Source organism: Phragmites australis, chromosome 1 (genome assembly GCF_958298935.1).
Source record: "Phragmites australis chromosome 1, lpPhrAust1.1, whole genome shotgun sequence".
Lineage (NCBI taxonomy): Eukaryota > Viridiplantae > Streptophyta > Magnoliopsida > Poales > Poaceae > Phragmites > Phragmites australis.
In genome coordinates, this window is record NC_084921.1 from 7,123,513 (window position 1) to 7,176,522 (window position 53,010).

Consider the following 53,010-nt stretch of genomic DNA (forward strand, 5'->3'; position numbering starts at 1 on the left):
CCTCGTGGATGTCTGACATCCGAGGGTACTTGAAAGAAAAGTTCCTACCCGAGGATGAGGCGTCTGCCGAAAGGGTTGCTCGGCAGTCCAAACGCTATGCCATTGTGGATGGGGATCTCTACCGACGTAGCGCAGGAGGTATCCTCCTGAAATGCATCTCTCGGGCAGAAGGCGGCGATCTTCTCGCTGAGGTCCACGAGGGCGAGTGCGGTGGCCATTCATCGTTCCGCACGCTGGTCGGGAAAGCCTTCCGGCAAGGTTTCTACTGGCCTACAGCTCTCCAGGATGCTTCCGAGCTGGTTCGGCGCTGCAGGGCATGCCAGTTCCATGCAAAGCAGATTCACCAGCCAGCTCAGGCTCTCCATACCATTCCCCTGTCATGGCCTTTCGCGGTCTGGGGTTTGGACATTCTGGGTCCATTCCCCCGAGCAGTCGGGGGCTATGCATACCTATATGTCGCTATCGACAAATTCACCAAGTGGCCGGAGGCGGTCCCAGTCATCAAGGTGACCAAAAACACGGCGCTCCAGTTTATCCGCGGCATCACTAGCCGCTTTGGCGTCCCGAACCGAATCATCACCGACAACGGCACCCAGTTCACAAGTGCCTTGTTCGGCGACTATTGCGAAGATCTCGGCATCAAGCTCTGCTTCGCTTCAGTCGCTCATCCTCGGAGTAACGGGCAGGTCGAGCGCGCCAACGCGGAGATACTAAAAGGCCTCAAAACCCGGACCTATAACGTGCTCGCTAAGCACGGGAAGGGATGGGTGGACGAGCTGCCAGCCGTGCTATGGGCCAATCGGACTACGCCAAGCCGCGCTACCGGGGAGACTCCTTTCTTCCTCGTCTACGGCGCCGAAGCAGTCCTCCCCTCCGAGCTCACTCTGGGCTCCCCTCGAGTGCATGCATACTCTGAGGGTGAGCAGGAGCATCAAAGGCGCGACGACATAGACTACCTGGAGGAGCGCCGGCGGCGTGCTGCTGTCCGGGCGGCTCGGTACCAGCAGAGTCTGCGGCGTTATCATCTGCGCCATGTCCGGGCCCGGTCTCTCGAGGTGGGGGACCTAGTTCTCCGACGCATCCAGTCGCGCGAAGGAATGAATAAGTTGTCCCCTGTGTGGGAAGGTCCCTTCACCGTGATCGCGGTCCCCCGGGCAGGTTCTTTCAGATTGGCGACGGAGGAAGGACAGCCACTCCCGAATCCGTGGAACATCGAGCATCTTCGACGCTTCTACCCGTAGATGGTCATGCTCGCGGTTCAGGTTAGTAAGGCCGGGGGCTTCTCCCCGCCCGAGCAGTCTGAAGGCTTCGCCCCATAGGGTAAGTCGATGTCACCCAACCTTGAAAATATTGCACATTAAGTTTTTCAATAAGCAATCGCTATATCAAAATACTTTTTCTGGATTCCGTATGTTTAATATGTCTGGTGAGGAGCTCGGTTGTGCGAGAAAAAGTTCGCTCTCTCTTTTTTCCCGCTGACAAAAGAATCCCGATCGGTATGCATGCGAGCAGTCGCCGCTGACCTACGTCCGGCATGGTAGGCTGTGGTGTTCGGTGTCGTGGCAGGCTCCCGGGCACTACCAAGTTTCGGGGTGCTCTGGGTAATCCAATCGCTCGAGCTGCTCGAGTAGTCCGGAGCTCGGGCCCTCGGAGCGGGCTGTCGGTGCTCGGTCTGGTCTGTCATACCCGGACGCCACCGAACCATAGGACCTCTAGGTTATGCCTCTGTCCGCTCTTGTTCGCCGGTTTGGGTATTCGAGAGGTCTCGGATCAAAAACGAGGACAGTCTATAGTAAGTACCGCACTAACAGAGCGCACCAGACAAAGAAATTCTATATTCTCTCTCAAGTCACAGGCTGGCAATCACAAGCAGTTCGGCCACGAGGGCTTCAATGCCCCGGTCTCTGGTCGGCCCCAAGGGTCTTCGGGTGGTCCTACCACTTAGGCTTGGGTGGTCGAGGCCACCCGACCCTAGGAGCCTCGTATGCCTTTGGGCCCTCGGGCGCTCCGTTGAAAGAATCAAGTCCCCGGGCCCCCGAGCTCGGAAGCACACCCCTCCTGGATCGGTTGGCCGGAAGGCCGACAGCTGTCCGGTGAGTGGTTATATTCAGACAAGTCTGCTTTCAGTAAATTTATGTTCCCGAGTCATTCTCGGGGGCTCTCGCGCTTTAATCTGTTCGGCGAGGTGGTCTCCTTGCACGCAAAAACCCTGCCGCGTGTCTACTTTTTCCCAGAACGACATAGCGGTTTGTAGAAAGGAGTACCGTGCTTGCGATAATGTCTGACCGAAGCCCTTCGTGGTCGTCGTGGTGTTCGGTCTGCTTTTATGGACCCCGAGCACTACCGAGTCCTCGGGTACCCTGGGTAATCCTATCGCTCGAGCTACTCGGGTAGTCCGGAGCTCAGGTCTCGGGGGCAGGCTGTCAGTGCTCGGTCCGGCCCGTTTCAAGCCCGGGCACCACAGGACCGCGAGGACTCTTGGTCACATTCTCGCCCGCACACGTCTCCTTTCTACTAACTGAGTGGTCGCAAAGTGAAAAAGTGTTCATTAGGCACGGCGTGTTCCGAGCAGGATCGATCTATCTCCCGGGCAAGGGAGTCTGTGTCTTCGTTTCTTAACCTAGGCAGTGCGGACTCGCGAGAGCTTGAGGGCTGGCTGCGCCAACGCCAGCGACCGGAACAACTTCATTTCTCGGGGATGGGAAGGTCGGGAACGGCCCGACTGAGTACTCCCCGGGACTTCCAGGCAGAGCACCAGAAGAAACATCAAACACACAGAGAAATTGGAGTTGCGAGCCCAAGGAAAAGCTGCCATTATATTCACAAGACATATGCAAGGCGTTTTCTAAGGGTTCACTCCTAATATTCACTCCTACATCTACAACAAAAGAAAAGAGGGCACAGAAGGCCTAGTCGGCGGCAGAGGCGTCGGCTGAATCCTCCGAGTCGTCCCCGGGGGCTGGCGGCGGCGGCACCTCTCGCCTGAAGCCGGCCGCCACCACGGAGGCGGTACTCCTAACCGCTGCCCGGGCGGCCTCCTCCTCAGCCTCGACTACTCCCTCCCGCGCCGGCTCCAATGGGAAGTTCGGGTCCCTGCTTCGGTAGCAGGCCAGGACGTGCTCGGCCACGGCACGTGCCAAGCCACGTCCCTCCCGGGCGGCAAGTTCCTGAACTGCCCAGGGCAGGGTCTCGAGGCGCTCGCAGACCTGCTGCAGCCCCAACACTTGTCGTGCGGGGCCGTCGCCCTTCTTGTCGTCGACAAGCCGTCCGAGACCACCCTTCTCCACGGCCCGTCGCATCCGCCGGAGGATGTCCTCCAGCATATGCTCAAGGTTGACCAGCGAGACAAAGGCGGTTTCGAGCTTCTCCTTGGCGGCCCGCAGCTGTGCCTCGAGTCCCTGATCCCTGGCCGGACCAGAAGAACCGCCAGCTGCGGCGGGGACGGCAGCCTGCTTCGCCTTGGCCACCATCTCGGACAAGGCGCGCTCACGGGCGGCCAGTTCCGCCTCGTGCTTCGCATTCTCTTCCGCCCTGGTAGCCGCGGCGGCCACCGCAGCAGCAGCTTCGCCCTCTCGGTGACTCAGTTCGCCTTCTCGGCGACTCAGCTCATTCTCCCGCCGGGCCAGCACTTCCTCCTGCTGGACCACCGAATCCTCCCGGGCACCGAGTTCAGACGCCGATAGCTCGTTGTCTACTTTCCGGATGGAGACTTCCTCTTCCCAGCGCTTGATTTCTTCTCTGATCTTCCGGAGGTCGTCTTCCCAGCGCTGGAGGTCGGCGCGCGTCTTCTCGGCCGCGCCCTCCCGGCGGGTCAGCTCGGCTTGCCGCTCCTCCGCAGCATGCTCCCGGGCTGCGACTGCCACCTCCCTCTCCTGCGCCTGCCCCATCCTGGCAAGGGCCTCGGCAGCTTGCTGCCTCGACGCCTCGGCCAAGCGGGCGGCGTCTTCTCGTTCCCGCGCGGCTTCTGCCCGCGCGGTCTTCAGAGTTTCTCGTTCCCGCGCAGCTTCCACGCGGATGTCTTCTAGGAGCTTCTGCTCCCGCGCGGCTGCCGCACGGGCCTCCTCCTGGGCGCCCGCCAGCTGCGCCTTCTCCAGTGCCAGGCGGGCGCGCTCGGCCTCGAGCTCCCCCTCCTTGGCGTTCACCACTGCGCCCAGCCGCCCAACCGCTACTTGAACGCCTTCAATGGCGGCCAGGAAAAGATCGGCGGGCTGACCGGGCACCGGTGGGGCCCAGGCTTCTCCGCAGAGTGCCTCCAGGGGGGCCGAGCTCTCCGCAGGGCCTTGCACCGCCATCCGCCCCGGGCTCTGCCTGCCCGGGGTAGGCTCCGCCGGAGCCAAGGTCTCGGACGGCGGCCGCGTTCCCGCATCGGCCGCCCTGTCCACCGGCCCCGGCAGAACATCCGCCTCCACCGTTATCCGCCCCGGGCTCTCCGCGCCCGGGGTAGGTTCCGCCGGCACCCTTCTTTCGGTTGCCACCTCCGCCTCTCTCCCAGGGGCCGCCACGTCGATTGGCACCTCCGCCGATCCTATGCCGGCCTCCGCCGTCGCAGCAGGCAGGCTCGGCTCTGGCTCCGGCGCCTGCTCTCTCTCCGTCACAGCAGCGCCTGCAGCTGGCCTGCGGGAGACAAGTGAAAGTTGTCAAAACTTAGTTCGGGCCGAAAATGCCCATGGAAAAGCAAGAAAGAAGACTCACCGATACCGCCATTTGGCCGCTGGGAGCCTGATGTCCGGGTCCGGTGCCGCCGGTCCGGACTCCTCCCGCCGCCTCTTCCGCTGGGGGCTCGGCTGAGCCACTACGCAGGCCACGGGCGCCGTCGTGCGAACCTCGGGTGCCGCCGGACGGGTCTCGGTCTCCGCCGTGCAGGTCGCAGGCGTCGACGCAGGCCCTATCCGCACCAGGCGCGGCTCCAGCACCGAAAATGCCGTCGGCGACGGCGGAGAATCCGGCACTAGGATCAAGGCCCGGGGTCGCTTTCCCCGGTCTCCCGGCGCCAACTCTTCAACAACTTCAGTGGCGCCCTCCTCTCCGGCACGGCGGCTGCTGCCGAACTACCAGCGACCTCCTCGCCAAGAAGTTCCTCCAGGCCAGGGAGGTCGGAGGCCTCGGGACTCCGGCTTCGTGGCCGGTCCACGGGCCCCTGGGCATCGAACTCCGGCAGCCCCGCCATGATGGCCACCCGGTTGAGATTGGCGCAGAGCGCCATCTCCGGCCACGGGAGCTCCGCCCGGCTCATGTCCTCCGTCCCGGTGATCACTCGGGTCATCCCTCGCAGCTCCGCCTGCCCCAGATCCCAGCTCGCACCAATCTGGGTCCTGGTGATGTCCTCCGGCCCGGTGTAGAACCAGCTTGGTCGGGCCCGCTCTCGGAAGGGTGCCAACCGACGACGCAGAAAGTCCACAACCACCATGACTGAGGTCAGCCCGGACTCGCGCAGCTCCAAGATGCGCTCCAGCACCGGCTTCAGCCTCGCGTCTTCTGGCGGCGGCGCCTCCCACGTCGATCGCCGAGGTTCCGCCGCCCTCTCTGGCAATTCGAGGCGCTCGTGGGGGTCGATGTCGACGAAGAACCAGTCCCGTCGCCACTCCTCCCACTTGCTGCGCAGCACCTGGGGAATGTAATGATCCCCCAGGCCTTCCCGGAGCCGAAGGTTGCAGCACCCCGCGACGTCCGCCGTGGAGTGCCCCCTCTTCTTCCCCACCGGCCGGAGAACGAAGAAATGGCGAAGCAGCGTCGCCGACGGCATCACCCCCACGAACATTTCGCAGAGATGCGCGAAGACCGCCAACGCCACGACGGAATTATTGCTTAGGTGCGCCATTTGTATGCCGTACGTCTCCAAAACTTGCAGAAAGAAGGCGGAGAACGGCGGCACTAGCCCCGCCGCCACGAAAGAGGTAAAGAGAATGGTCCGCCCAGGGACGGTCGTCGCCGGCGTCAGAGTCGCCGGCCTCACCACCACGGCACCTTCCTGACCCTCCGGTACCAACAGCTTCCTAATCTTATCCGCCGCCTCCTCGTTCCTCAGACGAGACTCCGGCAAGATGCTGTCCGAAGTCCTATCCCGGCGTCCTCCTCCACCCCTCGTCATCTCAACAGGGTGGAAGGTGTTTTTTGGTGGAGAAGAGGGAGAAGGGAGAATGCTCCGGTCGCCTGGGATTTTCCTGAGGGCCTCGGAGCACCAAGAAGGCAGGAGCGCAAGTGCAAGAGAGCGTAAAAAGGGGAAACGGACCGATCCGTTCCCCCTTTTATATCTCAAAAATTCGAAAACTGCCGCCCCAGACGGTTCGCTCGGCGAAGCGTCGCCTCGATCGATGCAACTGTGAGACGAATCTCCCGCCGATCGCGTGATGTCAGCGGTTGCCAGACGTATTTTCCTCGATCTGCGCGGCGACCGCGCGTGCTGCCCGTATGGTTATCATACCCTTCGGAAGTTGTGTGGACACGCGTCCACTCATTTTCCCGTTGGAACGTACTTGAGGTCTAGGTCCGCAAGTGCCACCTCTCGAAAGCTTGCCACATGGCGTCCGCGCTAGCCTTGGCCTCGGTCGCGACGAAGGGCCCATTCGCAGTCTCCGTCCCATCGGCTACCAACGGGCCCGGGGGCTACTGTCGGTATATTCAGAACCAGGGGTCCCTAAGTCCCGAGGCCAGGCCGGCTATCCACCACATGTCACCACCCTGCGAGGTAAGAAAAAGCTAAGTCCCGGGAGAAGGTGCTCGGGGCCGCCGCCTCTGGTTCCCGAGCACCCTAGTTCCCCGATGATCTGCAGGGTCCAAATACTAAGACCGAAGTGCTCGGGAGAGAGTGCTCGAGGCTTACTAAGACCGAAGTGCTCGGGAGAGAGTGCTCGAGGCTGCACGTGGCAGCCCCCGAGGACTCGGTGCCCCGAAGGTCCCACCAAAGTGTTCGGGAGAGAGTGCTCGGGGCTGCACGTGGCAGCCCCCGAGGACCCGGTGCCCCGAAGGCCCCACCAAAGTGCTCGGGAGAGAGTGCTCGGGGCTGCACGTGGCAGCCCCCGAGGACTCGGTGCCCCGAAGGTCCCACCGAAGTGCTCGGGAGAGAGTGCTCGGGGCTGCACGTGGCAGCCCCCGAGGATTCGGTGCCCCGAAGGCCCCACCGAAGTGCTCGGGATAGAGTGCTCGGGGCTGCACGTGGCAGCCCCCGAGGACCCGGTGCCCCGAAGGCCCCACCAAAGTGCTCGGGAGAGAGTGCTCGGGGCTGCACGTGGCAGCCCCCGAGGACTCGGTGCCCCGAAGGTCCCACCGAAGTGCTCGGGAGAGAGTGCTCGGGGCTGCACGTGGCAGCCCCCGAGGATTCGGTGCCCCGAAGGCCCCACCGAAGTGCTCGGGAGAGAGTGCTCGGGGCTGCACGTGGCAGCCCCCGAGGACCCGGTGCCCCGAAGGCCCCACCGAAGTGCTCGGGAGAGAGTGCTCGGGGCTGCACGTGGCAGCCCCCGAGGACCCGGTGCCCCGAAGGCCCCACCGAAGTGCTCGGGAGAGAGTGCTCGGGGCTGCACGTGGCAGCCCCCGAGGACTCGGTGCCCCGAAGGTCCCACCGAAGTGCTCGGGAGAGAGTGCTCGGGGCTGCACGTGGCAGCCCCCGAGGACTCGGTGCCACGTGCAGCCCCGAGCACTCTCTCCCGAGCACTTCGGTGGGACCTTCGGGGCACCGAGTCCTCGGGGGCTGCCACGTGCGGCCCCGAGCACTCTCTCCCGAGCACTTCGGTGGGACCTTTGGGGCACCGAGTCCTCGGGGGCTGCCACGTGCAGCCCCGAGCACTCTCTCCCGAGCACTTTGATGGGACCTTCGGGGCACCGAGTCCTCGGGAGCTGCCACGTGCAGCCCCGAGCACTCTCTCCCGAGCACTTTGATGGATCCTTCGGGGCACCGAGTCCTCGGGAGCTGCCACGTGCAGCCCCGAGCACTCTCTCCCGAGCACTTCCTTCTTGGTATTTGGGCTCTGCGGATCATCGGGGAACTAGGGTGCTCGGGAACCAGAAGCGGCGGCCCCGAGCACTTTCTCCCGGGACTTAGCTTCTACCTACCTTGCAGGGTGGTGATATGTGGTGGATGGCCGGCCTGGCCTCGGGACTTAGGGACCCCTGGTTCTAAATACACCGACACACTCTCTCTCTCTCACGCTCGATCAAAAAAATTCTCCATTCCCCATCCGAAGCTCTAGATCTATAACGGAAGCGGCGACACGATATCTCTGACGGTGCCCCATGGACAAGGCCGGAATCTTATGCTGGAGTACACCTGAAGAGCAGATGAGGTTAGTGTATTGGATCCCGATTTGCTTCTTTTTAGACGCATGGTTCTAGGGTTAGGAAGAGTAAAAAATTGAGGCTTTCTGGGATACAGTGACGTAGATTTGTAGTTTAAACACCGATTAGGATGGATTACAATTGTTTATGTTTAGGGATTCGATAGTTACAATTTTTTATGGTTAGGGATCCAGTGAGTTCACGGTTTAGTGAGCATTGTGAACTAAACTATGAGCTTTTGCAATTGTTTATTAGGAATAAAATCATTGTTTACTACCTTTTCCCTTTGATTTGCATGCACAGCAACATCATGGATGTTCTTAGGATCCTTAATACGAGATTTCATTTTAACGGAGAGTTCATCGATGATGGAAAGAAGTTGCATCATTGTGGTGGAAATGAGGGAATGCCTTACATTGAAAGGGAGAAAGTGTCGTTACCAGAAGCGGTTGGACACCTGAAGGATCATTGCATGGTTTCGGATGGCTGTTTGTTGCATCGGCTATTCCATGGGGAGGATCTTGCCACTGGGATTTGTGTTTTGTTGGACTGCAAGATATGCATGCACATGTCAAGTTGCATTGATGAGGGATATTGACTATGAGGATGATATGGCTGTAGATATGGAAGTTGATGATGAAGATTTAGATATTGAAGATGATGATGAAGATTTAGACCCTTCGACATATACGTGGTTAAGCAGGTTCCCTTTGGTCCGGCCGCACTAGGTTAGGGAGCCAAGCCCACCTTCTGGCTGTCATCGCTTGATCACTTCCTTTTTTCACTAAGTGATTGCTTAGGAACCTTAGCATACGATATGTATTGTTTCCCTGACAACTTTGGATCTTACAACCACTTCGTGGTCATAGAAAATATCACTATATGCTGAACCTCAGTTTGGCCATTTCTAACTCGAGCTGCCTGTAGGCTATGTGCATTTTCTAGTGTGATGTTAAGATAGTCTTATTTTATTATTAAAAAATAAAAGAATAAGTAAATTTATATTTATACTCCTATATAATGCATGAGATATGACAAATCTTATAGATCTCCACCGTCCACCCAAATTGATTAAATGGTCACCATACAAAGTTGGATCCCATCCATTCTTCCAAAAATACATTTGATCTCTCATTATTTACTTTTTATACCTAGATGTTCAATATTTATCTTCTATATATTCCAAAAATACATTCAATCTCCCATTATTAGCCTTCCATATCTAGACGTCTAATATTTACATTCTATACATTTACCGTCAGATTTCTCCAGAGGGTGTGCCACCTTCCACACTTCACCTACAGCTGAAAGGACAATGATATCGACTAGAGGTGGGTGAATAGATGTTTTTTCAAAATTTCATCCCCTTTTGATAGTTGGTCTAAACGTGTAGCGAAAATAAAACTAACAGATTTTTTATAAAGAAAAACCTAAATATACTAGATTCAACTAGTGTATAATCACCCTAAACAAATGTAAATGTTACAATCCTAAAGTAACAAAGGCTATTCAAATATGGCAAGATATGGAAGAAACTCTAATCGGATGATCTGATTTTACTGTTCATCGAAAGTTCCGATACTGTTTACCAAATGTTCTGGTATTATTTATCGAAACATCCGATCCGTTCAATATACCAGATCTGAATATCACAAAATTAACACAATGCACATACAAATAAGCATACAAGCAATTAATCCAATGTAATGCACAAGAGTGAGGAAATACAGAAACAAATGATTTGTTACCGAAGTTCGGATATCCACTGAAATCCTACTTCTCGGTTAAGGAAGCTCAGTCACACTTGAGTCGGGTCTCTTTTCAACCATTTTCCTCACGAGGTTGCACGATGTACTCCTCGTATCCACTATGGTCAACTCTTTCTCCACTCTGAAGATGGTGAGTTCTGTAACCACTTTCAAGTCTGCTCACAATCTTCACTTGAGGAGATCACCGACAATCCACCATCAAACCGTCTAGGAGACGATGGTCTCCAAGAGTAACAAACTTCCGGATTCACGCACGATCAACGACGATTACTCAAACACACACAACTAACGTGACATGTGCGAGTAACCCAAGCTCCATACACCTAACTCTATCCCCACTAAGCCATAAAGTTTGATTCTCTCAAATTCTTGATAGAGAGGAGAAGGGAGCAATTAAAGGTGGAACACCAAGTTCTAACATCTCTTTTAAACACCACAAAGCCATCCAAAAAGCTCCCAACATGCTAAGAGAACAAGGGGTATAAATACTCAATTATGAAAAACTAGCCGTTGGACTCAAATTGCATACATCGGAACTTTCAATCCCCGATCCGAACTTCCGATCCCAAATATCCCAACGTCGAATCTAGATGAAGCTCACTCCTAGATCTGTTAAAACCACACATCGAAACTTCTGATAGTAGGATTGAAACTTCTAACTAAATAAAAGTTAGGAACCCGAGAACCCCAAGTTTCTGAAAATTCTGATAGTAGGATTGAAACTTCTAACTAAATAAAAGTTAGGAACCCGAGAACCCCAAGTTTCTGAAAATCGAACGTTTCGACTTATCGGAACTTCCGACACATCAGAACTTCCAAAATCAGCACAATTGACACTCTAAAAAACGTCGATAACTTTTGATCTCGATGTTAGATTTTGGAGATCTCGGACTCTATGTAAAGCTTATTCAGAGGGGTACAATTCGCTACTAAATTCATGGTCTCAACCATATTGGATCAAAACTAGAAACACTCTTAAAGCCAATTCAGACACTTCTACCAATTGTATAAAGTTTAATCCCCTAAGATTAAACTAGGTCACATCGTAGGACCCCAACCCAGGATCCCCTGTGCCTTCCGTATCGGTCCCCTTGATTAAGTAGCTGATACGTACAATATAACAGTTGCAGTATCACAGCTAAACTTCGTACATAAATACTAAGGTTTAAAGTATAAAAGGTTATAACCCATACTATAAATTACAAACATGGCCGATTGGCCAACAAAATACAACGAAAAATGGAAGCCCAAGCCACAAGCAACTAGGGTGTGAACATGACTTCTAAGACTACTCTTCATCATCACCTTCACCTTCTGCAAAGTCAGCATCGGCTTCCTTATCTGAATGACAGCAAGAGTGAGTATATAAGGTACTCAACAAGCCATATACTATTTTAAGATATTGATAGATGCATAAAGGGAAGGGGTAATCCAAGGATAAGGCTTCTCGGTCCTTAAGCGGCCGGGACAGGTATCTTCGGGTAATGAACACCACAGAGGTGACTCAAGCCCCTAAGAGCATCCTCATCCAGAGTACTACTCCACCTGCCCCCACCAAAATAGTTTTCACCTATTTTTACACATCACCCTCCACATCCCATATGACATCAAGGATTTTGCAATACCACAGAATTCACAATCATTAAGGATTCATGGTATATGAGTTAGCATTAGTAACAATAAATCATTGTCTCCGCGGAGATGTATTTTAAAAAGCGACGTCTCCGAGGAGACATATGCCATCCTAGCATGATAGATATCAAAGCGTCGTCCGTCATTAATATAGATAATAATAGGTAATCCTAGAGTGATATGTGCTCTGGATGATAACATTTAAGGTATGACATATGTTGATAGGATTTAGTTATTATAAGTAGTTTATAAAGAAAACGCGATACATAGCACATGCGATAATAAGCCATGTTTTAGTTGATCATGTACATTAATTGAAAACATAGGTTCAATATGATCAACAAGATAAGACTTGTCTTCTCCAAGGTTTTCTTCAAGATCTTGGTTGTAGTCAAGATCTTTCTCGCTCCTGATGTTTCCCACACAACATTGGTAGAATTCTAGCAGTTTTGCAATTATGACTACAACCATTAACGGGCTATACTAGAGAAGAATCAGATAACACTAATGGAAAGCCAAATGAGACTTAAAGGATTTCACACTATGATGAATAGATAGATCTTGAATTTAGATGAATTTTGACAAAAGAATCAACGAAATCGGACCCAGAACGGAGAAGTTATGACTCCTATAAGTTTTAATCTAAATTAATCGAGAAAATATGAAATAACACTATTTATGAGTGGGACCCATATGAATAGTACATGGGCCCACATGAACAATAGTGATGGATAGGCCAAAATGGGCTTGGACTAGGTCAGGCTTGGGCTTGGACCGCAGAGTACTGGGCTGCACAGTTCTCAACCCACTCAGGTTGGGTCGACTAGATTGCGGGCTACGAAGCTGGGTTGACCCATTGGGGTGCAGCCTTCGGGTGGCTGGGCCAGCCTGGCAGGTCGACCGCCTACTGGGTTGAGCCACGTCTCGACTTGGCTAGGTCGTGCGGGAGCACGATGGCCCAGCCACACGCGTGTGGGCGCGTAGGCGCGCGGCGCGCGATGTGGCTAAGCGGTGAAGGGAATCAACCGGTGACGAGGAATCACAGCGGAGCCGTGCCAGCAAGCTCACCAGATTCGTGCTCCAGTCGGGGTTCTCTAAGAGTGGTCGATGGGCTTCTACACAACACGACAGACTCAACTGGGGCTCATCGACAGCGGGTCGAGACCGGGGCACTGCTAGATGGCGGCCAGAGTCGACGGCGGTGGCGCAAGAATTTTGGGCAACACCTCCCCTAATATACGCACGATTTTCCTGCAAGAAAAAGGAGCCTAACACTCCTTGGCTTTACGGCACGATGGTTGGACCACACATAGAGGCACAAGTACGCCGATGACGAGCAATGGCACGGCGGCGGAGCTAAAGCATGGGGTTACACGTGGTTACAAGAAGGGAAGCACGGGGGCGACAACATGCTAGCTAGGGGGTTGCGCGATGGGGCAGGAAGCTCACCGAACTTGAAAATGGCGAGAAGCTGGACGGCGACCGGTGGAGCGATGTGTGGTGACGATGGAGGTGGCTCGCCTACCGGTATGGGTGGATTTGTGTGGGGCTTCTAGTCAATGGAGAGCTGCTTAGGGATGGTGGAGTCCTCTGGGTGCTCCTTGATAGCTCGTTGGGGCAGAATGTCGACGACAATGTCGCAACGGCGAAAATCCCGGCGGAGGCAGCGTTGTGGTGGTGGCGAAATGGGGAAACAAAGAGAGAGGCCGAGACGCTCTATTTATAGAGGGAAAGGGTGCTACAGAGAGGCGGTGAGGAATAGGATGGCGACCGACGACGATATTTTCCCACGGAATGGCGGCATTGCGTTGGCCATGTGCACAGGTCACAAAAGTCGTGGGTGGCCGACGGCCAGGCTGCGCGCGAGTGAGAGCGAAGAGAGGAGAGAGAACGAGAATGCGGGCAAGTGGCTGGGCATTCAATGTGGCAATCGGATATTTCCTGGGAAGGAGCGACTGTCACGGTGGCGAGCGGCGTGGTGTTACACTCGAGGGGGAGGAAGACGATGCAGGCGAGCGACCGATGGCCGACATGCGGGCGGCTGAGCAGGTGGGTTGGGTTGTGCGCGCGGGGAGGCTAGGCTGGTGACACGCACGAGCGGGCCAAGCATAGAAGAAGGAGAGGGGGAAGAAGGTCGGGCTGGCTGAGTGTGAGTCGAAACAGAGAGAGGAAAAGAGATTCAGCCCGAGAGGGAAAAGAAAAAGGAAATGGGTTTGGCGTTTAAATTCAATTGGAGGTATTTGAATTTAGTTTTGGAATTGAGTTTGGGTTTGGTATAAATTCAAATTGAGACATTTGAATTGTAATTTGGATTTGGATATTGAGACTTTGAATATGATTTGAATTAAAAATAGATTTGAGCGGAATAGAATCTAAGAATAGATTTGAAATTGAGAGACATTCAATTCCAAATCTCCACACAAAGAACCAAAAAATCATAAACCAATGCATATGAATCAATTTAATGCAGGACTCATTTTGGAAATAATTCTAGTGTATTTTGGAATACATAGTCAACTTAATATATATTTGAATATGTATTTTTCCTTGATTCTAGTTGACTCAATTAATCACCAAAAGTTTGAATTTAGAGCAAAATTTGCAATTAATTAACATCTTAAAACTCAAGATGTTACACACATGGAACATACCAAACACCACTAAGGCATAGCAACAATCACTTTTCGCCACTAAAACCGACAAAAACAAAGGGTTAAATCTAAAACATATTTTAGACACCCCGTACTCGTAAAGCGAACACTCCACATAAATCCATCCCGCACTAAGCACATTAGTTTGAGCACTTGACACGAGCAACGCTTTCGGCAGTCCCTCTTGATAGTACGACCATCGATCATATAATCCAGTCTCCCACCAAACTTCTGAAGACTGATAAAACTAAAAAATATTCTAGTTATACCATTGCCTTGAGCAATCCTATCGGACTTGACGAACACATTATCCGAGTCTCGATACTTCTCATAGCTCTTTAAGGCTCATCATCAACTCATCTTCTCTTGATGACGATGATCATTCTCACTTCCTATGCACCAAGTGTGGAAGACTTCACTCTTCACGTCATTTTCATTTTGTTCACCACCAAGGCATGAACATAAGACACTTAATATCTACAAGTGACTTGGCCTTCACTCTTTATTGTCAATTTTCATATAGAAGCTAACCTCACTCACTTTCAAGCACATTGCACATGGGTTAGTCCATAAAACTCAATTGATAATCTCATACCTTTAGTTATTTGATCTCCATAAGTAACTTAGTCTTCATACTTATTATCAACCTTATTGATCTTCTCCTTCATATCAAGAGTATCACCTCGAGCTATTCATTTTGATGCGTATCTCTTGATCACATGACATTCCTTAATGAATCTATGTTCAATCCTCTATGCATCATCTATGGAACAACATACCAATAATTATTAGCGTAATTGTTAGTCTATACATATTATCATTAATTACTAAAATCACACTTAGGGGCTAGATAAACCTTCAATAGTACCAAGTTTCTGCAGAGGGTGCGCCATCTTTCGCACTTCGTCTATAACATCGACTTTCTAAAGAGGGTGCGCTACCACCCACACGTTGCATCCACCACCGTCTACCACAAAGGTCATCTCCGTCGTGCTATCTTTACACTAAGGTATTATGCGAGAGTTATTTTTATCCCCTCATAAATCGGTCACCATCTTGATTCTTCTTACACCATTGCTACAAACGTCCAACCCTAGATAATATAATCCCCAGGTACTTGTCATTCTCCTTCCTCTTGAATTACATTATCATGTTGTGAATTTTGTGTATGCAAATATCTCTTTTTGCTATACTAATCTCTCTTTTATGATATTTTTTTACTTCTCTGGATTGTTATATCTTGAATTAATTCCACGTGTGTGAAGCATATGTGGAGTTGCTAGTTAGAAACTTGAAATCCAGCCCAATGCAACTCCAAAATGCAACCTTGATAATCTATATCTATACTCTTATAAAATACACGAGTTGTGGTAGATCCGATCGATCTTCACCGTCCACCCGAATTGATCAAATGATTACAGTGTAAAGCTGGGCCCCGCTTCTCCTTTCAAAAATACATTCAATCTCCCATTATTTGCTTTTCATATATTCTAAAAATATGTTTAATCTCTTATTATTTATCTTCCATATATAGACGTTCAATATTTACCTTCCATACATTTAACATCGAGTTTCTCTAGAGGGTGTGTTATCTCCCTCACTTCACCTACAACGCCAGCTTTCTAGAAAGAGTGTGTCGTCATCCGCACATTGGCTCCACTACCGTCTACCACATAGGTCGTCTGTGTCACATTATCTTTACATCAAGTTACTATGTGAGAATTATTTTCATCATTAAAAAATAGTCACTATCTTGATTCTTCTCAAATCGTTGTTACAGACAGATAACTCTGAATGATACGATCCCCTTCACTCTCCTATTAAGATACTCATCATTCTCTTCTCTCCTAAAATTATATAATCATATCATAAATTTTATATATAAAAATCACTCTTTTATTACACTATATTTTTTACTTTCTTAATCTATATTGATTCTACGTGTGCAATTGCTAAGTCAGCTTAATGAATTCAGAACCCAACGTAACCCTCCTCCTTCTGGTCCATCAAACAATCTGACCCACACATACTTACGGCCCACTTAACCCATCACAAGGCATAAAACCCCTCCCGAGATATTTTTTATTTTTCTCCCTCCAAAGCAAAAAAAAAAAAAAACCCAGAAAAAGGCCAAATCCTGTCCTGGACTCCTGGCCCTATCGTTTCGGTTCGCCGCTGCCTCGCCCGCCCGCCCGCCCGCTATGTCGCTCGCCATGGCCACTCCTACCACCTCCTCTACCTTCTCCTCGCCCCTCCTCCCTTCCTCCCCCACGCCCCGCCGGACCCCCGCCGACCCACTCCGCCGTATTCGCCGTCCGCGGCTTGTTGCCGTCGCCTCCGTCCCCGACCCCGCGGCGGGGCCGGTGGAGTACACGCCCTGGCTCATCGCCGGCCTCGGCAACCCAGGTGACAAGTACTACGGAACGCGCCACAATGTTAGCACCGACGCTACCCTTCGTTCGTATTTCACATTCCCGGATGGTAGTTCTCACTTCGCACACACTGATTGATTAGGTGGGGTTTGAGATGGTGGATCGCATCGCACGGGACGAGGGGATCACGATGAACACGATCCAGTCCAAGTCGCTGCTGGGAGTAGGTAGCTAACTCGCTTATGCCATCGGATTGTGTGTACTTAGGTTCTACTTTCTCCTGTATGTTGCGCTCTATCCTTACTGGATGATTTTGGGATTATCAGTGAAGAAGGCATCCTATCTTTTTTAGTTAATTTAGAATTTTTTGCTTCGCATGGTGTTCATACTAGTGGCATAATTGGACTTGGACATCAATCTCGGTGGTAGTAAGTATGCAGTCGTCTGCGTGTCAGTGTCTGCACCCCAGAAACTAGACAAGTATGGTAGTTCAAGCAACTGATCTGTGGAGAAATATCCATGTAATTCAATATTTAGCTAGCTGTAAAGATGACAAGTTTTTTCTTCGATTTTGTAGAAACATGTTTTGTGTAAGTTTAAGCAAAATAAATTCGAAGTTTTTATTTGGTTAGGAACTTAGGATTGTATTTAGTGAACATGTTGTTTGGTGAAAACTGAAAAGTAGTTCTTATTTATTCTTCCTTGTGTTTTATGAATTCTTTTTTGAGACTCTTCTGTTTTTTTAGTTCTGTGGTCTGCCATTACTAAAAGCAATTAGGCATACATTTGTGCCCACTGATGGGAAATATTTTATGTAGCCCCACTTTGTTGAGGCACAAGCTGTACATTCATGAGGATCCTCTCTCTTTGAAAATAAGTGCTTGATATTGAACTAAAATTTTAAACATGGCAAATTGGATATTTTCCAAGAGAAAACGAGAAAGCACTTTCTCATGTTCATTTGGCATTTGGTTTCTGTTATTGTTCTTTTTGATCTTGTGAGATCATGCAGTTCACTTAGTCCTTATTGTAATGCAAAGGATCATACTAAAAAAGGTGCCGATGTACAGATTGAAATTTTAAATTTGTCTGTTGATCATAGCACTAGAAAAGTATAGTCTCAAGATATTAGATATGCATAATGGTGTAAGTGCGATGTATTCAAAAGAAAGTAACGCAACCCTGGTGCATAGAAGTATGGGTATTCCGGTGATCATTTTGTTACTGAAAGCATAACTATAAGCTGCAAACAGTCATTGTCATAATCATGTTTTATTAATTTTGTTTTGACCCATCCTTTGGGTTTAATTTTTGTGCAGGTTCAATTGGCGAGGTGCCAGTCTTGCTGGTAAAACCACAATCATACATGAACTACAGTGGGGAGGCTGTGAGTTATTCCTAGTCTTTCTTAGTCGAAATTATTAGCTTGTGAAATGTAAGGACCAATTATAAGTTTGTTACTTAAATAAATGTTTCTTGGAAACTAAATTACTTGTGGGAATAGTTGCATTCATTATCACTTAAACAATGTGATTTATTTACATTTATATCATATGTCTGTTTGAAATTCATAACCTTGGATAAAATAGTTGGTACAGCGTGACTATAATTGTGAACATTTAATGTTTTTTCCCTGAAAGGAGTGGACATTTGATGTCTGTTGTTATAAAATACTGCCTGTTAGCAGTATGCATACATAATCCATAACAGGAAAATATAGCTCTTAAAAAAAATCTTTGGTCAAAGTTGAGTTTTAGCTTATTCCAGGGTATAGATATATCAGTTCTTAATAAGAAACCATATTTACTGCAGACAAATTCAAGTTCAGTATCCATCTTTAAATATTCTTAAGCGTCTATAAATCGGTTTCCAATGACTAGTCAGTTTGGTTGAATGCATCTTTCTCTTCGTTTTGCTAAAACATCACACATCATGTCTTATGTAACATGCTACTAGAAAATGGCAAGACTAGTTGAGCATCGGTAGTCATTTATCACTAGTTCACTATCCTAACATGTTCTGTTGTCATGTGAAGATTGGACCACTTGCTGCCTATTACCAAGTACCATTGCGGCACATCCTCGTGGTACTACTCATCATCGTTCTTTTTATGATCTACAGCCTCCAGTCATTATCATAAACTCAAAAGTTGACTGATGTCTGTGAGTTTCTTGTCTTCAGATTTATGATGAGATGAGTATGCCCAATTGTGTATTACGGCTTCAAAGGAAAGGTGGTCATGGCCGCCATAATGGGTAACGTTAAAATTTCCAAATATTTTGAATCGATCCATATGAGCTTGCTACTTCATTTAGTAATAAGAAACATGCTGATGCCACTCCACTATAGAACGCAGCAGATTTAGTCCAGCCACTTGATTTAGTGAATTCCATAGTTAAGCAAGCGCACAAGAATTGAATTAACACATAGTTTAATACACTAAAAGTTGGCCTGGTTTAGTTGCCAAATGTAATGTATATGTTTACTTGTCAAATAGATTTGGTTATCTCGATATCATACTTGATTCTTTACAACTTGATGGATAGTTTGTGTTGAGAGTTTTATCTGGACTTCAAAGAACCAACAAATTGAGTTTTGCAAAATTTAATTGTTTGCGAAGTTTAACTGTATCAAACTTTAATACTTGAATACGCCGGTGCATCTGCAGAAGTAATAGTCTTTATTCTCTTGATTGAAGATTATCTCATTGTTGTCAAACTTCATAATTTTGCTAGGGAAGATGCTATGTTACAATTTACTCATGGGCATCATACTTTTGAAGTAGTTATCTCTGTGATAGTAATATTTAAGGTTCATAACCTTAAATATCCTTAATGTCGCTTTACAATGACCATTTTCTCTGAAAAACAGCTTACAGAATGTGATTGAGCATTTGGATGGCTGTCGGGAATTTCCTCGTTTGTCTATAGGTACACCACTACATTCATGACCTTACTCGTCTATACTTCACGGAAAGTTTATGCCAATATTAAGTTGTTGGCTGTTGGATATAGGCATTGGTAGCCCACCTGGCAAAATGGACACACGAGCTTTCCTTCTGCAGAAGTTCAGTTCAGAGGAAAGAGTGCAGGTATTGTCTTCGCTCTATGTTTAAGCTGTTAAGCATTTCAAAGAAGATATGTCAAAGTATGAAACTCCCTTTCCTTTCCTTTTCACGCTGCTCCACTATTGACTGTTGGAAAAAGATAAAAGATCTTCCACCATTTGGCTGGCTTATCATAATTGATGCATATTAATGTTGGGTGTAGGCTGTAATGGTGCTAATGATTGTCTGTAAACACACTTATTTCTATACGAAGATTAAGGATCCGGTTCCATGTTGGATAGACTACACAATTTGGAGTAGTGCCTCAACTACGTTTTACACTTTAGTTATTGGTGCAGAGGGACTATCTCAATTTGTATATTGTTATCAATACCAACTCAAGCCGCTGTTAACCGGGAAGGGTTTTGCAGAGTTGGTTCTGGAAAAGAACATCAGGAATCGTAGCTTTTACTTTATCATCTTAAAGGGAAACTGTTGTTAATTAAGCCTGAACTTTCTTGTTTCCTAGTAGTCTGCCCTTTTCTGGTAGGAACTTTGTGATATAGCTGCTACTTGGATTGTTGATTTAAACCTGTTTTACAAATTTGATGAAGATCGACACTGCTTTGGAGCAAGGGGTGGATGCTGTAAGGACCCTTGTGCTAAAGGGTTTTAGTGGAAGTATTGAAAGATTCAACCTGGTGCAGAAGTACAAGTTCCACAGAGTTTGACCGTTTGAGGATCTGTTAGATGCTTGGGTTAACTTATGCAAGAGAACCCGATATGTATCAACATCATTTGAAAGTGTTGGGTATGGTAATTTGCAGTTTTGCACAACGTACCTAGGTGCACTGAGTTGCTGCCCAAGTGTCCTGCAGTTTTGAGGATATTAAGAACTTAGCATGGTGTACATAAGGTAGAGTATATATATTATTTTCCTAAAGAGAACATGTGGTTTACTGTAATTGGGTTATAAACTAGGTTAATTTGACCAAGGCCATGCAAAAAACGCTTATTTCTTATGTAAGTTGATGACTAAGACATTTGAGTTTAATGTAAAGGAGGAAATATAGGCTATTTTGATTCTCTCCTTTCCTAAGTCTGATTTCATCCATGCGAATAGATACCAGCTGTCCCTCTTGGAGTGGATAATTACCCTACAAAGTGATCACACACACACACACACACACACACACACACACACACACACACACACACACACACATAATACGTGTGTGTCCGTACAACTCGTTTTCATCTACTTGATGTGGTAAAGTTGTTTAGTAGTGTGCCATGTTATGGTTCGAGATGTCTAAGCCTCTACGTTATCTTGTCCTTTAGAAAATTATTGTAGGAGATCCCCATGACTTCTTTGATAAGGACATGAAAATAAAATATAGTTATTATTATTTTATTATGGTATGTCAATCTGAACTTGTCTGGCAAAAGACAGGTAGAAAACGTTTCTTTTTTCATGTACTTATGTGAAAGTTAGCACAACTTCTTGCATCAGTTAACCTATTCTACCATCTAGAAGAACCAGAGAAGCTAATGTAGCCGTAGTTTATTTTCTATCATTCATGACTAATCTAGAAGTTTTGTGGTAACAAGTTTTCTCATGGTTAAACGCCATCTACAACTATCTTTCAACCAATGTCTAGACTAAGTTTAAAAACTAGGTGTTAACAATCTGCTATGTGATTATTTAAGGAGGCAAGGTCTGTTAGAGTTTTAGGTGCTGACAGAATCGCTGGACCTCCAAGCTGATTGAGCACATGGTGGTGATAATGGTGTGTGTGCTGATATTCTATTAAATGCATGCAGAATGTACTGAAAATTAGTTGAGTAGCTCTTGACCTGGGACCATATATTTTTACTACCACGAGTCATGAACAGGAACATCCTTAGCTGTGAACTGGCCCACAATAAGTAGCATTGAGCATACATAATAGGTTCCATTTAATAGGGTATCTGTTATACGTACTAGGTTCAGTTCATAAGTTAGATTTATGAGGTTAGTTTATACAGTTAGTTTTATGAGGTTAGTTTATACGTACTATATACGCTTTTCTGATTGTCCCTTTCATTTTTGTACTCACAACTACATGCATGCCTACGTTTCATCAAATCATCTTTATTGAACCATACAAAATAAAATTGTGATTTGGCAATTAAGTTCATAGACTTGAATTCTATAAGCCTGTTGTTAATTATTAGCTTGATGGCAATTGGCAACCTCCATCTATTTGTTCCCTTCTTTTTCACATATTGCTCTAGGATCTTGTATAGTTGGAGAAATACCCAGCATAGTGTTGTTTGGATCGTAGGCTTCCCTTTGTCTAAAACATAATAAAACAAGATAATTGTTTTTTTCAATGGAAAGGGTGGATGTATTTTTTGTTATGTAACCCAAAAATTTATTTAAAGGACCATCTGTTTTATTGGAAAGATTTTGTTGAAGGGATCTTCCATGCTTGCTCTAAGAGGTAGAAATTTCTCCATTGAAAAAAATAAAGAAGATCGGCACCACCTTTTTTATGGGAGCAGTAGGCAATCTACTGAAATTATCTACACCTTTTTTTTTTTGGTGGGACTGGATTCCAGTTATGCAGATTAATTAGATATAAGATAGAAGTAGTCCATCGAAGAAAAATAAAGAAGATCGGCACCACCTTTTTTATGAGAGCAGTAGGCAAGCTAATGAAATTATCTACACCTTGTCTTTTGGTGGGTCTGGATTCCAGTGATGTAGATTAATTAGATATAAGATAGAAGTAGATGTTAGAGTTCTACGACAAATACAATTCTATATATAGAGAATAGTATCCATATCTAGTATCTGCCCCTACACAATTTCCCATGATTTGCCGTTAGTTGCAAGTCAGTTAAGGCTATACATACTATTGCTCAATGTTAAGTGTCTGAAATAAAAGGAAAGGAAGAAATGAACACCTCTTCAAAAGGAAAGATGTAATAGCTATTAGCTCTTTGTTGATACTTGATCTAGAGATGCAGAATACATTTGAAAGTTGTTGAATCCAAACCGTTATTATTATATTGCTTTGAAGGATCTGCTTTCAGTAACAATTCGCAAGATGTTCCTCCTCTGCGTCAATCTTCTCAGATCAGCACTAAGAACTACTACCTATTGGTGAAAGAACTGTCCGGAAGGTTAGATCACAAATAAAATGGAAAACTAGTTTGAGTATGATAATCCACCATGTCCTCTACCCATAGAAGTAATAACAAAATGAAATAAAAAGAAACGTACTCTGATTAAAGTAACCTTTTTACTAGAGCATCAAAGGCAAATAGTGAAAAACTAGTTTGAGTGCAGCGCTGCCTATACTTCATAAAAGCCAAAGATACCTTGTGGTGTGATGTTACGAATAACAATTAGGTGGCTTGTCTAACACATTACACCAGATATGATATTTTTCAAAGGTTTAGTTTTGACCTTGGTTTCAAGACCTAAAAACATTAGTATAATAACCTCACTTCCACTACTTTTTGCTAAAACAACCGTGCCTAAATCTTTTCAAATCACCAAGTGGATTCCAAAGTTTTAAAGATTAGATTTTATAAAGTTCTTCCCTCCACCATCAAGTTACCTAAACTACTTGCTAATCCCTTTCTTAAAGCCATAACACAACTAGGGCATGAAGTAATCATACATCTAATCCGTGTGCATCCATGTGTTGATTACTGACATGCAGAGCTGTATTAGATTTACCAAGTGTCGTAAATCATAATCATAGGTGTACTAGCAGGTGTTTGGTTTTTATCTATTTTTATTAGGTGGGAGGAGAGTTGCGGTGGGTGTCCCGTTTTTATACGGTTTTTATTAGATGGGTAGTAGGAGAGGAGGTGAGAGGATGTATAACGAAATTGGTATTTCATATTAGTAGAGACTAGCTTATTTCGTGCTCTACACTGGATCTTGTTGGAAAATAAGGCATATTTAGGTTTAATTTAATTTATAAATAATTCATGGGAAAAAACTGATAAACTAATATGATCATATCATTAGAGTATAATCTAGATATATGTACGAAATCATAACATATAACTAGATCCACTATACTCAAAATTAGGAATCATAGGAAATAAAGTACAGGTAGCATAGTTTTTATGTACTGGTCCTGCGTTGTGGATGTTGCTAAAGATGCTAGTTGCACTGTGTTGACAGCATGATCGATCCTGCTGATGACGCGCCAAGTTTGTTGACGATGACAGCAGGCAGTGCCTAAGCGACTAGGAAGACGAGCTATGATGAAGAACTTGAACTGTCGCGTGGAGTGCTTCCAAAAAACCTTATTTGCCCTCTCCCGGTGCAAGATCTCAAGAGCGAGGGTTTCAGAGACCTGCTCTCCCGTTCGCTAGTGAACATCGACGCTGGGATGGAATAGACTACAGCGGCAGCACAACTAAGAGAGAAAGAGGCAAAATTCTAACTTTTATATAAACTCACGTAATGAGAGTGTTTCTAATTTTAGGGCTGCTATCAATTAGTAGTCTATGTTATATGTGTACCCAATAAGATAGGGGTCCTTGCATATATATAGGGAGAAAACCCCTCCACCTCTACCTCTATTAGCAATATTGTACTAATAGAGGGTGGATCTCAACATGGTCCACCTCTCTACGATATGAGCCTTTGAGATTTATTAGGAATTATTACATAGATCGGCCCCAATAATTCTAACAATCCTCCACCAGATCTCAAAGTCCCATAGAGAATTGCCAATGTCTCACTGTTGTTTGATATACCAATATTTCAGTAGAGACTGTTAAGTTAAACATCCACCTAGAACATCAAGCTACACCCATTCATAACTTGAACAATGTACTATGCCTTGAATTGCAAGTTTTGTGCACACAAATTTTACTTAAAGTCATAACTGATACTTATCTGCCAGTAGACTACCCTGCGGGTGGAGCATATAAGTCCTACTCCATGGTCTCTTCACGAATTTACTAGAGATCACCCAAATATCATCAACTATGACCAACAGTCAGACTCATATAGGTGTGTTCTTTCAAGAATGCCCTGTAGGTCAGCATGTTCGCTACTTAAAGCCCACAGAACACATTAAGACAATAGCCAATCTTCCTTACAGATCTATAAGAGTATTACATCTTCACTCGAGTGGGTTAAACAACAAGGTACTCTCCTCCAGTTAGACCAATAGCTTGTTCTTCCTATGTCCTAATTCACGGGATCTTCGATCACATAGGTTAGGTTACCAACTATGTTATAACTCACATGGGTCTCATACCCATCTCATTCGATGCATTATCTATCATACTCTGTGATAGTCCCTTTGTAAAGGGATCTGCTAGGTTCTTAACTGTTTGGATATAATCTAAGGTTATCACTCCAGAGTTTCTTAATTTCTTGACAGACTTCAATCGTCTCTTTACGTACCTTGAGGACTTGTCATTATCCTTAGAACTGTTTACTTTGATAATAACTGTCTGATTACCACAATTTATAAGGATAGCTGGTACCGATTTCTCAACCACAGGTAAGTCCATCAACAACTCATGCAGCCATTATGTCTCAACAGTGGCTGTGTCTAATGCAATGATTTCTGCTTCCATAGTTAACCTCGTCAAGATGATCTATTTGCAAGACCTCCATGACACAACACCACCACCTAGAGTGAATACATATCCACTTGCAGCGTAAATCTCATTACCATCAGATATCCAGTTTGAATCACTATAACCCTCCAGTACCGATGGGTACCCAAATAGTAAAGACCATAACTTATAGTACCAAGCAAATAGTGCATGACTCGCTCAAGCGCATGCCAATATTCATCACCCGGATTAGAAGTCAAGCGACTCAATTTGCTCATAGCAAATGAGATGTCAGGCCTTGTAGCACCAACTAGGTACATGAGTGACCCAATAATCTCAGAGTATTTCAGTTGGTTCATGCCACTTTTCTTATTCTTTTGAAGTATCACACTAGGATCATAAGGTGTTGGAGAAGGCTTGCTGTCCTGGTAGCCAAAGCGGCTCAAGACCTTCTCAACATAATGAGATTGTGTAAGAGTAATCTCATTATCTCCTTTTATTAACTTGATGTTTAAAATTACATCAGTCTCACCCAGATCTTTCATATCAAAGCTTTAAGATAAGAAAGACTTGACCACATTAACCGCATCAAGATTTGTCCTAAATATCAGTATGTCATCAACATACAAGCATAATATAACTCTCTCACCCCCACCATGATGATAATACACATATTTATCTGCCTCATTGACCGAAAAGAATGCATATATTAAAGTTCTGTCGAATTTCTTATGCCATTGTTTAGGAGCTTGTTTAAGGCCATACAAGGACTTCAACAACTTACACACCATGCCTTCTTGACTTTTTACTACAAACCCATCAGATTGTTCCATATAAATTTCATCGTCCAACTCTCCATTAAGAAAATATGTCTTAACGTCCATCTGATGAACGATGAGACCATGTGAGGCAGCCAAGGGAAGTAGCACTCGAATAGTAGTCAATCTCACAACAGGTGAATAAGGGTCAAAAAAAGTCTTCACCTTCCTTTTGGGTATAACCCTTGGCCATAAACCGATCCTTGTACTTTGTAATAGTACTGTCAGGCCTAATCTTCTTCTTGAACTCCCATTTGCAACCCACAGGTTTGCAACCATATGGTCGTTCCGTGACCTCTCAAGTCCCATTTGCGAGGATGGAATCCATTTCGCTCCGAACAGTCTCCTTTCAGTAGTCTGCATCTAGAGATACAAACACTTTTGAAATAGACTTGAGAGTGTCATCCACAAGGTACACAGTGAAATCATCACCAAAAGACTTTGTAATCCTTTGTCTCTTACTCCTCCTAGGAGCATCACTATCATCCTCCTCAGGATCTTGCTCATGTGTTTGTTCAATAAACTCAAGAGGTGGAGTATGTTCAGAAATTATCTCAGAAGATAGTCTAGACATGCTATGTAAATCTTTCATAGGAAATATGTGCTAAAAAAATATTGCATCACGAGACTCCATCATTGTATCGACATGCACACGTCAGGTACCTCAGATTTAACCACTAAAAATCTATAAGCAATGCTCCGATGAGCATATCCCAGAAAGACACAATCCACTGTTTTAGTCCAAGTTTACACTTTTTAGTTATTGGTATATTGACTTTCGCCAAGCATCCCCAAGTGCGCAAATAAGAAAGTGATGACTTTCTCCCTTCCTATTTTTTAAATGGGGTTTTCTCCATATCCTTGAGAGAAACTCTATCAGGACATGACATAAAGTCAATAGGCCCCCACCACCATGTCTTAGATAATTCCGCAGTGTCTAACATGGTATTAACCAAGTTAGTCAATGTGCGGTTCTTCTTTTCGTCAACCCCATTTGATTGAGATGAATAGAGAGGCATCCTTTCATGCCCATGTTTCTCATAGAATAAGTCGAAATCACTAGAGAAATACTCTCCACCATGATCTGATCTAATTCTTTTGATCTTTCTCTCTAGTTGATTCTCAACTTCTTCCTTATAGATTTTAAAGTGATCTAGAGCCTCATCTTTCGTTTTCAACAAATAAACATAGCAATATATAGTCGCATCATCAATCAAAGTCATGAAATATCTTTTTCCACCCTTTGTCAACACACCATTCATTTCACACAGATCTGAATAAATAAGTTTTAGAGGTGCCAAATTTCTCTCCTCAGCTGTCTTGTGGGGCTTAAGAGGTTGTTTTGATTGCACACAACTATGATACTTAGAACCTTTGACCATGAAAAAATTTAGAATTAAACTCATGCTGGAAAGTCGAGTCATAGAACTAAAATTCAAATGATATAATCGTGAATGCCAAACACTAGCATCATCATTAATGTTGTCACAAATATTGTTCATAGACTTATTGCTGAAATAAAAAGGGAAAAAACGGAACAAGTCTCCGCACTCATAGCCCTTACCAATAAACTGTTCATGTTTTGACACTACTACTTTATTGGACTCTAACACCACCTTAAACCCGTCTCTACAAAGAAGGGAGCCGCTAACTAGATTCTTATTCATTGTAGGGACATGCTGCACGTTCCTCAGCTGTACGATCTTTTCTGAAGTAAACTTCAGATCTACCGTGCCAACACTATGAACAGAAGTATGTGATCCATTCCCCATTAGGACGGAAGAATCATAGACAACCTAATAAGAAAAGAACTTTAAGATATCAGCACACACATGAACATTGGCCCCTGTACCAATACACCAATTAGTAGACTGAAATATTGAAAACACTAAAGGTAAATTTTCATACCCTGTAGCTCTATTTCTAGCTTCACCAATGGTCACCATATTAGCAGTTTTTGAGTTCTGCTTTTATGGAGCATTTCTTCGCTTGCGGTCTAGACAATCCTTGGCGAAATGTCTAATCTCACCACACACAAAGCAAGGCAGTTTTGTTTTGTTCATCTTCTTCTTCTCGAAGGTAGTTATTTTGTTTGGCTTATTATCTTTCCCTTTGTTCTTGTTGTGGAAGGGCTTTTGCACCATATTGACACTGGTTTGTCCCTCACCTCCTTTTAGACTCACATCCTTAGTCCGAGCTTTCCCCTCAACATCAAGAGACATGGTCAAACTCTTAACAGTAATCTCTTATCTCTTGTGCTTTAGAGCAGTGGCAAAGTTTCTCCACGAAAGAGGTAACTTGGCCACGATGCCTCTAGCCACAAACTTGTTGGCTACATTGATCTTGAGGAGTTCGAGTTCCTTCACGATGCATTGAACCTCATGAGCCTGCTTGACTACAGAGTGATTTTCAACCATCTTGTAGTCATAATACTGCTCCATGTATACAGTTCACTTCCTGCATCTGATGCACTAAATTTAGCATTTAGTGTATCTCACAGCTCCTTCGCGCTTTGTATGTGCATGCACACATCACAAAGACGGTCACTAAGAACACTAAGAATGCATCCTACAAAAAGTGTTTTGGCATATATGAACACCTTTTCCTGCTCAGCAGTAAGGATTCCTTCCGGCTTACTATTAGCCACCCAATAGACATTCATAGTCGTCAGCCAGAGTGACCTTGATTTACCATCTCTTAAAATGTATACTAGAAAACTTGTCTGGTCTCAATGCATCGACAAAACTAGCCATTGATAAACCTAAGTGCTTACAGTAAGGTTTTTGGATTGTTGAAAAATAAGGCACATTAGGTTTAATTTAATCTATAAATAATTCATGAGCAGAAACTGATATGATCATATTATCAGAGCATAATCTAGACATGCGTACGAATTATGACTAGATCTACTATACTCAAAATTAGGAATCGCAGGAAATAAAGTATGAGTAACATGATTTTTACGTACTGGTTCTACGTTATGGAGGTTACTGAAGATGCTGGTTGCACTGTGTTGACAACACGATTGATCCTGCTGATGACGCGCCAAGTTTGTTGACGATGACAGCAGGCAGCGCCCAAGCGACTAGGAAGATGAGCCATGGTGAAGAACTTGAGTAGTCGCGCGGAGCGCTTCCTAAAAATCTTATTCGCCCTCTCTCGGTGCAAGATCTCAAGAACGAGGGTTTCGAAGACTTGCTCTCCTGTTCACCGGTGCACACCGACGCTGGGATGGAATAGACTACAGCGGCAGCACAAACGAGAGAGAACGAGGCAAAACCCTAACTCTTATATAGACTCACGTAATGAGAGCGTTTCTAATTTTAGGACTACTCTCAATTAGCAGTCTATATTGTACGTGTACTCAATAAGGTGGGAGTTCTTACATATATAGGAAGAAAACCCCTCCACCTCTACCTCCATTAGTAATATAGTACTAATAGAGGGTGAGTCTCAACATGTGTTACATCTCTATAATATGAGCTTTTAAGATTTATTAAGAATTATTACATGGGCCGATCCTAATAATTCTAAGAGATCCATGTGCTTTAAATTATTCTCTATGCTATTGAGCTTTAGACATTCTAGACTATTAGATTTTGGTCTAGGTATTTCTTTGATCCCTTGTTGGATAGTTAAGTATGCTGGAGAATCACTTCACCCAATCTGAAGTGCTTATTTTATGGAGTAGGTATTGTCACTTGGAATATTATAACATAGTTTATAGTCCTTGCCCACATTGCTTGGGTTTATTAACTAGTTTTCAAATATGTTCTGAAGGAAGACATCAAACTCAATTATTAAGCCAAGCTATTTTTTATTCTTCTGTGGTGGTCCAGAAAGCACTTATGGAGAAAAGAAAGAGATATGTTTACCAGATGATATTGTTATGCGCCGAAAAGACTGTTCACAAATGTGAGCAGCAAGCATGGTACTGTGGCGCCACATGTACTGTAGCGCCACATGTACTGTAGCAGCACATTAGAGATAAGAGTTTTAGAAATAAAATTTGTTAATTTAGATTGTTAGGGTCGGATGCTATATAAAGGAGGGCATAACACCCTTGGTAATCAAGTAAAAAGAAATGATCTAATTGATAGTCCCTTTCTCTAGTCTCCTCTAATATGTTGTTTCGCCAATCCATAATCTATTCTCTCCCTTAGTAGCTGACGCCGTCCAGCTATTCTCCCGATGAATGTTTACCCTGTTTATATATATATATATATTTTAAGAGTGAAATGGGTGAGGTCACCCTGGGGATTAAGCCATGCTCTAAACTTGTCATCATGAGCCAAAAAGAAGGATTTTCCTTTGAGAGCACAATTTGGCATGGGCCCCTGCTGGGATTTGGGTGATCTTAAATGTTACCAACTTTGTGCTTGCAATCAACTAATAGCAAAAAATGCTGCGGATGTGACCAGGAGCCTTTGTTGAGACATAGTGACGTTTCTAGCTTTTAATCAAATTCCAAGTGGCTTTTACTTGTACTACCTCCGTTCTTAAATAGATATCATCCTAGAATGCGTATAATCAAAATTTAGAAACTTTGATCATTAATATACACAAAACTATTAGGATTTGACATATAAAAATGATAGTAGTGAATTTATCATGAAAAATACTTTAACATCATCTAATTTTTATCAACTTTTACCAAAAGGTAGTTGTTAAAAGTAATGGTTAAATGTGTTTGTTGCAGTAAATGATAATTAAAAGAGAAGGGAGGTAGTACCTTATCGGCAGAGTGGTGTTTTTGTTTTCCCGGCTGTGATTAAATGGTCCACATGTGTTACTGCGTTAGGTACTTTACAGAATATGGTCCCAACTAATAAGCTTTGTGAAAGCCACACTAAGTGACATGCTATCTATCTCCTTTTTATCATGCCTTGAAACATACCTAAGCATTGGTGCCGTAGTTTTTAACAAAATATTCAGGATCGATCAGAACCAGTTTTTCTCGCTTTTATGTGATTGGATAGTCAACATCGCACATTTTGTTTTCGAATAACAAGATGGTAAACATTGTGCCTAAGAAAAGCAAAATACTCATAACCAGCTTGAAGCTAGAATGTTCCTAACCCTGAACTCTCGAGTAGATGCTGCGGCAATTTGGATAGGACAACAATATGAAAGCAAATAAGGGTACATAAGCTGTGTTCCTTTTGCATCTGAGGACTAAAGAATGCCTCGATGAGGTACTCTGCAGCGCAAGGTGGAGACCACTGCAGCAAGAAGTTATTGACCTATGCAACACCCAAATGAAGTTGTCCCTTGTAGTATAGCCCCTAATCTTTAATCAAGGGGATATTAGGATGATTCACTGACCCTATGGTTGTTTTCGTTCATGGACTAGGAAGTGCTAGTGGAAAGATAAAAAAGAAACAGATGTACTTCACATCTGATTCCTATTGTTAGATAGAATAGAATCATCATCAGTGGGGGGGGGGGGGGTATGTTTATCAGCATGGACAGAGAACTACCTAGAGACTCCTATATTGGATGCAATGTATTAATTGGGTCCAGAATTAATTGCCAAAATCCAAACTAGAGCTCCATGACAAATAATAAGATAAGTCAGCATACGAATTATGATTAATGCTTCTAATTGGATTCAATTCTGGCATTGCTTTCTAGCACCAACTTGTGATTGCAATGATTAATTGCATTTCTAGGATCAAATAATAGTAATTCACACAATATGAGCTTAACTGTGATATTGTAGTATTATTCTAAGAACTTGATTTTTGGATTAGCATCATGTGCCTCTATTATGCGTCCTGACAATTTAATTGGTTTCAAAGTAGCCACACACACACACACACACACACACACACACACACACACACACACACACACACACACACACACACACACACAGTTCGAGAAATTTTCATTGCACCGATCTACTTCTGCTAATATTTTTTGAAGAATCACTTCTGCTTATATCTGTGGATTTTTTTGTTGAAGATTTGAAGCTTATGAGATAATGCTTGTGTATATGCTGGTGGATTAGGGTGCATATGTTAGATTCCTGGTGGGCATAAACTAATGATAACAGTCCTGCAGAACTTGTATATATTAAAAGAAAAGAGCATGTGCTTTGATGCAAATTGCAGTCTGTGAGGAAAGCATTTGTGATCCGTTACCCGCCAACCGTCCAAGCTTCTTTCAGACAATTTCTCGTGGAATCAAAACATAATAGATTTTCCTAAAGGAGTTGGTATCTTTATGGGGTCCTAGAGTTGCTCATCCTATAAGGAAGCTCAGAATTGGAAGAAAAGGACAAGTAGATGAGGACTTTTGAAGTTAAAGAGGACAAATGTCCTTTATCGAATATATCAACTTGGCTTCTCTAGTTTTTTTTTTTTTTTGATTTTGATAGGGTCACCACTAGCATATGTGGGATGGGCTGGAACCAATTCTAACTAACCATTAGATCATCCTCAACTAATTTTCGTTAGGACTCAAAATCCCTTCATGTTCCCTTCAGCACTCCAACGGTTTTCCTTCACGGTTGAAATGATTTTCAAGGTCATTCCCTTCAGGACGGTATTCTCTCTCCTTTCACTTTACGAATCCCTTCGAAGGGAAGCTGTTGGAGATGAAAGAAAATAAAGTGAATGAGAACGAGAAAGAGAATCGAGAAGGGAACGAAATGAAGAGAATATTGTTGAGAATGGTCTTAGCTTATACCCTTTACAAAGGATGATAACATAATTTTTTTTAAAAATGAGTAATTATTTATTTGATCACATGGAACATCTAATACCCTTTCCAAATTAAAGGATCAGATTTCTTACTATTCCCATATTTATAGTATCTACGGTTAAGGAAACTTTTGCTACAGTTTTACAAATTGATGGAGACACCATCTGTTGTAATTCAAGCTAAATATTGACTGTTTGGAGAATTATATTGAATAATAATAGTGAACATTGAATGATTGGACATGTCATTGGGATTAAATCTTGACAATATTCCTTCTGAGTCAAGGTGATTGGTATCCATTTCATGTCATCTTGCCTAGCTGCTCCCCCAAGAGCGAGGGGTCTTAAAATCACAAGAGGGCTTGAGATGGAATATGACTATATACACGAAAGGACACCTCAACTGCTCTGTTGATGTTTCCTGACAAGAAAATAAGTGTATTTGACAAGACGCAAATTTTTTTAGTTACTAAGTTCAAATTTGACCTATGTAAGAGTGGGATCTATTTCAATTATAGCATGCATGGTAGTCATATTTGTGTACAACTTTCCTTTGTCACATGATTGCGGTTCTGAAATGTGCATCACATTGTTTGCTATCTTGTTGCTTTTTGAGGATATGGTGATATGTCCTGTATTTGCCATGCACTAACTTACAGTCATGAAAAATGTAGAAACAGTCGAAAACATCAATTCATAAACAATTTCTTTTTTTTCTCTGTTTCTCATAGTCATGTAGGAATCACGTGATTGGAGCCTCCATTTTACATAGAAACTATATTAACCTTTGGACTGCAGCAACTAAGAACACTGATTTAGAGTAACTTGAATTATTTAGTAGGAGATCATGTTCATTGACTAAATAGCAGAGATATTAAAAATTCTCCAACCTTTTAAGAAAAAAGCTCACTCCGTTTGTTGAGAACTTTAACCACAATTTATGCTCATCCCAGGGAAGCTTTTCTCTAGTTATTTGTTGGTAAACAGAGAAGGCTGCCGAAACAACTGGTTCCTGGAGGTAGCTCTCGGGGAATTGATCTGGGTTTGAGCCCCTGGCGCTCCCCATGAGGTACTCGTGCAGCTATATGAGTGTGGGCCTCATCTTTGAAAAAAAAATTACTGTAAACAATCTTGAGCACAATATAGCTGATAACTACGCGTGATCTTCTCTTGTCGGTAATAATTTTCTATAGAGGAATATATTCATGAACCTGTGGTTACTCAATGCGTCTCTAGATATGTAGGAGCGTTTACAAATTATGCCGACAGGGGAGCAACAGAAGATTCCATTCATGCGAGTTCTTAACGTCTACAAGTCTTAACTAGAATCTAGGTAGCTGTTGGTATTCCTGTAATGCATATATATGTTCCGTACAGAACTTGATTTAGGGTTATATATGTCAAAATCAAGTGAAATGTGGATTTGTTGGTGCAAAACGGGCTATCAGGTTAACGGATTCAAAGCACCCAAGGAAGTCGTAAATGGTTCTTTGACTCTTGATTTGTTACGGATGTAAGCATGTTTAGAGAATAAAAAGGTGCAGATAGCTATACTTTATGATAACCAATGCAATCAAGTATTTGCACAAGTTGGCCAACCCGAAACCATTATAAAGTAGCATAAATGTCCATGATCTAAGCACGGTTAAAAACTACTAGAGAGTAAAAGATTTAGACCAGGATAAAGCCATCATAGATGACAGTTATATAATGCCTCCTCTAAGTAACAACTAATGGTATAATATATTACTGAAGATATCATCTAATTTTTTATTTCCACAACTGCGACCTCCGAGTCATGTTTTGTTATAGAAAGAGAGGAATAGATGGGAGCCAAGTTTAATGGACAGGGTGGGTCTTGTTTGGAAGTTGGAGAAAGACTTCAGAAAGAGGAGCCATAAGGAGAGAATTTTGGGTGAAAGACACAAATAAGCTTTCGTGGATGGTGGAGACGAGATTGCGTTAGAAAAAGATGCAAAATTCTAGCTTTCTCTGGGGTTAGTAGGATTTGGAGAGATTTCTTTCCAACCGGGTTGAAGCAAAAGTCTAACCGAAAAGTTTGCCGATCTGAACTCATATAGATGCAGGAGAGACTGGCTTGATGTGTTGTGCTGTCCCGGCTAGTTATGCCGTGTGAAAACGCACAGAAGGGAAGGGCGGTCTTTGCGCACTAGTTACAGTTGAGGTCTGTAAAGGCTGCACACTCTTGAATCATGTCCTGCTGGACACTACAAAAGTTGCACGAACTGAAATGCTTGATGTTTCCATCCCCTTTTAATTTAAAGTCAAATATGATTTTTTAAAAAAAGTATATTCACTATCACAGAATCATTAAAGCAGGCGGTATAATACAAATAATTTTTTAAGGAGCCATCATAGATTAGATATCGTCACACGATTACTAAGACAAACATGTCTATAACAAACCAGATGTCTAGGTGTGATTAAACTCACAGATATTTTTTATAAATCTGTCTATTTCTATCATACAGATACAGACGGTTTTTAGAAAAATCTGTCTGTGTCTAGTTAATAGACATAGGCATATTTTATAAACACCCGTCTGTATTTAAGACCCACGGACATTTTTAAATTTGTGTATTCGTCTCCCCTGGTTCTTTTGGCTTTCAACACACACAACTCCTCGTCTCTCCTTAATATAAAGCGACGATAAGTGTTCTTCTTCCTCACTCATCATATCCAAGTGTTCCACCACATTGAGAAGCGAGGAGTAGTCTGCGTCCTCACTCACCATTCGTGTCAGAGAAGTTAGGTCTTACCGGGGTCGAATCCCTTTCATTGCACCGATGTGAGTATCATGTGGTTTCTTTCACTGCACCGAGGTTTTCATTGCTTTGATCTATACAAGTGATGGAAAAACATTATTTCCGTCGTAGATTTGCAATGGTGCAATTCATGATAACCATGAGGTGGCAGGATGAGGTTGTCCCTATGGTGGCTTCAATGGCGCAGATACTTGGCATCGACTTCAACTTGGTGAAGTTCGTCTTCTTTGCTGCTATGAATGCCCCCTTCGTCAACTCTGTGTACTCTGTCAATCGCGCGTTCTCCATTCAATTCTACCATATGGAAATTTCTCTATTGATTTTCGTCATAATGGAGACATTTTCATCAACTGCAAAACATGCTTGAATGTCCATTTCTTACTGAACCATGGCTCGTGGTTTAATAACAATGCAGTCTGATTCTAGCTGATGCGTGAGATCGTCAAGGTGCAACCAGATCCGGATGACTGTGAGATACTAATTGAAGATGATTATTGGGTTGACATTGTACTGAAACGCAGGAGACTGAGATGATGTCGATCATCTCATCTTCTTGAAAGACGGCGCCGATCGACCCAAGTTTATCGATCACTTTTCATCTTTTTTTGAAGACAGCATTGCCATGATGTCAATCATTTCATCCTTTTGGAATACGGCGTTGATCGACCAATAATGATGTATAGCTAGCTAGGTTTATGTGTTCTAAACAATGTGTGATATTCTTAATCTTTGTGATTTGTAAATGCTTATGTTTTGTTTTATGAATAATGTGTGATTGATATTTGGAACAATATTTGATCGATGCTAGGAATAATGTGTCAATATATTTAATTTGTAAATCATTAAGGGTGTATCTATGTGATCCTTTCTCCCTATAAGCAAATTTGCTTTCTGCCTGTTTCTAAGTGGAAGGGAGACACAAACAATTTTTATAAAAATTTGGCTGTGACAATTAGTAGTCAGAGTTGGGTATTAACCAAATACCGTTTGTGACTCTCAATACTCATAGACAGGTTTAAAAAACATTGTCTTTGGCTCTTACTACACACAGACGGTTATCTAAAAACTTTGTCTGTACGTAAGTATATTGCAGACGGTTCTAACACCGTATGTAATAAGATCAATATCACATATATTTTTATAGAGACGGAACCTATAATCGTCTGTGATAGAGTTTAAAATCCGTCCGTAACATCTTTCTCTAAGTTAGTGATATGTAATTAGTATTAATGACTCACTCAGCAATGTGATGGAAAGTACAACGACAAGACCACCCACCACATTAGCAGGTTCTTAAGTAACATGTTTTTTTTCTGGGTATACATGACTGATCCAAAGGAGGTAAAAGAAAGTAATAATGCACAAGAATATCAGGTTCTTTCCTTGCTTATTCTATATATAATTACCTGAGGTGTGTCCTACTCAAGTACAGAATAAAGCCATAGAACATGATTGAGAAAATAATGTCTCCCAAACAATATTCTGTTCTTAATTGGCACAATTTCCGCTTCATCCAGTACTATAGATCAATTTCTTAATTTGTAGCTTCTGGGGAATTGTTGCTTTATTATTTATATCTTGCATCGACCCAATTATCGCTGTTGATTAATTCCCATTTGTGCTAGCAGTACAAGTGGAACTCTGTTTGACGTGAGTAGACTAACAATAAATAACTAAATCGTGTTGTTTCATCACTTGAACGATGTGAAATGTTGATATAGAAAAGATGGCTGATAGGATAGGTTGGTGAGGTATGTTTTTCATTTCTTCATACTTTTGCCTTTTCTTTTGTAAAGCATTTATTTTGCCTCGTGTTTAATGTCCAGCTTAAATTTCAGACCGACAGGGAAATGCATCCTAAATATTGGGAAAACAATTGCATCAATTGTTATTGTTGCTACTTTTTCTTCGACATTGTGATATAAATGTTTCGTTTTTGCTAGCCGCAAAAGATTCTGGAAAGAATGGAAATTATGACAGTGACAATATTAACATTTGGGGGGATCGAATATAAAATGAAGTGATTAACAGGCTAATTTCTAGCTGTGTGGAAGAGGAAAGGTAATAACTGTAACATAGGTTTTCTTGGTTATTTTAAAAAAATATTTCTATTGAATCTTACATCATCGTGCCTCGTGAGTCAGGACGCCAGTATATATGTGTTCATTCATGGTCATGCAAGGAAAAGAAAGACCGTGACAAAAGATCCTAGTATTACTACTAAGCCGCTAAGCGTTGTTTTGATCATTAGCCATTAGGATTTGACTTGTTGCTTACAGTCTTAGTAAGCCTTTTCTTTTGTTTTCATTTTTTTGTTTCGGCTAAATCTTTCTTGTGAAATAGTATTGATCCGTTAGGCACTCGAGGAACTGCATAGCCGGCTTGACTGCCCATATAGGAATTCTAAGTAGTCGTTAGATTTTATGTGTTATCAATGTATCATTATAGTAGTCTGTGAAAGAGGAACTCTTATTCTTTGTCTTACCGATGATATCTCCAAAGATATTCTGGCATGTTTATTAAAAAAGATATTCTGGTATGATTGGACACTAATGCAGAAACCCCTTCATTACCGGCTCCAAAATCTCTTTCACTGCTAGTTTTAGAGCCAGCAGTGGGTAACAGACAATGATAGTCGATCACTGTCGGCTCGGTGGATCAGTAGTGAAGGGGGTTATCACTGCCGACTGAAGGATTTGGCCAACAGTGATACCCAAGACATCACTGTTGGTTGAAGCCTTCGACCAGCAGAGATTTGCTGGAAACACTGCCGGATAAAGGTTTTAGCTGATAGTGTTTTCCCTTTCCTCCCTCCTCGGTCCTTCCTCTCTCTATCCTCTCTGTACTCCCTCTCTCTACTCGATCTCTCCATCTCTCTCAATACATATATACAATGATACATATATTTACTATAAATCAATAATAAAATCATCTTCATTAATATATAGTAATGAACATATATTACAAGTTAGACATCGACAAATACATATATATATATACATAATAGTTCTTACAGGTCACCTCTTGAAAAGTCAGTCGAGTTGAGCCAATCCAGTATCCCTCTACCTCTCCCGCGATGAGGACTGTGTCTCCGCACTGACGACTGGTGGCATGTGTACGCCCAGAGACGTCAGGGTGGGGGGGAGGGGGCTGATGGTGGTGGAGCGGAGGACTCGACCACGTCTAATCGACCGCAGCGTCGCCTATGCTCCAGGCTCGTCGGTGTGTCAATGACATTGAAGTCTAACGCCTGAACGCCTCTACGGTTTGAGCCTTCGGCCTCCTGCACAGCACACTGACAGACCACCCTCTCGTCCTCCTCCTCCTGGGCACGCTTACGGGATGCTGCTTCTTGCTCCTCCGTAGTGCACAGCTGACGGGCCAACCTCACATCCTCCTCCTACTGGACACACTTATGAGACACTGTTTCTTGCTCTTCCGTAGTGCATAACTGACGGGCTAGCCTTTCATCCTCCTTCTGGGCACGCTTACTAGCCGCTGCTTCTTGCTCCTCCTTTGCATCATCGTTGGAAGGCCATTTTGTCGAAGAGTCATCTGGCGATACCAACTTCATATCATACATAGTAATTCATATCATACATAGTAATTTATATCATTCATTAATAAATAATAATTAATGCCATTCATTAATATTGAGTCAATTGGCGAAATATAATACATTGTCAAGTCCCTTGGTAACCTTTCTTCTTGTTGCATACTCTCTACTAGAAGGTACAGTGTCATCTGAAGGTTTCTCATGCGTGGACGACACAATTGGTTCATGAAACTCACCGTTTGGGTTGGTAACATGTTCCAAGAAGAACCCGACCATCTGTTCTTGAAGGGTATGTATTTCTACAGGCTATAACACACTTATGCGTAGTTTAGAGCGCTGGATTTGAAAAATCAAAAGAATTAGTTCTTGAACATGTGTAGAAAAAGAATGCATCAATATGTCATTTCATACCTCAAGATCATTGAACCTAATAGCATCTTTGTCCGTGCTAAATGCGTGCATAAAAGTAAGAACATAAAACACGCAGAGATTGCTGTCGGATGGCTTCGTCATACACTTAAAGTGGAATGAATTGAACCTTTTTATTTAGTAGGAAATGCAAGATATGAATATGGATTGTGTATCGGAAAGTCGGTTTTTACATTGTGCTGCTTCCTGAATGGAAAGTGGACAACACTCTTTTTACGGTATCTTGTGTACGCCCTGTACGTGAGTATGAATACCAATTAAACTTAGATGCAATCATCGAGAAGATTAAATTATTGAGTTAACCTATTTAGCATGTTAATGAGGTGTTGGTAAGTCGTCTTATCTCTCTTTTGTGTGTCCAAGATAATGATCTTGCTCAAGTCTAGGTGGATGACAAAGAGGATCCAATGAAAACTGCAGAATATGTCACCATAGCAAATTAGTACTAGAATCAAGTTGCTCATAAAATGAGGACGCCCTGGCGCGCAAACATGTACTCAAAGTTGTAGGCTAAGAGTATGAATTTCTTGTATTGATGGTGAAGCAAACACTTCAATAAGTAGTCCTCGGTGAAGTCTGGATTCTTTGTTACAAGTTTTTGGTTGACAAGCCCAGGATCGACGAATCCTAATTTCTTATCTAAGTTTTGTTCGTATTCTTGGATCTCCATTCTACGAAAGAGAGAAGTTAGCTATGTAATTTTAAGGTACAAGATTATATAACGTGAATTATATGTATAAGTCACTTATAGAGTCCATACTCTAAATATAGTCACATTGAGAGCATCTTCCTTGTATAGTTCATACAAGTGCAAGGATCTCAACCAGAAGAAGCCGTCCTTGTTGAAGAAATATTCATCTCTGTATCTTACGGGGAATGCCTGAAAATCCTACCTAAACTGCTCCAAGTACCACTGATATAATCAGCGTATTTGAGTTGTAAGGTTTCTTTCTATATCTGGTTTGACTAAAGGTTTGCCCAACTCAAATGGTCATGTAACATCCAACTTTGATATATCCACTCCCATAATAAGATGTGCTAGTTCCTCTATTGTTATTCTTAATCAGCTAGGAAGTTTGTAATTCTTGTAGCATCCTTAATGATTGGGCCTAGTTTTCTCTTGGCCTGCTTCTTGTTGATGCGTTCATAGTCAGTCAGTGGCTTACTTGAAGCCGCCCCCGTCTGTTTAGCTTTGACAATTTTTATGAAAAATTTTAAGGCATCTTCATACACAATAGGCTTCGGTGGAGGTGGTGGAGGATGGAAATGAGATGTGACACTGGCATCCATAATCTTTTTTGTTTCTTCAGCAGTGAGTGAATAGACATATTTGGATTTTGCCAACTTCTTAGATGCCACCGACTGCTTAGATAATGTTGTCTATGGATGTTGCAGAACTTGATCTTGTTTTCCAAGCTGATAGCTGGCTTTTTGATGGTGCTGACTTCTTGAGCGATGGACTTCTTCGAGACGATAGCTAAAGAGGTGGACTTCTTTTGGGAGATGGCTGAGGAGTGGGAGATCTTCGAGGTGATGATGACCTAGGGTGTAGTGAAGAGTAGAGATTCTCAAGAGCTGTCCCTGGTGGAAATACTATGTAGACCTTCTCCCACACAATGAATGTGTGCTTGTTCTCTCCTATAGTGTTCGCCCCCTCCTCTGCGGGGTAGTCCACCTCAACATGGTGGTACTGGTCAACTGCCTGGTCTACTTTGACCATGATGTAGCCCTCCGATATCGGACGTCCGTGCAAATTTTCATGGGAACTGCGGGGATAAGCCATGCCAGAAGTCACCTTAATGGTAATATTCCTAGCACCAATGTGTAGTTCATACGGTGTCCATGCTATGATGAAGTCCACAACATAAGTGATGGAGTCAGCTCCCAGAACTCACATGGATGCATAGCTACTCCGATGACCACCGGGGCTAGAGCGCGCAACATTAGGAGACACTACTGGCCGTTCCTGTTCACTTACAATGGAACCCTGTTCACACATGGGTCTTGTCGTACTGTTTATGCTATTTTTTTTATGTTTTCTCTCCTTTTTTAGCACTTGTTCAAGTATTTTCATCATCCAAGCTTGTTCTATCTCTCGTTCCGCATCTCGTTCTGCTTGGGACCTCTTTCGACTCTTGTAACTGTCAACATCGTCTGGGAATCCATATTTCCAACCCATCACCCCAACACCTCGTGTGCACCCACCATGCTCCTTGTTTCCCAGGGCCAAGGTGAGCTCGTCCCTATCCCTGTCTGGTTTGAAAGAGCCTTGTGTAAGCTTATGTAAGCTTTTCTTGCAAGATCTTGTGTCACTTCTAGGTCTTCAGAGGTAGTAAAGGATAAGCTTCTATCAAATGAGTAAGAAGCACCCCTCACAAGAAGGGAGTGTGACGATCATTTGCTCCAGCCCTTCGTCTCAAGCGTGACATCTTTCTCTCATAGTTCATCTAGTTGTTGTTGCCACTGCCTTTCTTTTCTCACGTACCCACGACTGCCGACTTTGTGGGGGTACATGTTCTTCTTCGAGTTCGCTTTGTTCATCTTACTCAACCAATAATCTTTCGGTTGCGGCCATTTATGGAAACCTGGCATTGTACCTTTCTGCACATATGTTCTATTTAGTGTCCTCTTCCAGTTCTTAAATGAAAGATCCATGATCATTAGTGTCTTACGCTTAACTACTTCCATATCTATCTCCTCAAGAAAGTTGAACTTCTCTAATATCTTGGGCTATAAGATGTCATTTTTGATTGAATTAGGAACCATATTCTTGATTGAATTAGGAACCATATGCGGATCACCTCGTTCACCAATCCACAATCTGTAGCTGATGGGCACATGATCCTTAACAATAATCCCACAGACTGACTTGTATGGTCCCAAAACTCTCTCTGGTGCAATTGGCTTCCCTGCTGATGAGACCTCCATGATCACAAATCGTCTCGTAGTCATCTTCGAGGGACCTCGGACACGATGCCGCTCTTGGGATTGCTCATTGTCGTGACCCTTCGGAGCATCAAGCATCTGCGCATAAGTAAAAAAAACTATTGGGAACCTATATGATAATATGTAGAATAAATGTATTTATCTACTTATGAATTACCTCATCGCCTACACAGGCGTCTGTTTGGTCCAGGTTGAGGTAGTGGATCAGGCTACCTTCTTCAATGTTTGATGACGGCACTACATCTTCTTTTAGCACATGAGCTGGATCAGCGGTTAGTGATGACATCCCTTCCTGGGAGTTTTGCATACGATGATGAAAAGTGATTGAGTATCCTACATATAAAGAGCAGAGAAAAGGAGGGAGATAGAGATAAAGTCGATGAGGAGGGATGGAGGTTGTCGAAAGAGTGAGATAACCATGAAGGAGTCGATAGATAGAATGCATACAGATATAATATTGTAAATGAGTACATTACGACCACATTTAACAAAAAAAGTCATATCTTACATAGCAAAATAGGCATAAAGGTACTGACAGTTGACACATTGATCTTACAAGTCACATCATCTTACATAGCAAAATAATGATGATTACAACCAAAACTAGGATTATGATATTTTTACACGTGAAATCACACTTCTTTTTATTTTCTAAGTTAGCCAATTTTAGCTTTGCTTGGATGACTTGACTATTTTATGCCACAACAACTTCATGTTTGGACTTGTATCATTTGTAATGTGCCCATTTGAATCCATTAACTTGCGCGTGATATTCCTCCCAACTGGAGAACACTCCACTTTGCCGACCACAATGAAAAACATACTATGTCATAACAATCCTAAATTTCAGAGAATATGCAAAAATGATATACTACAAACCACACTGACACCAAAGACCATGCATACAAAATTCATGAGCCAGAAATTATAATTCTAAAACAACTTTGAAAAAACTACACTCTATCCACAACCTAATCAAACAGAGTGTCAGTATAGGTAAAACCATTTGCTACTGAAGAATATGAAACTAACAAGTTGTGCATATGTTCCACACATAGAAAAACAAGAAACAATGCAGACAACCAGGAGTCTATATTAAAAACACATTCTTTTAAGTTGGCTATTGGTGATATGCATGTGTAATTACATTGCAATATCGATTTACATTGCCATATGATTGATTCTATTAAACACATAAACTCTCTTTACAACTAAATAAACCAATCTCTTTGTCCAGCTAGCAATATCCTCACATTATTTCTCTCTTCTAATATGTCAATGATGTACCAATGCTATACCATTTCATAGAACATCAACAATCTTGAAAATAAGAAAGATGATTCAATTACCCTAACAATCACCACTAAAACCCCCTCTCCTCTCCTCCTATAATCCAATATTCCAAGCTAATGTGGTCCTCATGATCGACCAGTTACCCCAACAATCACACTGGAACCCTCTCAAAGCTCAAATTGGTCAAATGCAGCACATAATTAAAGCTCAAAGCGGTCAGTACCTGCAAGGCGGCAAGGGTCTGGGCGGGGAGGTGCGCGGGCTGGGCGTCAAGGAGGATAGGAATGGCACCGGGGAGGAGGACAGTGACGATGCTGGGGTGGAGGATGACGATGTTGAGGAGGACAGGGACAGCGGGCACATGCTCGTTGGTGCGGGCTCGTGGTTCTCTGGCAGCGTGGGCTCCTTGGTGTCGGGAGACGTTTTGGCGGAGGGCACAGGGAAGGGGGAAATTTTTCTAAGTGTCAAAGGGTCAAAGGGTGCAGGACGTCGAGCTATTTTACAGAGGATGACTTTCACTGCCGGCTCAATATGACCCCCGATAGTGAATTGGTACCTACACTGCCAACTCAAGAGGACTACTGGCAGTGAAACTACTTTCACCGTCGGCCCAATAAGTCTACCGATAGTGAAAGTAGTTTCACTACCAGCCCAATATGTCCACCAACAGTGAAATCGAGTTTCACTGTTGGCACTGCAAGGTGCAAAAAATTTATTTAGCTTCGCGCGCGTGCGTAGAGACTCGAACCCACGACCTACACCAAGTAAGACCGGACAAACCGCTGCGCTACTCAAGTGATTTCGATTGAGTTTGTACTATATATATTTATTAACATTATGTTGATCTAAAATCCTAATATATATTTATTTAAATTTAAACTTGCTATATACCAAAATTAAGCTTTGTATATACCTAAATTTCGTGGTTCAATTTTCTAATTCAATAGAAAATTAAAATAAATATGTTCATACCTAAGTTTATATATTAGGGCTTGCTAATTAATTAAAAAATATAATCAGAGCTTCCTATATGTCTTAATTTCATTGATAAATATTTTAAATCATTAAAAATTGAAAATAAATATGCTCATAACTATAGGTAATTCATTAAAAATAAAAAAATAGTAATACATATCAATAGTGCTAGCTTGTGCTATTGCTAATTTATTATTAAAAATAAAAAAATCAATATGCTCAATAATAAATATATCTTCCACAATAAACTACAAATTGAAGCTTCCATAACAAAAATGAGGTATAATTGCATCTAAAACAAATTCATACATAGTAATTAACACAATATAGCTACTTTGTCTTAACGATTCGCCCTTCATTATGATCACGACGTATATAGGGAGGTTCGTCGGTGTCTTCCATGGGACCTAGATCGACGTCCTCTCCGAAAGTAGGTAGCACGTCGAATTGATTGTAGTCTTCCTCATCACAACATTCTTCACTCCGATAATCCTTCTTTTTTCTTGAAGAATCATGTGACGCTCCTCCTTTTTAGTCGGGTCTAGGTCCTTTACATAGAAGACTTGCATAACATCATTCACAAGGACACATGGTTCTTCTCTATATCCAACGAGTTTTTGATCCACTATAGTCATACCGTACTTGTCGATCTTCACACCCCTGGGAGTCTGACCCATTGGCACAGGAAAAGAGGAACCTTTAATATTCCATAGTCGAGCTCCCAGATCTCCTCTACGAATACGTAGTGGGTCTTTCTATTTCTATTACTGTCGTTGGCATTTATACGGGCACCAATATTTTGGTTGCCGCTCTTATTATCCTGAGTTCTCGTATAAAATGTATAGCCATTTATACCATATCCTTGAAATGTGAGAATTGTAGTTGATGGTCCGTGAGCCAACACAGTCAACTGAGCACACTCTACCTGCTTGTACATCACTTGTTTACGTAACCAGGTGCCAAAATGATCTCGGTGCTCTCGCGCAATCCAAACATCGGACTTCCCTGGGTTTCTGGTGCGTAGCATCTTCTGGTGTTATTCGACATATGAGTCCATTAAAATTGATTGTTGCAAAACTGTGAAATGTATTTGCGTGAATGAAACGGGGTCGTTAGTGCGGAATGAGTTTGCACCTATCGTTCCTTCCTCTGTAGCCTCCTCTCATGACGAGATACAGATACACCAATCGATTTGATATTCATGTAGTCGACGCAGAAATCAATGAACTCCTCGGTTCCCCAGCCCTTGGCCATGCAGCCTTCCGGTCGATTTTGGTTACGAACATATTTCTTCAGAACTCTCATGAACCTCTCGAAAGGGTACATCTGATGCAGAAATACGGGGCCAAGAATTTGTATCTCTTTCACAATGTAAACAATGAGATGTACCATGATATAAAAAATGATGGAGGGAACAATGCCTCAAGCTGGGATAGAGTCTTAACCACGTCTTCATACAGCTTATCTAGCTTGGTCGGATCGATGGCCTTCTGTGATATCACGTTGAAGTATGAACACAGCTTTGTGATTGGGTTTCGAACCTTCAGTGGCAGAATACCTCTAATTGCAACTGGAAGCATCTGTGTCATCATCACATGATAATCATGAGACCTCATCCTAGTTAATTTCAAATTTTTATGTTTACTAGTCTCTTTATGTTGGCAGAGTAATGGAACTTTGATTCCATACAAGCACTTGCACATTGCAATTTTCTCCACCTCGCTCAGACTGTAGCTAGCGAGACCAAGATATTACATATTCGTCCATATCTTCGGGATATAGATCCTGTTTGAGTTTCAAATATTTTAGGTCCTTCCGTGCTTGGAGTGTATTATTTGTTTTGTCATGTATGTCTAGTAGATCCTAGATTGTTACGAACAACATTATGTGCAGGGTGAAGTTCCCTCGTTTGTATGCATCTCATACCTGCACACCATCGTTCCACAGTATTACAAGATATTACATTAATGGTTTTAGGTAGATATTGATATCGTTGCTAGGTTGCCTCAACCCTGGTATCAGCACCGGCATCATAATATACTTACGCTTCATACACAACCAAAACGGATGGTTGTAGATACATAGAGTCACAGACCAAGTGCTATGACTACTACTCATGTTGCCGAATGGATTCGTCCCATTCGTACTCAACCCAAACCTTATATGCCTCACATCTTCTGCAAAATGCTCCTTGTATTTTCTATCAATATTTCTCCAGTGCGTAGAATCAGCTGGGTGTCTCAGCATTCTATCATCCTTGCGCTCCTCGGCGTGCCACCGCATCAATTCAGCATGCCTTTTGCTCGCGAATAAATGCTCCAAATGAGGGACTATAGGAAAATACCACATCTCCTTGACAGGGGTCTTTTATCTTTTTTCCTTCACCATCGATATCATCATGGTCACGCTTGTACCGTGATGCACCACAAACGAGACATGCTTCCAAGTCTGCATACTCTCTGCGATACAACATGTAATCGTTTGGACATGTATGTATTTTCTACACTTCCAACCTCACTAGGCACATAACCTGCTTGGCCTGGTACGTATTTTCTGGTAGCACATTTCCCTTTGGAAGTAATTTCTGCTAGAACAGTAACAACTCTGTGAAACTTGTATTAGACCACCCGTTGCTTGCCTTCAATTTTAGCAGTGAAAGCATGGTATACAACTTTGTGTGCTCCTTTTCGCAGCCTAGGAACAACGGTGTTTTAGAATCCTCTACCATACACTATAACTTTTGAAATTCTATTTCATTGGTGAAGTTTCCCTCCCCGTCGCGCAACATCTGCTCCAGATCATCGGCGTCGGCATGGGAGTTGGCGTTGGCCGACATCTCCTCAAGATCATCATCGACTAACATATCTCCGGCAGGAGGCATATCGATGTATTCGTCAACCAGCATATCGATACACAAGTCTTTATCTTCTCTGCCAATGTATTACCCTTCCTATATCATCTCAGCTTCACCGTGCTCGGTCCAACAAGTATAGCCAGACATAAAGCTCATTGGTATCAAGTGGAATGTATCTACTGGATGGTGTAAAACTGTTTCTGGTTCTCACAATCCACGTATGGACAACACATGTATTGAGACTGTGTATTTAACTTGTACGTCATGGCTTGTATCAGGAAACAATGCACACCGTTCTTGTACTCTGCGCTCACACGTCTCGCATCATATATCCATCTTCTGTCCATCTATAATTATATCATTATTGCAAATCCAAATTCATAACATCTAGAAGATTTTACGATCACCAACAAATAAATTACCTTAATGATTTCTTATATAAGTGTTTAATGAAGCAATATTAAGACATGCTTTCATATATACCATATAATTTTCTTCTTATATTTTTCCCACTAGGGTTTTAAGGAGCTTTAGATGGCATATTACGATATTTCTTCTTCTTTTTTTTCCATAGAGTTTTTAGAGGAGTTTTCATTGTGCTATATACAGATGACAAAATTGATCAAGAGGAAGAGTTACGATTAATGATCAATACATAACTACAATCTCCCCAATGGATAAAAATTGTTGTCCATTGGGGAGGGGTGTCTCCCCAACAGATAAACTTTCACACCTTCATACTATATAGGGCATGTTTGGTAGATCTCTCCTTAATCTAAATTTTTTAAGGAAAATAATTCTGTGACTGAAAGTGATTATTTACGGTAAACTCTACGGTGGAAGTGACTATGTGTGGGAAGTGAATAAGAGGAAACTTTTTTTTTTTCAGCTTTCAGCATCTAGTTCATTTCAAATAATCATTCCCACGAATTCCACTCGAGAGGCTAAAAACTGAAAAATACTGTTTGACAGAGCTCTTCTAATTCTACTCGATATATATATATATCTTGAGGTCATATCCGTCATCATGATAAGAAAGCAACACACAACGGAACAAAAATGAGCACATACGTACACACGTATACATTCCAACATATTATTTGGAACACAATACATCCCTTTAATTTTATATATATCTTACTAAAATGGGAATTCTATAGTGTCATGTACTACTGCAACTCCCACATGAGCTTTGCAACTTTAGTCTGTACTACAAAATAAGCTAATCAAGCACAAGCTAAGTGGGTGCCACTTAGCTCCTGCACATGCATGCGTATGGTTACGGTCCCCTACCTTCTTTCTTCATGCTGATCAAGCCATAATACACACGTATATAATTATATAGATGGATAGCAACAAAGAAGCAGATATATATACTTGTATACATGCATAACAACGAAGAAGCCTCCACATGCTTGTATACATGCATAACAATGATGCACATATATAATCGGGCATCCGCCTTCGACCAGACCGACTAAAGAAATAGCGCCCCTACTACGTGTTAATTAGTTGGCCACTTACAATTTGTTATCGGCCTAGTGCTGCTAGTCTAGTTCACTTTGCTAGCTAATTATGTAGACGATTTCTTAAATCCTATGATGCGTGTGTCGATCGTAAGAAACCAACGAGGAGACCACAACGCTGTCCTTTGTGACGCATGAATTAAGTGCGTCTCCTGTTCACAGCTCCTCGATCGTCCTTCTCTGTCTAAAGTGCAGGGGAAAAAGAAAGCAAGAAAGCTAGGAAACATAGCCACAACAAGGGATATAATACTTGGAGTCCTGTGCATGCATGTACTCAAATGATTCAGCTGATATATCCATCCACCGGGGCGTGCCTCCAGCTCCATGCTCCAGGTCTTATAAATACTGGCCCTTCTCACCTGACACAGCTCCCTCCATCCCATGCACCTCCAACTTTGACAGCCACTTCCACTTACCTCTCTCCCCTCCTGTAGTAAGTACCACGGGTACTACGCTGTTATGAGTATACCAAGCCCCAGACTAAAGCTCTTCGGCTTCCACGTCTCCGAGGAGGAGCATGAGCCGGGGCTGGAGACGGAGGCGGAGGCCGAGCCGGAGGAGACGCCGGCGTGCGGTAACGGTGGCGGCGGCGGAGGAGGAGGAGGGTCGGACTCGTCGTCCTCGTCTACCACCACGACGACGACGGCCACGGCGGCCGGCGACGGGCGGAGGTACGAGTGCCAGTATTGCTGCCGCGAGTTCGCCAACTCGCAGGCGTTGGGCGGCCACCAGAACGCGCACAAGAAGGAGCGGCAGCAGCTCAAGCGCGCGCAGCTACAGGCCGCGGCCGCGGCCGTCGGCCGGGTCGCGGGTGGCGCCGCCACGCTCTACCCGCGCGCCAACCCGATGGTGTCCGCCTTCGCGCCTCCGCCGCACCTCCTCGGCTGCGGCGGCGGCGGCGACGCGGGGCCCACGAGCTGGGTCTACTTCTCGCCGCGCGCCGCCGCCGTGGCCGGCGGGCCGCAGGGCCAGCAGTTCCACGTCTCCCACGGCTGCGCCTTCCCGTCCCGCGCCGCCCCTGCCGCCGTGACCGCCTCGCCATCCGTGTTCTCGTACACCCCGGCCACCTCCACCGCTGCCTCGGCGCCTTACGTGACGACGGACGACCACAGCGGCCGGAGGGTCCACGCTAGCCCAGCTGCCACCCTGGCGAGATACCACGGCATGGCTGGCCCCGCGATGGTGGTGGCCGAGCCGGTCGTCCCCGGGCCTGAGGATGCCCTGGGGCTGGACCTCCAGCTCAGCCTTGCCCCCGCCGGCATGTGACTTCGCTCGCCTACGTCGTCGTCGTCGTCCACCACACGCACGATCGCGCGCGCGAGCTGCTGTCGCTTTGGTAAAAAAGAATTAATCACCTATTAGTACTACTACTACTTAAGTCTGTTCTAAGATCGATCCCTGGCTAGGTAATTAACGCTAGTAATTATGTACTTATTTTTAGTTGCTGGGATTTGGAGATCGAGCTGCATGTAAGCCACCTGCTGTAACACTGGGTTCTTGATATGCATGATCTGAGATGGCCACTGCACTCACGCCTTGTAAATTTTTGGTCGATCCATCCATCTATTGCTGCCATTTTCTTCAGCACCAGTAGTGTGCATCCCATTTTTTTGGTTGCTGTATTAATCAAACTAAAATTAAACCAGTGATCACTTCGTGTTTGATTTGGTTTGCTGATCGTGTATTTGATGGGCAAGTCCCTTAATTCTAGTTGAACATGCAGAAACCTCCCTGTGCGTGGTTATTGCTCCATGAGTCATTTTCCTCTTCCCTTTCTGATGCCAACTTATTTAGACTTTGTCCCTTTATCTGGTCTCTCCAACCAATAAATTACTCCTGTCTCAACATGCATCAACGCAGGGTAACGTACTGAAAAGAAAGATCACGCCTAGCTCTCTGACTCTCTCAACCATTCCTTCTTTGCAATTAACTACTGCAAAGCCACTTCTGCACTGATAGTTACTCCTGGGTTAATTAGCAAGATCGCAGCACTGACACAGCTACCTGGCACTGTACGCAACACATGCAGGAGCAGGATCACCATCGCAAGCTATTTTTCGTGCGCGCGTGTGATTGCGATTGGACGCGGCACCAAAAACGCATGCGGCACTGCATGTGTCCCGTGTACTCCTTGTCGTAGCGCAGCGCCAATGCCCTGTTTGGACTTGCGTATCAACAGCACGAGGCACATGAATTGAAAGGAGCCAACTGCTGTACATGCACACTTCACAAGATTTGTTTAAGCTCGACAGGTCATTGCGTGGCTTAATTCTGGTGGCGGATGAGCATCGACGAATGAGCTAATTGAACAGAGCCGTGATTAGAGCTCGGGAAATTTTCTTTTTTTGGCAATGTCCGGCGAATACCTGAATAGAGATCCTGCTGGGCCCCACGCGTAGGCTCACCTATATACTCCATATAATTATTATATATCCAAAAACCGGCGTCCACGTTTCGCGCTCCGGTTGGACTATTCCAGCCAACGGTTGCTCGACACGTGGCCTGCACTCCATGGCCTCCCATTGGCTAGCTCGACGATAGCAACCACGAACCGACCGAAACGTTGGCAGGCATGATCACAGTGGCAGCCAATAGGATCCGGTTGCGCTGTACGCTAGGGTTTTGTTTAGTACACATGTGACTAGAGTAGAGGGGTTTAATTGATATTTTTGTTAATTTGCGGAGTAGAACCTAAATTAATTAACTAAGAATATATATAGCTAGTCAACATGCGTACAGTAGTGGAGGTGGATGATGATAGATCTCTTAAGATTCGTATCACATATATTAAGCAGGGTTACTCGCTTTTGGTGGGTTTTTTATACGTCCACCAGCTGTCATGTGTGCAGTCATGTTGGTCCCCCTCCTTCCACCCCTATTCCTCGCACCTGAAGACCGTATTATAAGACACAACTATAAGTGATACATTGGGTTCCACATATAAATTAATCATAGTTAGTTACGTCGTACGTATTCATAGCAGACCTAAATAATTGATATGTTGCATCGACGAACTAGACTGTGTAGCTCATCAAACTCGCATCACATTCAGATCCAAGTGGATTAGGCTAGGTTAGTTATGTGCAAAGTGTTAACCCTATTCAAGCTAATTATATATATTATGTATGCCCTACATAGGTCATTATGGAGTCACACTTCAATTCTCCCGGCAAAGCATCGATCAGGCATTAATTAATCGCCCTCAGCTGCCATAATTGTACGGGGTGCATGTACAAAGGTTTTGATAAGAGACAAGCAACTGGCTTATTTTAATAATTTAGCTCGAACAAATAATTAATCTAATAGTCAGTGTCATATGGACGTACGATGCATGTACACAACGCAGCACCAGCTCAGGCTAGTCGACAAATATATATCTGACAAAACTGCTGCTACACATTTCTGGTCCCTCGATCGATCTCTTTTTGGTAAATTTTGTTGCAATATAATTGGTAACAATTTCGAATTAACCTCTTATTGGCAACTTAATTGAGATGTAATAATCTTTTTTCCGAAGATTATTAGTTGGCCACTGCATAAGACGACACTGATAATCTAGCTAGGCTTGCATCATCTTGGGATCGTGTGTTGCTTCTAGGATTAGTTAATTGGCGGCTTAAGTACACGTAGGTATAAGTCTTTCAATAAAAAGGACAAGTAGGTGACGCATGGCGAGTCGTGTCGAGTGCAAAAAGTATTTCGTCGCCTGGGAAGTTTAGACCAAGCTAGGCCATTTCCATTTGGCTTTGTTTGGTGACTAGAAATAATGGAGATAAGGGTTGTACTTGAATATTAA

The 53,010-nt window shown here is 43.7% G+C and overlaps 2 protein-coding genes across 2 annotated transcripts; both read left to right on the plus strand.

Moving 5' to 3' along the window:
* The first annotated feature begins 16,427 nt into the window (after nucleotides 1-16,427).
* LOC133899580 (chloroplastic group IIB intron splicing facilitator CRS2, chloroplastic-like) lies at nucleotides 16,428-20,824 on the plus strand. The gene is made up of 8 exons (XM_062340614.1): nucleotides 16,428-16,755; nucleotides 16,835-16,919; nucleotides 18,012-18,079; nucleotides 18,728-18,778; nucleotides 18,874-18,947; nucleotides 19,564-19,622; nucleotides 19,707-19,783; nucleotides 20,353-20,824. Exons 1-8 carry the CDS (start codon nucleotides 16,522-16,524, stop codon nucleotides 20,467-20,469), a joined length of 765 nt encoding a protein of 254 aa, XP_062196598.1. The 5' UTR covers nucleotides 16,428-16,521; the 3' UTR covers nucleotides 20,470-20,824.
* A 28,706-nt stretch (nucleotides 20,825-49,530) lies between these two features.
* On the plus strand, nucleotides 49,531-50,744 carry LOC133887360 (zinc finger protein GIS3-like). Its single transcript, XM_062327296.1, has 2 exons — nucleotides 49,531-50,550; nucleotides 50,656-50,744. The coding sequence occupies exon 1, from the start codon at nucleotides 49,674-49,676 to the stop codon at nucleotides 50,478-50,480; it is 807 nt and encodes a 268-aa protein (XP_062183280.1). The 5' UTR covers nucleotides 49,531-49,673; the 3' UTR covers nucleotides 50,481-50,550; nucleotides 50,656-50,744.
* The last annotated feature ends 2,266 nt before the right edge of the window (nucleotides 50,745-53,010 follow it).

Coding starts and splice junctions, on each gene's coding strand:
- LOC133887360 (XM_062327296.1), top strand. CDS start 49,674: ATGAGTATACCAAGCCCCAGACTAAAGCTCTTCGGCTTCCACGTCTCC.
- LOC133899580 (XM_062340614.1), top strand. CDS start 16,522: ATGTCGCTCGCCATGGCCACTCCTACCACCTCCTCTACCTTCTCCTCG. Junction 16,756..16,834: donor ACTACGGAACGCGCCACAAT/GTTAGCACCGAC, acceptor CTGATTGATTAG/GTGGGGTTTGAGATGGTGGA. Junction 19,784..20,352: donor GTTCAGAGGAAAGAGTGCAG/GTATTGTCTTCG, acceptor AATTTGATGAAG/ATCGACACTGCTTTGGAGCA.